The sequence below is a fragment of the Camellia sinensis genome, chromosome 12 (genome assembly GCF_055761805.1).
Source record: "Camellia sinensis isolate YWXY chromosome 12, ASM5576180v1, whole genome shotgun sequence".
Classification (NCBI taxonomy): Eukaryota; Viridiplantae; Streptophyta; class Magnoliopsida; order Ericales; family Theaceae; genus Camellia; species Camellia sinensis.
Window position 1 is genome coordinate 2,291,151 of NC_138972.1, and position 72,089 is coordinate 2,363,239.

Genomic DNA, 72,089 nt, shown 5'->3' on the forward strand with positions numbered 1-72,089 from the left:
TTGATTCTAGATCTTTACAACCAGATCCGTTCCAGCAGTTTGTTTAACCTCCAGATTTCACCCATTAATTCCTGACTTCTAGCTTGTTCATTGCCTAGAAGAGCTCTTTCTTCTGCAATTAATTCAATGGCATGGGCTTTCTCCTCAACTACCTTAAGCTGAGAATCAACCTTACCAAACACAGCAGTGTTCCACACTTTCAATTTTTGTTTCAAGGCTTTGAACTTCATGAGACATCTGTAACCAGCCCACCCTTCCACTTAAGATTCTGACCATGTTTGCTTCACTAAAGCTACAAAATTGGGATGGCTGGCCTAGGCATTCAGAAATCTAAACGGTCTAGGACTCCAATCCCTATCACCCTCCATCAATATTTTAGGACAATGATCAGATACCAACCTAGGTAGACCCCACAACTTAAAATTGAAATTCTGGAGCCACTCATAATTAAGGAGAAATCTGTCAATTCTACTCCATTTCTCACGTGTTTGTGAATTGCACCAGGTAAATTTCCTCCCAAGCATTGGTAGGTCAATCAATTCTAGCTGTTCTACCATAGAGTTAAAGTCCCTCATTCCTCGGTCTCTTCTAGAGCACCCAATTCGTTTGTTAGTATTCCTTATTTCGTTGAAATCACCCCCTATACACCATGGCCCCAAGAAAGAAGCCTTCAAGCAAGCAAAATTTGCCCAAACTTTGTAACGCCCTCAAAATAATAACATTAAACCAACATTTTAGACATGCATTGATACAAAAGAAATCGACCATTTCTATTCATCAGAGTAATTCTTACAACTGTATTACATGTTAATAACAAAAGCAAATGCCCTAAGGGCTTACAGTTTTCCAAGTTAACGCTTGATTACAAAAAAGAAGAGTACTAACTCAATACATATTAAGCCCTTGGCTTGAATTTACATGTAATACATCGAAATAAACAAAAGAAAGAGTCTTCAACTCTCATCATCATCCAAGCTATGTTCTTGGGGGTGGCATACTACCTGCACCTGAAAATAATGTCCCATACAAGGTGAGCCAACGCCCAGTAAAGATATGCTAAACACAGTATGAGCAATGACTAAGACATTAGCAATTGATAAATGTTCATCTTTCATAAACCAATTCATAATCCATTTCCACTTTATGATCGCTATGTTCAAGTTTCATTTCAGTTTTCATTTCTTGTCAATTTCACAATTTACATCAATGGCTCAGAACCTGGCCAACCACTTATATGAGACAATGACTCATATTAAACATTTCCCATTTTACAACAGATAAACATATTATTTGTATCAACATCTCAACAGATAAGCATACAAGCTGTATCCATATTTCAACAGATATGCATGCTAGCTATATCAACACATCCAGTGACAAGCATATGAGCTGTATCAATACTTCCAAAGATAAGCATACGAGCTGTATCAACACATTATCTGACAAGCATATGAGCTGTATCAGTGGACTCCATACCCTATCTCCTCCCAAACAACATCCGGTTTAGAGGTTCATCCCCTATCTTCCCCTAAACCGTGAAGTACATCCCCTATCTCCTCCCACACACACAAAATATATACACAAAGGTCATATACGCAATCAATCAATACATAACGTTAATGTATTCTATCAACCGTCATACTCTATGACATATCCAATTGATTAGTTTTAGTTTTCCTAATCATCATGCATTGTCTACAACAATCAAAACTACCTTCCACCGGTAGCCCAAGCAATTATTTCTAAATAGATAATAAAAGTTCAAACAGATAAAATATCAATGTTGTCAAAAGCGAGCGATTTATAAATCCAACTCCATCATTTCACAACATAATGAGCCAATTTCATTATTTCCAACTCAATTCCGTATGTTCACAATTTTCCCAAATTAATTATACCAATTAATTTTAAACAACAAATTAGGGCTTGTACCCCCAACTCTAGATATTAACCCGAAGGTTCCAATATCACCAACCAACAACTACATCATCACTTTGAAACCCAAAATACAAGTTATGAGCCCAAAATCACAAAACCCTTTTTACACATTTTGAAACCCTAAGTCCCAAAATTTCCCAAGTTCAACAGTCTATCAAAACAACTAAAAATCTAGGTCAAAGACCATAAGAGTGAGTAGGAACCCCTACCTCAAAAGATGACACCCAACGAAGAAGATGATGAAAACGAACTTGCTCCAAACCACGAGTTTCTCGGATCAAAAGATAGCCCTCGACGATCAACAACTCTTTTGTAAAGGCCAAAGGTGAGGAAAACACCCTAGCTAGATCAATACTTAGAGAGAAGTTAAGGTTTTAGAGAGAGGAGCTCTCAAATGGCTTTTTCGGAAAAGTAAGAGAGAAAAAGAATGAGAAAAAGTGATTTAAAACTGTCCCACAGCCAACTGATATACGACATTCCCGCTCGAGCGGCTCGAGCGGAAAACACAACGCTCGAGCGCAAAAAGCCCCGCTCGAGCGCCAAGACACAAGAATAAAGCACATCCGCTCGAGCGCGAAAACCAGTCCGCTCAAGCGTAGATTTCCCCCTCCCAGAACTTACACTGAAAAGGTACTACCCGCTCGAGCGCCATAGTACCCACTCGAGCGCCGCCGCTCGAGCGTAAAGAAACCTGCTTGAGCATAAAAATCACATCTGCAGAAGTTTTGCAGGGACACGAAAAACTGGGAGTGTGCAATCCCCGCTCGAGCGCAAGAAGACCCGCTCGAGCGGACCGCCTAAAAACTGGGCAACAAGGAATTGAAACCAAGGCCTAACCAACCTGTAACAACCCTACCCAAAACATCCTAAAACTCAATCAAGCAAAATCAAAGGACGACAACATGATAGATACAACTACCAACTTCACGGAACCAAGTCCGGAACACGACAGAATAGTAGAGGGACAACTGGGATCACTATAACCTCCCCCCCTTAAAGAATTTCGTCCCCGAAATTAAACACTAGTTTTTCAAAAACAGGTTTTCTCCATTCTCAACAATATTACAACATAATATTAAACAACCCGACCCATTACCGGTCAATCCCATCTCTTTTCAAGAGGCAATACACATTATTCACAACAACCTGCATTATCAACATGCATTCTTTTGAAATTTAGCAATTTCAACTCATTTTCCATAATTCCATAACACATGCAACATTATCATCATGCTTGCATTTCCACAATATACTTAACATACACAATGTTAAAACAAACTTCCATTAACCAAAACACTCACAATGTTTTACAACGTAAGACACATACAATGCTCTTAACGTTCAACAATAATACAAAAATTCCATTACATGGTCACACATCAACAAACAAGTCCGGATATTTCTCGCGGACTTCCAACTCACGTTCCCAAGTGGCTTCCTCCACTCCGTGATGCTTCCACAAAACTTTCACCAAAGGAATGGTCTTGCCACACAGGACTTGATCCCGCCTATCCAAGACCCGAACCGGTCTCTCCTCATACGAGGCATCCTCTTCTACCTCCAAGTCGGTCCAATCCAATACGTGGGATGGATCCGGTTCATACTTCCGAAGCATACTCACATGAAACACGTCATGCACTCCGGACAACTGCGGCGGCAACGCCAAACGATAAGCCACTTCCCCAATCCTCTCGAGGATCTCAAAGGGACCAATAAACCGAGGGGATAACTTCCCACTCTTCCTGAACCTCATCAAACCTCGCCTAGGTGATATTTTCAAGAAGACATGATCACCTACCTCAAACGCCAAAGGCCTCCTCCTACGGTCGGCATAACTCTTTTGGCGACTCTGGGCTGTAACAAGCCTCCTACGGATAAGTTCAACTTTCTCCGTCGTCTCCCTAACCAACTCCGGACCCAACAAAGGTGCATCACCCACCTCGGCCCAACACACTGGAGACCTACACGGTCGGCCGTACAAGGCCTCAAATGGTGCCATACCAATGCTAGACTGAAAACTGTTGTTGTAGGCAAACTCCACCAAGGGTAAGTGCCTTTCCCACATCCCACTAAAGTCAAGGACACAACCTCGAAGCATATCCTCAAGGATCTGAATAGTACGCTCGGACTGCCTGTCAGTCTGAGGATGATAAGCCGTACTAAAGGTCAACTTAGTGCCCAAGGCACTCTGCAAGCTCTGCCACAACCTAGCAGTAAAACGAGGATCTCTATCGGAGACGATCGTCACCGGGACCCCGTGCAATCTCACTATGTCCCGAATATACAAGTCGGCGAGATGATCTACCGAATCTCACACGCATAGGAATGAAGTGCGCCGACTTAGTCAACCGGTCTACAACCACCCAAATAGCATCACTACCCCGCTGAGTCCTCGGAAGACCTACAACGAAGTCCATAGTGACATGCTCCACTTCCACTCGGCAATAGGCAAGGGTTGCAACAAACCCGCTGGCCTCTGATGCTCGGCCTTCACTTGCTGGCAAATAAGGCACTTCGATACGAAAACAGCCACATCTCTCTTCATACCTCGCCACCAAAACTGGCTACCCAAATCTCGATACATCTTAGTGCCTCCCGGATGCACCGCAAGGCGAGAATGATGGAACTCTCGGAGTACTTCCTCTCGACAAGACTCCGGCACAAACAAACGGTCTCGGTATCTCACACTCAGGTCGGGATACACCGTCAAACCCTTCTCAACTTTCCCATTTGAGATCTTCTCTCGGAGGGATTCTACCTCAAGGTCACCTCTATGTGCCTCTAACACTCGAGTAACAAGTGTAGGCTGCGCGACAACAGAAAACAAGGCCGCAGCCTCAACAGATTCGTCCAGAAGCAAATCAAACTTGCCAAGCGCACCCAACATCTCCCATTCCCGGATGGCTTTACAAGCTACATCACTAATGGATTTCCTACTAAGGGCATCAGCCACAACATTGGCCTTTCCCGGGTGATAGTGCAACTCAAAATCATAGTCCTCAATGAACTCCATCCATCTCCTCTGCCTCAAATTCAAGTCTCTCTGTGTAAACAGGTACTTCAAACTCTTGTGGTCCGAGAACACCTCGAACCTCTCACCATAAAGGTAGTGCCTCCAAATCTTCAAGGCAAAAATCACTGCTGCTAACTCTAGGTCGTGTGTAGGGTAATTCTTCTCGTGTATTTTCAACTGACGTGAGCCATAAGCTACCACTTTCCCCTCTTGCATCAACACACAACCCAAACCCTCTCGTGAGGCATCACAATAAACCGCATAACCCAACCCTCTCTCCGGAATAATCAAAACCGGAGCGGTGGTCAATCTAACCTTCAACTCTTGGAACGACTTTTCGCGAGTCTCACTCCACACAAACTTAACCCCTTTCCGCGTCAATCTAGTCAATGGCGAAGCTAGCCTGGAGAAATCCTTCACAAACCGACGGTAATACCCAGCTAATCCCAGAAAACTGCGGATCTCAAACACACTCTTAGGCTATGCCCAATCTTGCACTGCCTCTACCTTGGATGTATCAACAGACACCCCTTGCCCGGATACCACATGGCCTAAGAATTTCACCTCCTAGCCAGAACTCACACTTCCCAAGTTTGGCATATAGCCTATGGGCTCTAAGCAACTCAAGCACCACTCTCAAGTGTTCCTCGTGCTCATCCTCAGAAGGCGAATAGATAAGAATGTCGTCCACGAAAACGACTACAAATCAATCCAAAAATTCCCGAAAGATCCGGTTCATCAAGTCCATAAAGACTGCCGGTGCATTGGTAAGCCCGAATGGCATCACCAGAAACTCATAATGGCCATACCGCGTACGGAATGCCGTCTTAGGAATATCCTCCTCCCTGACCCTCAACTGGTGGTAACCCGATCTCAAGTCTATCTTAGAGAAACAATGAGAACCCTTCAATTGGTCAAACAGATCATCAATACGGGGCATAGGGTACTTATTCTTGACCGTAGCCCGATTCAACTTCCGGTAGTCTATACACAATCTCAAGGCACCATCTTTCTTTTTAGCAAAGAGGGCCGGTGCTCCCCACGGCAAAACACTGGGGCGAACAAAACCCTTATCTAGCAATTCCTGGAGCTGAATCTTCAACTCACTCAACTCGACTGGGGCAAAACGATAAGGTGCCATAGAAATCGGCGCTGTGCCGGGCACTAAATCAATAGAGAACTCTATCTCTCGGTGAGGTGGCAAACTAACGAGATCCTCGGGAAAAACGTCCGAATACTCACAAACCACCCTCGGCAATACAATTTGGGTCTCATCACACTCACCACTCAAAAAGCTAGCAAGCAGACCACTAAGCTCACTCCGCCCTCGCGGATCATACATCAGTGGCAACACACTACCAACCCGATTCCCCAAGAAATGGAAACACTCCCCGCTTAAGGTACAAACCGTGACCCTCTGGCAGTAACAATCAATAACAGCCCGGTATGATGATAGCCAGTCCATACCCAAAATAACATCAAAACCCTTCATAGGCATGACAACAAAAGGAAAAGGAAGACTATGGTCGGCGACCTCTATATCACAACCTCTAACACCTTGTTTCAAGATCAACTCACCACCAATAGGCGATACTACACATATAGGAGATGCTAACTGCGCCAACTCCAATTACAAAACAGATGCAAATGCAGCAGACACAAAAGAATGAGATGCACCCGTATCAATCAACACACTAGCAACCGAGTTGCAAAACAGAAAAGTACCTCTCACTACTGATGGAGCTGGTACTAGATCCTGCGCGGTAATAGCATACACGGGCCCTGTAGGCCCCTGATCCACCTGCTCACCCCTCGGAGCATACGATTGCTGCACTGACTGGGATGACGAAGCTCCCGGATTGGCCCTCGAGGCCTGCACAGACTGAGCTGGCTGAAATCCCTGTGTCTGTCTAGAACCAGACGCTCCTGAAGTAGCACTCAACTGCGGGCAATACCTCTTCAGGTGCCCAGGCTGACCACACTGATAGCAAGACAAAGGTTGGCCCCTGCCCTGACTCTGGCCCTGAGGTCTAGCTGAAGAAGAAGCAGCTCGCTGACCCCCTCCCTTCTGCGGGCAAACCGAAGACTTGTAACCCAGCTGGCCACACGCAAAACAAGTCAAGCCTCCCTGACTACCTCTCCCAGAGCCCGTACTCGGTACTGGAAAGGTCGATCTAGCCACACCGCCCTGAGACTGTTGAGGGTGAGAACCCCTCTGTCTCCTGCCATCACCCTGACCATCTTGGCCCTTCTTGGAGCCTTTCTACCCCTCATCCTCCTCCTGCATCATGAGCTCCATATGAGCTATCGCATCCACCAAACGCCTATACTCCCGGATGAAAGATCCACCAACCCTCAACTTGAGGCCTCGACTCAACTTCCGCTCAAACTCAAAGCAACGGCGTTCCTCGGACGCCACCAGTTCAGGTGCAAACCTGGACAGACTAGTAAAAGTAGCCTCAAACTCGGCCACTGACAAGCCTTGCTGTCTAAGCTGGAAAAACTGCTCCCTCATCTTCTCCCTCGCAGCTGAAGATAAAAACTTCTCCTGGAAAGCAGTCACAAACGCCTCCCATGCACCACCAACACTGCCCTTCTCGTACTTCCACCATTGACCCGCATCTCCCTTCAGCTAGAAGGATGCCAGGGTCACCTTCAAAGCCCCGTCCTCGATGCCCAGCATCTCGAACGTCTTCTCCATTTGTTCCAACCACTCGTCAGCCTTAAGTGGCTCCTTCGGATCCCCAACAAACTCGTCCGGGTTAGACCGGAAGAATTCCCTCTTCAAGAAAGAAGATCCTGCCTCAGCAACCTGATTCTCAGCTCTGAGAATACCCAAAGCTCTCGCTATCTCTCGGGCCAAGGCGCCCATAGCCTGCTGACCCGCTAGCTCGGCCACGTTGGCCTGACCAACACCCTCCTGCATTGCCGGAACGTCATCCGGTACAGGTACCTCCTGCCTACCACGCCTGCCACGCCTACCACGCCCTCATCCTGACATCCTAATAAAGGTAACCAAGACTATTAGCACATTCACAAATGTGCCGAAGCTATAACACTCGCGTCCTAATGCATGGAACAACTGTAATTCACTCCACGTAAGCATATAAACACATAAGCACTTACGAATTTCATTTCCGGATAATGATAGTCCCGAGGCGTTACTAGAGTTTCGGTTAGAAACAGCATTGATCAAGTGCCTTTCCAACAAGACTCACAGAAACTCAAGGATCCAATCAACATCCTAGAAACTAAATCCCATACCCATATAGTCACATAAGCATGTTATCAATTAAGCACATAGAATATGACACTACATCTAAGTCTCTATCAAGCGAGACAAACCCATTGTGATCCTAATCACTTCCCACGTACCCAAAGCATTCGAACCCGGTACGCTCTGATACCAAGTTGTAACGCCCTCAAAATAATAACATTAAACCAACATTTTAGACATGCATTGATACAAAAGAAATCAACCATTTCTATTCATCAGAGTAATTCTTACAATTGTATTACATGTTAACAACAAAAGCAAATGCCCTAAGGGCTTACAGCTTTCCAAGTTAACGCTTGGTTACAAAAAAGAAGAGTACTAACTCAATACATATTAAGCCCTTGGCTTGAATTTACATGTAATACATCAAAATAAACAAAAGAAAGAGTCTTCAACTCTCATCATCATCCAAGCTATGTTCTTGGAGGTGGCATACTACCTGCATCTGAAAATAATGTCCCATAAAGGGTGAGCCAATGCCCAGTAGAGATATGCTAAACACAGTATGAGCAATGACTAAGACATTAGCAATTGATAAATGTTCATCTTTCATAAACCAATTCATAATCCATTTCCACTTCATGATCGCTATGTTCAAGTTTCATTTCAGATTTCATTTCTTATCAATTTCACAATTTACATCAATGGCTCAGAACATGGCCACCCACTTATATGAGACAATGACTCATATTAAACATTTCCCATTTTACAACCGATAAACATATTATTTGTATCAACATCTCAACAGATAAGCATACAAGCTGTATCCACATTTCAACAGATATGCATATTAGCTATATCAACACATCCAGTGACAAGGATATGAGCTGTATCAACACTTCCAAAGATAAGCATACGAGCTGACAAGCATATGAGCTGTATCAGTGGACTCCATCCCCTATCTCCTCCCAAACAACATCCGGTTTAGAGGTTCATCCCCTATCTTCCCCTAAATCGTGGAGTACATCCCCTATCTCCTTCCACACACACAACATATACACACAAAGGTCATATACGTAATCAATCAATACATAACGTTAATGTATTCTATCAACCGTCATACTCTATGACATATCCAATTGATTAGTTTTAGTTTTCCTAATCATCATGCATTGTCTACAACAATCAAAACTACCTTCCACTGGTAGCCCAAGCAATTATTTCTAAATAGATAATAAAAGTTCAAACAGATAAAATATCAATGTTGTCAAAAGCGAGCGATTTATAAATCCAACTCCATCATTTCACAACATAATGAGCCAATTTCATTATTTCCAACTCAATTCCGTAAGTTCACAATTTTCCCAAATTAATTATACCAATTAATTTTAAACAACAAATTAGGGCTTGTACCCCCAACTCTAGATATTAACCCGAAGGTTCCAATATCACCAACCAACAACTACATCATCACTTTGAAACCCAAAATACAAGTTATGAACCCAAAATCACAAAACCCTTTTTACACATTTTGAAACCCTAAGTCCCAAAATTTCCCAAGTTCAACACTCTATCAAAACAACTAAAAATCTAGGTCAAAGACCATAAGAGTGAGTAGGAACCCCTACCTCAAAAGATGACACCCAACGAAGAAGATGATGAAAACGAACTTGCTCCAAACCACGAGTTTCTCGGATCAAAAGATAGCCCTCGACGATCAACAACTCTTTTGTAAAGGCCAAAGGTGAGGAGAGCACCCTAGCTAGATCAATACTTAGAGAGAAGTTAAGGTTTTAGAGAGAGGAGCTCTCAAATGGCTTTTTCGGAAAAGTAAGAGAGAGAAAGAATGAGAAAAAGTGATTTAAAACTGTCCCACAGCCAACTGATATACGACATTCCCGCTCGAGCAGAAAACACAACGCTCGAGCGTCAAGAACAAAAACTAGGTCCGCTCGAGCGCCAAGACACAAGAATAAAGCACATTCGCTCTAGCGCGAAAACCAATCCGCTCGAGCGTAGATTTCCCCCTCCCAGAACTTACATCGAAAAGGTACTACCCGCTCGAGCGCCATAGTACCCGCTCGAGCGCCGCCGCTCGAGCGTAAAGAAACCCGCTCGAGCGTAAAAATCACATCTGCAGAAGTTTTGCAGGGACACGAAAAACTGGGAGTGTGCAATCCCCGCTCGAGCGGACCGCCTAAAAACTGGGCAACAAGAAATTGAAACCAAGGCCTAACCAACCTGTAATAACCCTGCCCAAAACATCCTAAAACTCAATCAAGCGGAATCAAAGGACGACAACAAGATAGATAGAACTACCAAATTCACGGAACCAAGTTCGGAACACAACAGAATAGTAGAGGGACAACCGAGATCGCTATAAACTTCTTGCCTTTTGGCCACATCTGTTGGACCATAGACATTAACAATCACACAATTAAACAAGGAAAACAAAGTACCTGACATTAGGATGAAATTCCAGTTGCCACAGCACTCATGTACTTGAAACACCATTGGATTCCATACACAGAGCAACCCACCTACTCTGCCTTCCGCATCTACTGCCATATACTCAAAATGGTTTTCATGCCAGATGGATTTTACTACTTCGGTTGTGATGCTTGATCTCTTTGTTTCTTGTATCATCACTAAGCTAATTTGCCTCTTTGCCAAACTACTTCTGATCTTTCTCCTTTTCTCCGGTCTTCCAAGGCCTCTAACATTCCATGATTGTATCTTCATAACAAAAATTGTTTACCCCTCAAAACTCCTAGAGCCTCACTGCTCAATTTTCTTCACCTCCCCTTCTCACCTCTTTTCTTTTATTCGTGGCCTCCAATTCCTCTAGCTTACTCATCACCTCCCCCTCATTTCCATCACAGTCTACCCCCAAGACTTTTCCAATTTGAATTGATGCTTCTGCCTCTGATATCCATAGACATCCTCTACTAGACTTGCTAGCCAAGGATAGTGAAAGAGCAGCTACTACAGATCTGAAAACTGCCCCTTTTCGTAAATTCATTGTAGACTTTAGAAATCTCTTTCCCTCTTTGTGCTTCCACTGCTTCAGAGTTTTCTATCTTCCGCTTGCCTCTCCTATCTCCTTTAGCTTATTCCTATGGATAGGGGCTGAGTTCACCTTATTTTGCAATGCTTTGGGCTGCTCCACCCTGTTAACCTGCTTAGTTATAGAGTGAAGTCTATGATTAGCCCAATTACTTGAGTTTTCAGCCCATTGGGCCGACCCCTTCTTGCTTGACTCCAAGTGGGCCCTATTTAAATCCACCTCTAAATTAATCCCCTGCTGTAGCCCAACAGGCCCACTTAAAATTTTTATAAAACCAGATTTGAAAACCTCATCATCACCTCTACAGCTATCCTCCTTGCGTGCGCCACCTCCCTCTGGCTCCCCTAGACAGAGTCTCCTGACAGAACCATCCTTACATTCAGCGCCTTCCTCTAACCCACCCATCATCAATTCTGACGACTCCACCACCGAGAGCTCCCTCAATCTAGTTTCCTCGTCCATGTCATTACTGCAAACATAGGGTATCTGCCTATCCCCTTTTGCCAATACACAACCCTTAGCCACCTCAACACCCACATGTACTGCCACATCATCATCTTCTTCCTCCTGTCTGCTACCTCTATCTACAACAGTGTTTTTTACTTCCTCAAAGCTGGAACTAACTTCATTATTCCTCATAAAGGATTGACAGATGCACTGTTCTTTCACTATTTTTGAAACTATTGTTTGTTCCTCACAAATCCTTACTGGATAAAATACACCATTACACTCCAGGTTGATTGTGTGATTAATGGTGTCCATACATCGTGTCTCTATCTTTACTTTCCCGTAGTGGAAAGTTGACAGATTAATTGTGTCCTCATCCATTTCAAGAACTTCACCCCATTCTCGACCAATGTTGCAAAAAGTGTTATTATTCCACAGGATCAATGGCAGCCCATAGCAACTGATCCACACCTGCCTCACCTGTTCAAAGACCATGCCTTCTTCCCACTCCTCTACCGAATCACACCAATCATTAAGCCATTCCTGCATTAGCAATAAATTCTCCCTCATAGTTTCCACTGATTGAAAGGATAGGATTATTTGCTTACCACCTCCTATTTGAACTTTGATATCACCATACCCACGTCTGCGTATTTCATCCTTCAGATCAGCAGCCGAGAGATGAATTTTTACCCTTGCTACTGCACTTTCAGACAGCCATCTATTCCCTCCTCTCTGAACCTTCATAGTGCGAACTGAACTGGATTGAAGAACCCTGCCTCTGACCACATTAGTGTAGGACTTATTCCTTTGATAGGCGACATTTGCAGATTGATTACCTTCGCTTCTCCTCCACTGTTGCACTGGAAGTGCCTTTCTTGCCCTTTTATCATATTCCTTCTGATACTCAGCCATTTTAACTTTTAATGCTTTATCGTCACACCAAAGTCCATTTGCTTTTTGCAGAGCCATATTCGCTGCTACCGGACAATCATACCTGATAAACCCGAATCGAGATCCTGTAGATCTTCTTTTCTTGTTTGGAATATACGAATCCAACACAACTCCATAGTTTGAGAAGATCTTAAATAGCCCTTGTGCCCCCATAGATACTGGTATGTTGTCTAGAAATACAGAATATATATTTTTCTCCCTCTTAGCCCCACCTCCTCGACCTCCATGTCTGCGGACCACTGGTTGCCATCCTCCAAGTCAAAGCTTACTGGACTGCCCCTCGTACTCTTTGCCCAATCCCCATGGATGCCCACTGGTTGCCATCTTCTTTCTTCTCTCTATTCAAACATGCCACTTAGCAAACGTTTGGAGTTGCTTAAAATTCTTCACACACCATAAACATGTAATATTAATTGAATTTGCATACTGATCTACATAGCTACTAGCCAACTAAGGGCATGCAGAAATTGCAGCATCTACGAACACTAATGTAATGATGAACCAATGAGATAGTAAACAAGGAAATATAGAGAATAGTCCACTGGTGTTCTGAAGAGACCAACCCATCCAGGCAAAAAAATGACAAATCCAAAAAAAAAAATGGAATTGTGAATAAAAATACAAAAAGAATGTTGGACTTTAACAATGCCTAGAAAATTATTCATGGAATTTGGTACTTAAATAGGTTGCAAAAAACAATTGCCACAGTACGTTTGTAAGAGGCATGTGCACAGAGAGAGAAAGACTGGCCAGATGTAAATGATAGGTTTGACAAGTTTGTAAAATAAAAACAAATATGACAGCAATACCACATGCACAAAGAGACATGCATGTGTGCATGATTAACAACTTGCCTTGCACAGGTCATTCAAAGAAGGTCTTCTGAAATTAGCCTCATCCCCGTGTTTGAAGATCAAAGAGGTGTCAATCACTCTTCCATAATCCAACTTTAGAGCTGTAAGTAAAAAATCGAGAAAATAATATTCAAAGCTATCGGTAGTAAATAGCACAAACTTGGTGTAAGAATAGTTGTCAAATAGTAAATCGAAATTGTCTTTTTCAGAATTGTGAGTCAAATCAAGAAGTGAATCATAAATATTTGGTCATAATTTCTAATTTACATAGAAAAATATATCTGTTGCATTAGATATTAAAAATATATTATATATATGAAAAATTTAGACATAAATCAATGAAAAAGGCTCTAATAGGTAAGATGCTTCTATGACGGTAAGTGGGATCATTGGTACAATGGTCCCATGTAAGATCACAACCTTTTCTTTTCCCTTTTATATATTTTTCATCAATTATTTTAAATAAAGAAAGCAAACAAACCCAAACTCTAAATTTCGCAGCAACAATAACTCAATTTTCCAAATCTTCAAACTTTGTAAAAATACTCAATTAACGCCTTCAAAATATTCCTTTCGTAAGTGCAAAAAATTGAATAAAGTTAACTAAGCGTAGATTATAGTAGAGAAAGGAAAAAGAGTTTTTCTTCCCCAGGATTTGAGTCTTTGAGAGAGGGAGGGAGAGAGAGACAAAGGATGGAATATAATAACCCTAAAGACCTTAAAAAGATTGTTTCGAACCCTTTTCCAGCAAAAAAAACAAAACAAAAAGGGGCCAAAAATCGAATTCAATGAATTGATCTATTCAGTGATTTAGTTACGATTCATCGAGATTTACAATTCATGCAACCTGTTTTTATCGATCACCTCCTAAATTGTATTGAATCATACGATTCAAATCACAAATGTGCAATTCCAAAAACAGATGTAAGAAATTAAAATCAGCTGACAGCTAGTAGCCAATGGCAAACAAATACATGGGATAACTATATTAACGAAGAATAATACTTATTTCAACTGTCATGCAAATAGAAATATTTATAAGGAAAATTAATATTTAATCATACAACTTAGCTTACCTTTTAGATCATTGTTCAAACTGTGGCCAATTAATATTGTTTTTCCATCCCGTAAAAGCTTCTTCATTGATTCCTATAAATTCACCAGAGAGAAAGACATTCAAATGCCAACTAACTTTTATTCATTTAGTTATTTTATATTTCAGATGATTTTTAGTTATTTATATATTAAACTTTTACCTAATTATATTTTTGGCTGTGCTGTTTGCAATTTACTTCAAAACTAACCACATATTGCCTGTACATTAGCCAATGAACAAGTAACTCCATCCAAATCTTCTGCACTGAGCCCAGTACTTTCACTCCTATAGTCTGCAACTGCTTTATTCGGATTTACAAGTTCGTTAAGTTTGACCTGAAAAACTCCAAATTCCAAAACACAACATCAACTTGGGAAGTGAAAAGAAAATTGTTCAATTGAGACCTCTGAGATGTCTAAAATTGTCAAACTAGTTGCAACATAGGTAATTCTTTTGCACCTGTGTTTCTATGCGTGAGGTGAGAGGGAGGTATTACGAAGTCATGCTGCACAAAAATTTGAAAACAAACTCAAACAGTACCTGTAGATTGCGCCCAACAGCACAAACCCTCACCAGAGCTTCAGTGCCATTTTCAAAGAGAACCATCTCACAATCAACGGCAAGCATTTTTGGAAATTTCTTTATCTGGTTTGTACTGAGCTTCATTCTCAACCATCCCTGAAGTTAAGAAGAAGACAACACAAATCAATTAGCATAAAAAAATCAACCATAAACGAAATCAAAAAACTAAAAGAAACCTTCATTGTTTACTGGCCTCATTTGGTAACTCACTGTTTTACTTAGAAGTCAAAAAGTCACTAAAAAAATTAAAAAGTCAATGAATTATACTAAAAAGTCAAAAATTCTACTGTCTCTCTACTTTTTGCACATCTTTTCGTAAAAAATTAAAAAGTCATTCCAAACATACTAATTTTTTTTACCTCATATTTTAACAAAAAAAAAACCAAAAAGTTACTAAAATAGTATGTTCTCAAATGAGGCCTGAGAGTAGAAACCATCAATTAACAATATTGGAAAGAACTTAAATTCCATCAAATACAAGCAAATAGGGCACCTCTGATTTGTTGGTTTGCAACAAATGAACTTACTTGGACATATGCTTTCACTTTGCACAGAATTTATGTTGGACATGAAAAAAACTCAGGTTGGAATTTTTGACACTACATGAACCAGATACAAATTTGGCCAGTTAGGGTTGACTAGCTAACAGCATGAACCTCAAAAGTGACACAATACGATAGAGCACACACCCAAAAAATAAAAGCAAATTGGGTTAGTGTCAAACCTACATAACTCGAATTTGACATGTCTAACCCGTTTGAAGGTGCTATTGTAGCAGTTCTTGAAGTCAGTTATGCGTTAATTTTTTGTGTTAGTTTTTTTTTATGATTTTACTTTTTATTATTGAAAGTCATACTGGTTTGGAATACTGATTTGGCTAATTGTGATCTATGAAGCACGGACACGGACACGCACACAGACACGGGCACGGACATGGGACACATCAATTTTTAAAAAATGGGGACACGGACACAGCAGGGGACACGGCAGATTTTTTAATTTTTTTATAAATATTTTTATTTTAATACATATTAATTATTTTATTCATTTATTATATTTTTTAAGTAATATGTTCTAATTAATTTTTTTATTTTATTTTATATACATGTTTATTTATTTTTATTAATATGTATAAGTATATATAATATAATAGTTATATAATAATAACTGGTGGCATCCTTTATAACTATTATAATAATAATACTTTCAGTTATTATTATATTATAATAATAATAGTTATATTATATATATATATATATATGAATCCAGCAGATTATAATAATAGCTATATAATATATACATATATGAATCCAGCAGATTAAAGAAGATAAAGACGCAACTGAGAGAGAGAGAGGAAGAAGCGATCGATCGCGATCGCAATCGCGAGGGAGAGAAGGTGAGAGAGAGAGCTCGTCGAAGTCGAAGGGCGACTGGATCGTCAAAGTCGAAGGGGATGGAGGTCGCTGGCGAGTCGACTGGACTGGATCGAAGTCCAGGTTTGTTTCAAGACCTTTACTCTTCTCCTTTACTCTTCTTTTTTGCTCTCTGTGTCCAGATTTGGACACGCGTGTCCAGATTTGGTGGACACGCGTGTCTCCGCCGTGTCTCCATCGTGTCCCCTGCAAAAAAATAATTAAATTAAAGGGACACGCCACCCGACGTGTCCCCGTGTCAGACACTGCCACGACATGAAATATGCCGTGTCCATGCTTTATAGATTGTGATGATTGAGACTTTTTATCTATTTGACTATTTGTGAGATTATTTCAACTTCTACTTTTGTGGGTTACTCATGAAACATGAACCTCAAAAGTGACACAATACAATAGCGTGCACACCCAAAAAAAAAAAAAAAAAAAAAAAAAAAAAAAAAACAAATTGGGTTAGTGTCAAACCTACATAACTTGAATTTGATGTCTAACCCGTTTGAAGGTGCTAGTGTACAAGTTCTTGGAGTCAATTATGAGTTAATTTTTTGTGTTAGTTTTTTTTGGGTTTTTACTTTTTATTATTGGAAGTCATACTGGTTTTGGATACTAATTTAGCTAATTGTGTTGATTGAGACTTTTATCTATTTGACTATTTGTGAGATTTTACTTCTACTTTTGTGGATTACTCATGAATTTTTGAGTTGTTTTTATGGATATCATATAGTCATTGTAGATGTTGATGAATATATGTGTTTATTCTTGTTAATGGATTAAACATGTATACATAACCTAAGAAGCATGGATACAGACACGTGACACGACACGGACACGCCGACACGTTATTTTTCAAAAAATGTAGAACACGACACGCAGGGGACACGCATGAAATATATAATTTTATATATTTATTATATGTTATATATATGAATATATCATTTAAAGATAATAAAAAAATGTAATGCAACACTAATTCCTATAAATTTATATGATTTTTGTTTTATTATTGTGTCTTAAGTTATTTTGTTCAAACTTATTATTAGTTTCACATGTGTCTAATTGATAGACACGTGTGTTTAAGCAACAGACACGTGTGTTCTCCAAGTGTCCAAAGAGTGTCCGGGTCTTTAAAAATAGAACACATTTTGAAGAGTGTTGGACATGTGTCCTAAGAGTGTCCAAAGAGTGTCAGTATCCGACACGGACACGACACGGATACGTCACATTTTTAGAAGTGTCCATGCTTCTTAGTACGTAACAAATAGGATGTGCACATTAATCATGGCATGCAAGTCATAATCAGGTTAACACTTTTATAAATAGGTCGAGTTAGTGTTAAGGGAATTCTCACTAAGGCTGCAAACAAGCCGAGCCGAGCCGAGCTTTATTGAGCTCTAGCTTGGCTCGTTTGCTTATCGAGCTCGTTTATTGAGCTCGAGCTCGCCTTGATAGGTAACTAGACTTGAGCTCAAATCGACTCGACTCGATAATATTAATGAAATTCGAGCTCAGCTCAATGAGATTTTTTTAATATTACTTATATTATTTAAATAAAAAATATTATTTATATTATTTAATATATAAATAATATATTTATTATTTAATTTAAATAAAGACAAACGTACCGAGCTTATTCGACCTTGAGCTCGGCTTGTCTCGTTTACTAAACGAGCCGAGCCGAGCCTGTTCATGAACCGCTCAGTTCATTTGCAACCGTAATTCTCACAAACTGAAGATGACATGAAACAAACAAGATCAATAAGACAGATTCCCACCCCCCAAAAAAACATTGAATATTTATAATTACCCCGCAGAATTTAGTCTCATTTCTTCAAATTGCAATAGACGAGCATGCAGCAAATTAAGACTCACTATTTTCAACTATATTTAAAGGGACAACAGGGGCTACTTCTAGGCCATGCTCCATATGGTATCAGCTGGAGTTGTTTCCTTCAGTACATGCACGATCATAGATATCAATTGCATTTTCACCAAAGAGTAACCGTATATCTCGCAAAATTTGAATTGATCTTTCCACTCATTATTGTGTCATCTTCGGCAAAAAAAAAAATAGTATACTAATTCTCTTGGTACCAGAAAGTACAAAACAACCAATATTTGTAACATATACTTCTTAATAAATTCAATATTCAAATAATGTCTGTCCCTGCTATTGCACAAAAAGCAAGGAATTTTCTTAGTAAAGAAGAGAACAAGCTGCAAATGCAATAGCCCAATCTGATAAACCAAACCAAACCAAACCAAGCCCTAAGTCCCATCAAATGGGGTCGGCCAATAGCCCAATCTAATGCACAATTATAAATTATAACACCTAGAAATGACATATACAATAGGAGAAGGGATACTTATCAAATGCAAAAAAAGAATCAGCAGATTATATACCAATTATTCCAAAAGGTGGTAATAGAACGAGTCTCATTGAAATCACCCAATTGATTAAAAAGTAATTTCAAATCCATGATGATTTTTCTTTCAGTTCTATAGAAGGGGAAACCAAGCGTAAAAGTTGCATGCAAGAGTTCGTCATTAAAGGCAGTGATTTCTGTTGTTCAAAATTGTGAAATTAAATAAATAGATTTATGAAGAAAACAAATTATATACCAAGAACATATGCTGATAATTACAACTAAATTTCAACAAAAATACACAAAAAACAATAAAGGGTAAAGAGACAAAACCGAAGCCTGTACGGAAGCAGTTTTCTTAAAACAGATTTCGCCGCCTCACGGGTCGAGTGCTTGGGGAAACTCGGCGTCTATCTCCCAGGATACGATGGTCAAAACCAGCTACGACAGAAGCACTATCTGTCTAGCTTAGCGAACAAAACAATGGCAGCACTCTCTCACAATAGGAACTATCAAGCAAACTGACTTGTAAAATGGAAGCAAAAATTTCTATATTGAAACTTGACAGGAGGGTCTCAATTTATACATGTATAGGGGAGAGAGGAAAAGCCTCCAGCCTTTAAGGCTAGTCATTAAAACACCAAGCATCCATAGCCCCTTTCCACAAAATGAAAAGTATGGATGCCCAAAGGATTCACACCCTTTAGCCAAGAAAAAAGATTTAAATACTCTTTAAAATCCTATTCATGAATCTAACATCATGAAGCAATTTCTTAGCAATTTCTTATTCAAAACCCAATGGTTTTTGGCTCACTTGGACCCAACACAAAAAATGGTTTGGACCCACTTTAATATTTAATTAAAGTCACCACACTTTAATATTAAATTAAAGTCCCCAAAAATCATTTTTTCCAACAATCCCCCACATGAATAAAAATTGACCGAATGACTTAACAAACGGACATCGTTCAACAATAAAGACTCTGAGAGAGAGTACAACGGACTAACCCCGACATCAGAGAAGGTAGCTTTTGGCTTTGAACCTCTCCCAGTGAAAACCTATCGAGTTTACTGGCAGATCAGTGAATAAGACATCTTGAACTGCTCTACCGTTTATGTAAACTGAGACAATAGATCTCACACGGGAATTACTCCTACCACCATTATGTTCTCACTGGTGTGCCTTGTGTGGCCCTAGACACTAGCCTGGTTCAGCGAGTGGTTTCAAAGAATCTTGGCCTGCCCAATTCTTCTAGAAGCAGCCCCACTTCAAACTCACATAGGTGACTCTACTAAAGTATCCTGCAATACTTAGCTCAACAACTTAACACATAAGAGTCATTAAAAGCTCAACTTATCCTCCACACTTGCAGGTATCACTAATAGAAGGAATGGCTGGAGGTTTAACCTCCTTAGTGACATACCACCGTTACACGCAATTAGGTTGTCCCATTGAACCTAGATCTTGGGATCTCTAGTCAACTAGGTTGGGTTTCCATTCCGGTAACTTCCAAAGGCCTTAACCCCATTCCTTTTGACGACGTTTCGACTAACACTCGACTTAACCCTTTGGTTAGCAGATCCGCAATGTTGTCCTTAGACTTTACATAGTCTAAAGAGACAACTCCATTCGAGAGTAGTTGTCGTATGGAATTATGTCTACGACGGATATGTCTAGACTTTCCATTATACATATTACTCTGTGCCCTACCAATTGCAGATTGACAATCACAATGAATGCAAATAGCTGGCACAAGTTTAGACCAACGTAGAATATCTTCAATGAAATGGCGAAGCCATTCTGCTTCTTCTGTTAACTCTGATTCCATCATTGATCTAGATATACACGTTTGCTTGGAAGATTTCCAAGACACCGCTGCCCCACCAAGAGTGAACACATATCCACTAGTGGACTTTGAGTCCTTTATATCTGATATCCAATTCGCGTCACTATATCCTTCAAGCACCACTGGATATCGAGTATAATGCAGCCCATAATCCCGAGTGTAGCGTAAATACCTTAACACCCACACAATGCCCTTCCAATGAGAAGCATCAGGATTACTTGTGTATCTACTAAGCCTGCTAACCGAGTAAGCTATATCTGGCCTAGTACAACTCATCAGATACATTAAACTTCCAATTACCCGAGAATATTCTAACTGAGAGACACTCTCTTTATTATTCTTAGTAAAGTGTAGACTTAAGTCTACAGGTGTCGATGACGCACTCGTATCTGATCCACTAAACTTCTCAAGTATCTTATCAACATAATGAGACTGAGAAAGTACAATTCCGCCAGAGATTCTGGTAATCTTAATTCCCAGAATAACATCTGCAATGCCCATATCCTTCGTGTCAAATTTAGAGTTTAACAACTTCTTGGTAGTTTTGATCATTTCATCGTTACTACCTATAATGAGCATATCATCAACATATAGACACAAAATGGCATAACCTCTGTCAGTGTCTTTGACATAAATACACTTGTCACATTCGTTGATTCGAAACCCATTTGATAACATTACATTGTCAAACTTCTCATGCCATTGTTTAGGCGCTTGCTTCAAACCATACAAAGATTTGACAAGTTTACAGACTTTCTTGCTTTGTCCTGGAGCTGAAAACCCTTCAGGTTGCTCCATGTAGATTTCTTCATTCAAATCCCCATTTAAGAAAGCTGTCTTTACATCCATCTGGTGTATCTCAAGATTGCGCAAAGCTGCTATCGCAATCACTATGCGAATGGATGTTATCCTAGTTACAGGTGAGTACGTATCAAAGTAATCCAGGCCTTCTCGTTGCCTGTACCCTTTGATAACGAGCCTTGCCTTATACTTGTCAATAGACTCATCGGCCTTCATCTATCGTTTAAAAATCCATTTGCAGCCTAAAGGCTTACAACTTGGAGGTAAATCTACCAACTCCCAGGTGTAGTTCTGTAAGATGGAGTCAATCTCACTTTTGATCGCTTCTTTCCATAAAGGACTCTCAAGAGAAGTCACAGCTTCGTGGAAAGTTTGAGGTTCGTTCTCAACCATATAAGTCAAGAAGTCTGGACCAAAAGATTTGGATGTCCTAGCCCTTTTACTCCGTCTGGCCTCATCTAAAACCTCAATTTGATCATCACCTGGATCATCAACATGATCATCCTCACTAGCAAGCTCATCAAATTGCTCCAAAGACCTTGGAACCCCTGCATGCGTTCGGCAAGGAAAAATGTCTTCAAAGAAACATGCATTCCTTGACCCCATGATGGTATTCCTGTGTATGTCTGGAATTTCAGACTTATGAACAAGAAATCGATATGCACTACTATTATGTGCATAACCAATGAATATACAATCCACAGATTTCGAGCCTATCCTAACCCGTTAGGGTGTGGGAATCGCCACTATTACAAGACACCCCCACATTCATAAGAATTTATAAGAAGGCTTAACGCCTTTCCATAACTCATACGGGACCTTGTCCACTTCGCTTCAACACAAGTTTCACACTTGTGTTTCGTCAGAACAACCTTGTCGGACTCAAAAAACCATGCGAAAAACATGTTTACTGAGAAGAGACCTTGAGACAAGATTCTAACGAATGTCCGGAACATACAGGACTTCGTTCAAGGTTAGCTCTTTTCCTGAGGTTAACATCAGGACCACCTTTCCCTCAACAAATGAGGTAGTAGAGTTTCCCATAAACAACTTCTCACCATTTGTAACCGGTTTGAAAGTTGTAAACAGCTCCTTCTCGGAGCAGATGTGGCGTGTAGCCTAGTAAAACTAAAAGCCTCGCTACCACAGTTGTAGCACTTCCCAAATAACCGAAAACCAGGTTCCCGCGGCTTGTATGCCAGCTTCTTTGCAACACCACCCCTTGGCCCCAACTAAGAGCCCTTGTTCAAGGAGGGGCTTCCTCCTCATCCCAGAAAATTTGCCATGCTCAACAACATTGGCCTTTACTGAGGAGGTACTCCCTCCTTTCTTTCTATTATCCTCTTCAATCCGGAGTCGGACAACCAGCTCTTCAACAGACATTTCCTTGCGCTTGTGCTTCAAGTAATTCTTGAAATTCTTCCAACCATTGGGAAGTTTCTCAATGATCACAGCAACTTGGAATGACTCGTTCAATGGCATCCCCTCAGCATGAATTTCATGCAAGATCACTTGGAACTCCTGGACTTGGCTTATCGCAGTTTTAGAATCTACCATTTTAAAATCAAGGAAACGGCCAACCACAAATTTCTTTGCCCCGGCATCCTCAGTCCAGTACTTTTTGTCCAGAGATTCCCATAATTCTTTTGCTGAGCTCTTGGAACAAAACACACTATAAAGTGAGTCTGCCAAGTTGTTGAACACATAGTTCCGGCAAAGATATTCTGTCTGCTTCCATGTGTCAAGCGCCATGACTTTCTGCCTGTCAGGCTCATTCTCTGCCACGGGTGGAGGATCCTCACTCAGAACCTTGGCAAGGTTTAGCGTGGTCAAGTAAAACAGCATCTTTTGCTGCCATCTCTTAAAGTTTTCCCCAGCAAATTTTTCTGGGCGCTCATGGTGACTAAGCGGTCCTCCCAGAACAGCCGGAGTAACACCAGGGTTGACCACAGAGATCACAGCAGTAGGGGTTGGCAATCCAGTTGTCCCGGGGTTCAAATCCCCACTAACATTAGCAGTAGCAGCAGCATCAGTGATAGTTTCTATTTCGGAAAATTACACCAGAATATCACTTCTGTGTGTCCAGAAATTAAACTTAACCCTTAGAAAATCCCTTAGAAGAAAAATTAATTCAAAAATTAGTCTCACCACAAAACCTAGAATCGAACATGGTCAAGAAAGTTCCCAGGAAGACTGGAGGGGTCACATCGGTCCCACTTAAAACCCAGTTAACCTTTTGACAAAACTTTTAAGAGCATGTTGACTCCTAGTCCGTGATAAACAAATTAAGAATTAAATTTTCTTAGGGATGAACTAGGTTAAAGCAAACCAGGGTCCAAAACTTTTACAAGCAATGTAAAACCATTGCTACAACAATATAAGCAAATAAAACTTGCTACTACAAATTGGTAAACAAATCAATTACATCTCATGCAAACATGCTTCAAACATTTTGATAAAATAGCCAATCCATAAGGATTCTATGTAGTCCAAAAGCTTTTCCACGCTTAGGTATTCCTATTCAACACAAACGTTAGTAGTCCAAACATTTTTGTTTTTACATCCCAAATTCTATTCATTTGGTTTTATATTTGTTTTTCGCATTGGTATCCCTACAAAGAAAGTTAGTAGCAAACCACAACAAAATACAAACAAATAATCTAAAAATTTTAATTATAATAAATAATTGAAACCATCTAACCAACTATTAATTATATAAGTAACCAACTAATATAAGGTACCAAAACAAAATACAATTTGTAACTTTAAAATTAAATTACAACTTTAAAATAAAGTTCAATACTCATATGAGTCATGAATGAAATTAATTCATAATAAACATTTAAACTAATAACTTCAAATAGATAAGTCAAATTCAAAGTTAATGCACCCAATTAAATAATTCAAATTAATGCACCTAATTAAATAATTCAGATTAATGCACCTAATTAAATAATTCAAATTAATGCACCTAATTAAATAATTCAGATTAATGCACCCAAATAAATAATTTAGATTAATGCACCCAATTAGATAATTTAGATTAATGCACCCAATTAAATAATTCAGATTAATGCACCTAATTAAATAATTCAGATTAATGCACCTAATTAAATAATTTATATTAATGCACCCAAATAAATAATTTAGATTAATGCACCTAATTAAATAACTCAGATTAATGCACCCAATTAGATAATTTAGATTAATGCACCCAATTAAATAATTCATATTAATGCACACAATTAGATAATTTAGATTAATCACGTGCACAATTCATAAAACTCTATAACTCCAAATACATTAAATTATGTAATCTAGCCTAGAAAATAATAAGCATGCAGCAAATTGAGACTAGAATAGAATTAGCATGTCAAAATTGCAACATCCATAAATTATATTTTATAACCTTAAAATTCATGCAAATCATGGTAGGGAAATGATGAACCATACGCATAAAACAAGATCATACTAATACAATTAAGTATGCAAATTATAATAGAGCATTCTAATTAAACTAAGCAATTAGAGAGTACCATTGCATAATTTACAATTATTGAAATAGTGAGCAATTCCGCAACAATTCCTAGTAACATTATACAAAGCTAACCTAATAGTCTATATAAATCTATTCGATCAATTTCATAGAAAAGATATATAAAATCTGTTTTAAGCTTGTTGTTCAAAATTGTGAAATTAAATAAATAGATTTATGAAGACAACAAATTATATACCAAGAACATATGCTGATAATTACAACTAAATTTCAACAGAAATACACAAAAAACAATAAAGGGTAAAGAGACAAAACCGAAGCCTGCACGAAAGCAGTTTCCTTAAAACAGATTTCGCCGCCTCACGGGTCGAGTGCTTGAGGAAACCCGGCGTCTGTCTCCCAGGATACGACGGTCAAAACCAGCTACGGCAGAAGCACTATCTGTCTAGCTTAACAAACAAAACAATGGCAGCACTCTCTCACAATAGGAACTATCAAGCAAACTGACTTGTAAAATGGAAGCAAAATTTTCTATATTGAAACTTGACAGGAGGGTCTCAATTTATACATGTATAGGGGAGAGAGGAAAAGCCTCCAGCCTTTAAGGCTAGTCATTAAAACACCAAGCATCCATAGCCCCTTTCCACAAAATGAAAAGTATGGATGCCCAAAGGATTCACACCTTTTAGCCAAGAAACAAGATTTAAATACTCTTTAAAATCCTATTCATGAATCTAACATCATGAAGCAATTTCTTGGCAATTTCTTATTCAAAACCCAATGGTTTTTGGCTCACTTGGACCCAACAGAAAAAATGGTTAGGACCCACTTTAATATTTAATTAAAGTCACCACACTTTAATATTAAATTAAAGTCCTCAAAAATCATTTTTTCCAACAATTTCATGATGATAGATAGCTATAAAATTACTCCGAGGTCATGCATAGTAAATTCTAAAACAGAATTTGAGTGACGCAGCCTGCATAATTTGTACAAGGCATAGTTGAGTAATTTTGAATTTACCTTTAGCTAGACATAGAAGAGAGTATTTATAACAATAAATTGCTAATATTGGACCATGCCTAGAACTAGAAGATACAAAAGTACAATCATCACTAACATGCAAGGGGTGACTCACAGAAATTTTTGCAATATATGAAAATAAATAGCAAAAAAAAGAAAAGAAAAAGGAAAAAAATTGACAGCAAACCTCCTCATGTGACAGAAATGAATAATCTGATGGGTATTTTGCAATATATGAAAATAAATAGCAAAAAACAGAAAAGAAAAAGGAACAAAATTGACAGCAAACCTCCTCATGTGACGAAAATGAATAATCTAATGGGTATTTTGATATATGAAAATAAAAAAAAAAAAAAAAGAAAAGAAAAAGGAACAAAATTGACAGCAAACCTCCTCATGTGACGGAAATGAATAATCTAATGGGTATTTTGCAATATATGAAAATATATAATAAAAAAAAAAGAAAAGAAAAAGGAACAAAATTGACAGCAAACCTCCTCATGTGACGGAAATGAATAATCTAATGGGTATTGTGGGTGTTCAAGAGTTAAGCGAACCAGCATCTGCACTGCCACAACCGCAACTTAATAAGGATCATACTCAATTGAATTACAAGTAAGATACGTAAAGCTTAACAAATTTGTAATACAAACAGCCCGCCTTACAATACAAACAAGACGAAGAATTCTAAGAGAAACAGTAGAAAACACCAGTAAGTGATTTCAGATTAATGATGCATTCTGAAACTAGTGCGGAAAAATCTGTTCAAACATTTTACGAAAACACGCAAGAGCATAATACTGAATCAGACAAATTAATATTAATGTGGTAAAACTGAGAACAAGACAGAAATGTGCATTTAAATTTACAACATAAATGAAACTCAAAGCCAGAGAAATCACAATCTCATGACTAGAATATTGATTAAGGAGGAAAATCAAGCAACGGCATGCTGTTAAAAAAAATTAAATAAATAAGAAGCTATTTTAGAATAAAAATAACTTATTCCTAATCAATCCATACATGTAATTCTATTACATTCATCAAAAATATATAATTCTTATCCCAGTATGAAACTACAGCTTACAGACAAACTGAATAAAAACATGTTAATCAAATCAAAGCAAAGCAAATCAAACCTGCCCAGGGGATTCAACTTCTCTGGATTCCTCTATGAATTTCCTAAGTTTATCCTGCTTAGAATACCAGTGCATTTTGTTATCGAAAAACTGCAAACAAACACAAGCGTTGTCGTAATGATTATTCACATAAATTAGTTTCAAGGCAACAACGTTGGTGCAATTAATTACCTTTAAATCATCCTCTCGGCTAAATGTCTTTAGAAAACAAGCCAATGTAACAGCGGACTTCATTCTCGGATCACGTATTCTAGACCCGAATAGTTTGTCATGCTTACTTAAAAACGCCTCCCAGTCTCCTTCACCGCCCTCCACCCCCTGTTGCTGGGCCGCCTTGACGAGCATAGCAAGAACCTAACAACATTCAAGTGTTATTTCAGATAACACCAGCTTCAGTGAGAGAGCAGAGCAGAGCAGCAATTTGCACAAGTAGTGCAGAGTTTTAGATCTACATCTAGTATTTCCCTTTCCAGCACCAACAATTGGCAATATATATTCAATAATTAAGTTGAATTTCTAAAAAAAAATCATTAATTTTACTACTAGAAACTATTAAATCCTTTAGCAATAGGTTGGTTAACTACAAAAAAGAAAAAAGAAAATTGTTCATATATTATATAGCAAGTGAAAGCTTTATCCTTCCCCACGTTGGCGATCATCTTATCCATCTGTGTGTGTGTGTCTCTGTGAGAGAGAGAGAGAGATGAAAAAAGCCGGGAAATTGAATTAGGGCTTCTGCCCGGATCCTCTCCGGCTTCTCTCCGTCCGTTCCTCCAGGTGACGGACCACGTCACCTATAAATAAATAAATAAACTGCTTAGATTTGTTTCTTTAAAAAATAAATAAATAAATACACAACCACAAACACATAGTTGTCTCGTTTAGTAGAGACGTGGAAAAGTGATTATACCTTATAATTTAATAATTTATACTTATAACTGTGAACATAAACTGATTTTTTACTTATAAATTAAGTTTTTTTCTCCCCCATTCAAAAAATAAATTAATTTTTGACTTACAAAAAATTATAAATTATATTATTTAACTAAACCAAATACATCAAAATAACTTAAATTAAATTAAAAATTAAAATAAACTGAAAATAAATCCTACCAAATAAGCCACACTCACAGCACGCACACACTCCCTCCGTCCCTTTCTGACGAACAAACACTCACAACAGACTCTCTCTCCCTCTATCACATTTGTAACCATAAAAAATTAAAAATTAAAATCACACCGATTCTCTCTATCACATTTCTAATTAATTCTTTTTATTTTATTTTATTTTCATAATATATATATATATATATATAATTTTTATAAAATTAATATCATTAAAAATATACTTTTAAAATAAGACTAAGATTAAATATATTTAATAAAAATTTAAAATAAATAAAAAATAATTACTGTAGGACAATCTTCACTGTATTTAAATAAATTAAATTCTGTTGTGTATTAAACAACAACCAGAATATAAAGAAATAAAAGAAATGAGAGAATTTGTTTGATTACAAAAATCAAACTCGAAATAAAAATAAATAAATAAAAACAGATTTTATTTTGTTACAAAAATAAAATTAAAATCTGATTTAAATAAATAATAATAACACTAAAAATAAATTAAATAACTTACTTGATTTAATTTGTTTGAATTATAATCTGATCAAGTCCAGTGTTTGACACTGTGTCCTTAAGACAGATTCGTTCTCTCCACGGTGCTTTCAGAATTTGGACGTCTATCTCCCAGGATAAAATGATCTACTACAAACAATAGCAATACTACAAATTGTTTGCCTAACGAACATACTAAATGTTTATACTCTCTCTGACAAGAAAATAATGTAGCAAAATGAAGAGGATGTTTGCAGAATTATGAAGGACGAAAACTAGAGTTACAAAATCCAAATGAGGGTTGTCCTATTTATAGATGTAATGGTGGCTGTAGGTTTTGAATTGAATAGGTATGAAACCTGTTGGTTTTGAATTCAAATAGATTTGAATCTGTTGGATTACAATTCAAACAGATAACAAAAATGAGAAGGGCCCTGTTTGGGTGTACAGTAAATCCGGACTAGTTTAATTCCAGGAAGGGCCATGTTTGGATGTACAGTAAAACCAAACCAGTTTAATTTTAAATTCTGAATTTTATTTTACCAAAAATAAAATTAAATTCAAATGTTTTTGGCCCAAAAAGATTAATATTGGACCGAACAAGCCCAACCCAACCACACACCCACGCCCAGGCCCAGCCCGCCCATGTGTGGTTTTTGGGTCTAGCCCATTTTGCCCATAACCTCTCCCTCTAAAACACTTGGGTACCCCTTGGGGCACACCCCAAGTACCAAACCCAAGCCTTATAAACCCATTCAAAACTTCCCACCAAATCAATGTGGGATAAGCCATTTTACAACTTTAAGGAATTTCCACCAAAACTCTATTTCCATGGAGCACACTTTGGCTTCAATTTCTCATTCACTCGGTAATGGTTTTGAGCAACCAAATATACCACGTGAATCACAACGCGGCATAGAACACGTTACCACTTTGACCCGTGAAAATCGACGCACGGGGCCCACCTAAAAAATAGACCGAACTTAGGATAAAATTCTGGTTTTACTCAGAATTTACAACCATTTCCAACAATCCCCTACATGAATGGAATTTGTTGACAACAGAAATGCAACAATATGCAGGTTTATCGAAAGAGTATAAGTCGAAAATATCTTGCATCAGGATAGGTAGTTTTCGGCCTTGAACCTTCTCTAGTGATAACCTATTGGACTTACTAGCTAACCAATGGACGCGATGCCTTGAATTGTTCAGCCGTTTGTGTAAGCCAAGACAATAGATTTCACACAAAATATCTTCTAACACATCGTGGTTCTCACTGTTGTGTTCATTTTGGCCTTGAACGCTCCTGGTTTTCATGAATGTTTCTAGAGAATTTAGCCTTTTCATTCTCATAGAACCGGCCCCAGTTCGACACTCATATAGGTGATTCTTATTGTGAGTATCTCCTTATACTCGTCTTGATTTTATGCCTTAATCAAGATATAAGTAATCATTAAAAGCAAAGCTTATCCTTATACCCTTGCATACAACATATGTTACAGATATCACTCTCACCATAGGAATGGGTAGGAACTTAATCCTTTGGTGATTTCTGGCGAGCCATACATAACTTAGTTGTCCCTTTGAACTTAGTTATTGGGATCTACAGTCATATAAGTAGGGTTACCATTATGACGACTCTTATGTAATAGGCTTTAATCCCATCCCCTTTGATGAACTATACACTAGCTCTTTTGTCAAACCTTTTGTTAACGGATCCGTAATATTCTCTTTAGATTTTATATAATCTATGGAGATTATTCCGTTTGACAACAATTACCTTATGGTATTATGTCGACGACGAATATGTCATGACTTACCATTATACATATGATTCTGTGCCATGCCTATTGCAGATTGACTATCACAATAAATGCAAATAGCTGGCACAGGTTTTGGCCACGTTGGAATGTCTTCTAAGAAGTGACGAAGCCATTCTGCTTCTTCTCCTACTTTGTCTAAAGCAATAAACTCGGATTCCATTGTGGATAGTGTGATGCATGTTTGTTTCATGGATTTCCAAGAAACAACAGCGCCTCCCAGAGTAAAGACATATCCACTTGTGGATTTTGAATCTTTAGTATCCGATATCCAATTGGCATCACAATAACCTTCAAGTACTGTTGGATATCGAGTAAAGTTCAAACTATGATCATGGATGAATCTTAGATATCTAAGAACCCGAATGATCGCTTTCCAATGGTCTTCTTCGGAGTTACTAGTGTACCTACTCAATTTACTGATAGCATAAGCTATATTAGGATGAGTACAATTCATTAGGTACATTAGGCTTCCAATAATTTGGGAGTATTTTAACTGAGACACTGCATCACCTTTATTTTTTGATAAATAAAAATTGACGTCTACAGGTGTTCTAGCTAAATTCATATCATCCTTGATAAATTTATCATGAATTTTCTCAATATAATGTGATTAAGATAATGCATATCCGTCAGATGTTTTAGTAATTTTCATTCCTAATATAACATCTGCGACCCCCATATCTTTCATATCAAATCTTTTGTTAAGCATTTGCTTGGTTGATTTGATCATGTTTTGACTGCTTCTAATAATAAGCATGTCATCCACATAAAGACAAACTATGACATATCCTTGGTCAGTGTTTTTAACATAGACGCATTTGTCACATTCGTTTATCTTAAACCCATTAGTAAGCATTGCATGGTCAAAATTTTTCATGCTATTGCTTAGGTGCTTGTTTTAATCCATAAAGAGACTTCACAAGTTGACAAACTTTCTTTTCTTGCCCCGACACTACAAACCCTTCGGGTTGCTCCATATAGATCTCTTCATTTAGATCACCGTTTAAGAAAGTTGTCTTAACATCCATTTGATGTATTTCTAAATTAAACAACGCTGCTATAGAAATAAGCATGCGAATGGAAGTTATTCTTGTCACAGGGGAATATGTGTCAAAATAGTCCAGACCTTCCTTTTGTCTGTAAACCTTTAACTACAAGGCTTGCTTTATACTTGTCAATTGAACCATCTGCTTTCATTTTTCTCTTGAATATCCATTTATATCCAAGAGGTTTAGAACCTGGTGGAAGGTCCACCAATTCCCAAGTATGATTTTGCATAATGGATTCTTAACAGCCTCTTTCCTCAAAGGTGCTTCGGGACCTGTCATTGCTGCCTTAAAGCTTTGAGGTTCAGTTTCTAACCGGTATGTCAGAAAATCTGGACCAAAGGATTTTGATGTTCTCACTCTCTTACTTCGTCTTGGTTTATCATTAGTTAAATCCTGTTGGTCGAGACCATTACTAGTCTCTTGTGTTTTGATTGTCATTAGTCTCTTGACTTTGTGTACAATCATAAGTTCTTTTCTGTGAACTTAATTCCTGTCATTTCTTGTAAGGAAAGACATGTTCAAAAAACACAACATTTCTTGACTCTATAATAGTGTTCACATCTATATCAAGTATTTCAGATTTATAAGTCAGAAACCGATATGCACTACTATTCTGAGCATAACCAATAAACACACAATCTACTGTTTTTGGTCCAATTTTAGTCTTTTTAGAAACAGGAACTTCAACTTTTGCCAAACACCCCCACACTTTTACATATTGGTAGGAAGGCGGTCGACCTTTCCACAATTCATAAGGAGTACTGTCTGTTTTCTTATGGGGTATTCTGTTAAGAACATAATTAACAAACAATAATGTTTCTCCCCACAAGTTCTGTGGTAAGCCTGAACCTAGTAATGTGGCATTCATCATTTCTTTTAGGGTTCTATTCTTCCTTTCAGCAATTCCATTTTGCTGTGGAGAATAAGGGGCTGTAGTTTGGTAAATAATGCCATGTTGTGCACAAAATTCATCTAATGGTGCATCATATTCACCACCTCTATTACTTCTGATATAAATCAATGAATTTCAAAACAAATTCAAGAAAAAACCAAAATAATTATGACTACTCAAGTCAGAATTAATGTTTTGACAAAATCATATCCTCATAAAAAATTTGCCTAAGAATCAAACAATTCAAAAACCTATTTCATTGTATACATTCTTGCAACTCAATAACAAATAAATGTCACAGTCATAAAAATATTTGTGACAGAAGAAAATTAAATTATCTCAACTAATGTAAGAGATACACCCCCATATTAATAAAATGGTTCATGGTTTAACAAATTCTACTACGCAAGTAAAATAATTATTAATGACATCTCATGTCACATAATTCAAAATAAACTAAAAATCAACATAAAAGATTTCTTAAATTTACTTTCCAATTAAATGGAACAATATAACTACATACATCTTCATGTTTAAATTTCTCTGGTGTTTAAACACCCATTCAAAATTGATTGGAAAAACTCAAATTAATCAACATATCAATTTAACATTTCAAATCACATGAAATTTTTGTTAAGAAATAACTTGAGTTGACATCATACATGCATATCAAATGCATCAACTAAAAATAATGAATTAACAAAATAAATTAATCATGCATGATCCCAAAATTTGCATCATGAAATAAAAAGATTCTCAACTCATAAATAAAATTCAATGCGTTTTGAATTTTAAACTCCAAAATGACAAAACATACCTTCATTTAATAAATTTGATTTGTACATAAATAAACTAATTAAATATGCATGCAAAAGTCCTTGTGAATATATATATATATATATATTATTCCGACTCATATGCAGAAACTATTCACGACTACAGATCCACACACAGAAATGTAAAAATGATTCAAAAAAACAATAAAGAAACTAAACTTGCCACAAAGGTTTCTTTGTAATAAAAATGAAATTTTTTTGTAAATTAATATTTTACTCCAGAAACAAATTCTCCCATGTACTACGACAAAGTCAAAAGAACGATAATAAATTAACAAAATTAATTTTCTAGTTACTAAAATCAGAAAATAAATTATAACATAAAATAATTTTATTTTCCTTGTTATTTAAACTAGTAAAATAAAATACCGAAATAATATCTGATTACAAAAAATCAGAAAAACAAACTAGAAATTAATTTTCTAGTTACTAAAACCAGAAAATAAATTATAACACAAAATCATTTTATTTTTCTTGCAATTAAAACTAGAAAATATTGTAATTTTATTTTCCTTGTTACTGAAACTAGAAAATAAAATACCACAAAACTATCTAATTACAAAAATCAGAAAAAACACAAAATAATTTTCTAGTTACCAAAACCAGAAAATAAATTAAAATACAAAATAATTTTATTTTCCTTGTTACTAAAACTAGAAAATAATATAATTTTATTTTCTTTGTTACTAAAACTAGAAAAATAAAATACCAAAATAATTTTCTGTAACACCAAATAATATTCTGCAATTGTTAATGACACCAGTATATTACTACTAGTTGTCAAAGAAAAGAGACAGTATATTACTACTATCTGTCAAATAGCATAAATCACTATTTATTTTTCTAACCAGAATATTACTTTGAAAATACAGAAAATTGAATACAATGAAGATATCAAAAATAAAAATAGTTCTGTATTAAGATTGTAGGACAATCTTCACTGTATTTAAATAAATTAAATTCTGTTGTGTACTAAACAACAACCAGAATATAAAGAAATAAAAGAAATGAGAGAATTTGTTTGATTACAAAAATCAACTCGAAATAAAAATAAATAAATAAAAACAGATTTTATTTTGTTACAAAAATAAAATTAAAATTTGATTTAAATAAATAATAATAACACTAAAAATAAATTAAATAACTTACTTGATTTAATTTGTTTGAATTATAATCTGATCAAGTCCAGTGTTTGACACTGTGTCCTTAAGACAGATTCGTCATCTCCATGGTGCTTTCAGAATTTGGACGTCTATCTCACAAGATAAAATGATCTACTACAAACAATAGCAGCACTACAAATTGTTTGCCTAACGAACACACTAAGTGTTTATACTCTCTTTGACAAGAAAATAATGCAGTAAAATGAAGAGGATGTTTGCAGAATTATGAAGGACGAAAACTAGAGTTATAAAATCCAAATGAGGATTTTCCTATTTATAGATGTAATGGTGGCTGTAGGTTTTGAATTGAATAGGTATGAAACCTGTTGGTTTTGAATTTAAACAGATTTGAATCTGTTGGATTACAATTCAAACAGATAACAAAAATGGGAAGGGCCCTATTTGGGTGTACAGTAAATCCAGACCAGTTTAATTCCGGGAAGAGCCATGTTTGGATGTGCAGTAAAACCAAACCAGTTTAATTTTGAATTCTGGATTTCATTTTACCAAAAATAAAATTAAATTCAAATGTTTTTGGCCCAAAAAGATTAATATTGGGCCGAACAAGCCCAACCCAACCAGACACCTATGCCTAGGCCCAGCCCAGCCCGCCGGGACGGATGGCGGCGGCGCACGCGTGTGTGGTTTTTGGGTCCAATGGGTCTAGCCCATTTTCCCCATAACCTCTCCCTCTAAAACAGTTGGGTACCCCTTGGGGCACACCCCAAGTACCAAACCCAAGCCTTATAAACCCATTCAAAACTTCCCACCAAATCAATGTGGGACAAGCCATTTTACAACCTTAAGGAATTTCTACCAAAACTCCATTTCCATGGAGCACACTTTGGCTTCAATTTCCTATTCACTCGGTAATGGTTTTGAGCAACCAAATATACCACGTGAATCACAACGCGGCATAGAACGCGTTACCACTTTGACTCGTGAAAATCGACGCACGGGGCCCACCTAAAAAATAGACCGAACTTAGAATAAAATTCTAATTTTACCCAGAATTTATAACCATTTCCAACAATTACTATATTTAGTTATGCTTTCAAAGTATTACTTTTAAAATATAGAAATTATTTTGATGAAAATAAACACACAAATCCTATATTTTTGAAATTCTTAAAAATAATCTTCATTCCAAAAAAAATATATAAAAATAATGACTTTTGTGCATAAATGTAAATTTTTTATTTTCTTTAAAACACAAATTCAATTTATGCATAGGTGTAAATCAAAGATGGAAATTTTTTTATTTCCTTTAAAAAAATTATAAACCCGTTTGGTCAATAAAATTAAATTAAAAGTCATTATTTTTAATTTTTTTTTTTGAAATGAAGATTGTTTTTGAGAATTTCAAAAGTATATGATTTTTGTGTGTTTATTTCATCAAATTAATTTTTATATTTAAAAAATAATAATTTTAAAATATAACTAAACATCGTAATTAGTTTTTATTTATTTTAAATTTTTATTAAATATATTTAATATTAATCTCATTTTAAAGGTATATTTTCAATGATATTAATTTTATAAAATTAAAATTTTATATTAAAAATTATATATATATATATATATTATGAAAATAAAATGAAAAAGATTAAAATAATTTTTAATTTTTTATTAGAAGAGAGAGATAGAGAGAGAGAGAGAGTGTGATGGGATGTGTGACCCATGACGTGTGCGTGCAGTAAGGGAGAGAGAGAAGGGTCAGAGAAAAAGGGAATGATTCAGTGTGGGTATGTTTTGAAATTTTTTTGTTTAAAGAAACAAATCAGAACCATGCATTTCTTGTAAGGTTACGTGGTTCTATCTGAGCTGTCACCCGGAGGAACAGCCGGAGAGAGTGGCTGGAGAGGATCCGGACTCGTGCTATGTAATAACCCGACCCTCGCACATGATTTCTGTTATATTCTTAGTCCTCGATTAGTACTTTTAAATGCTTACTGTGTAGTTCCGTAAAAAAAATTATGATTAAGGAAGGAAGTGAAATCCATGTCTACGAATGTCTATCTGTCTCACAAGAAAACCATCTGTCACCATTAACACGTTTAAATTAGAAATTGGAAGCCTTAACAGCTTAATTAGCTGAAATTGATTATATATCTGTGATCAGCATAATTTTTAGGTAATATTAAGCATGTTTACGAAATTTTAATTTTGGAATGGTTAAACGATTCATTTTTTGTCTTATATGCCTTGTTTATATATACTTCCAAGACTTCATGAGCCTTAGTCAAAAAACACAAAAAATGTGAATACCATTTTGGGGGAGAAAAGAAGAGAAAGTGAAGAAGAGAAATCGGGAGAGGAGGGATTCAACAAGAAAGTTTGGCAAAATTGTAGGATTGAATTCAAGGTAAGCTCAAATCCTTCTTATTATGGCCACTTAGAGTTTGTAATTGCTGTGTATGTTTGATTCATGTCTAATTCATGCTTGATTAATGAGGGTTTCTCTCAATTGGTTTCTTAGGCATCTAGATTGGGTGTGGTAGGAAATTATACTTCAATCTGTGGTTTTCTATCATCACTTCATGGAATTATGCATATATCATGTGTTATGTTTCAAGGATATGAAGAACTTGAATCCAAGAATGGAATTAGAGAGAGAGATGGCTTGTTGAAGCTTTTAATCTTGGTTAATTTATTATACTCAAGGTAGAATCCATGTTATAGTGATGTTAGGTGGGAATATTGCATTAACCTAACCTTGGGTTGCATGTAAAAATGTAGTGAATACCAGGTTGGGACTCGAATGGAGGTTCAGAATTTCAGAATCTGCTCGGTCCGCTCGAGCGGTGGAAAGTCCGCTCGAGCGGGAAAAACCACATCTCAGCAATTTTGTGCATTTTACAGTCCGCTCGAGCGGCCAAAGTGGCGCTCGAGCGGGGGACTCTTTTTCAAGAAAAATTAAATGTCGGTTCAGTTTTAAGTGCTTGTCTCTCTGGTATTTTTAGAATATTTTATAGATGATTTTAAAGCGGTTGTAAATGCATGCAAGGTGTACGACTCAAGAAAAGAAAACTAATGTATTAATTGGGTGCAGGGCACATTCCAGAAGGAAGCAACACGCCACCTCAACACTGTGAGTAGTAGTACCTATGTAATGTTATGCAATTATGTCAATGTTTCAAGGCATGTAAGGCAATTATGTTAATGTCCCAAGCATGTAATGTACTTATGCATGTTTAAGATATGCTAATGGTAAAACATGTAAAGAAAAGCATTTACAAGGGCCTCGTGCCACAAGTTTCAAGTGTATTTCAAGGGCCTCGTGCCACAAGTTTCAGGTGAATTGCAAGGGCCTTGTGCCATATGTTCAAGGGCTTCGTGCCATCACGTTTCAAGGGCTTATAGCCACATGTTTATGTCACAAGATTAGGCCTAGGACCATTAAGAACTAAACGCAGAATCAGACACACCAAGTGCATGCTGCATCTTTTATGTATTGATGTATTACTACTCATTAAGCCCGGCTCACTCTCTATTTTTGTCTGTTTCTGTAGGTCATCAGTCAGGGGGTCAATCCTAACTTTGACGCCGTCCCTTCTGTCAACCTTTACATGTCCAGGCACCATACCAGGCCATTTATCTTTGTGAAGCTGCTAAGATATGGGGTTTACTTTTGAGAACCATCTACGGATGTTGTACATAACTTCCATATTCCTTTTGTTATGCCCAATTATCGGGCTAGGACTGTAAATGTATATGTTGTACGCGATATCTAGGGCTATAGTTCTAAACTTTGTCCGCTTTTGACGATATATGTAATGCATGAGATCCTGGCATGTTAGAAATAGCTCAATGGAGTATGCTTGTATTTATGTTATATGAATATTTTATGCTTCCGATAAGGCCCCGCACGGCATGTACATCAATTTTTTGTCCGTTTTTGCATAGGTCATGCCCGAACCTTTAGGGGCGGGTTGCTGGGCTGTGACAGTGGTATCAGAGCACGAGTTGCTATCTCACACACGGATCCATTGAGCTGTAGGGTGTCTAGAAAAGCTTTAGGCCTAATGCATGACATCCTAATAAGACAAGTTCGATGGCAACATTAAGTGCACTCTGATGATGTTAACCATGTTGCATTATGTCTATAGTATTTGATTAATTGTTGTGTAGATCATGGTGAGAACAAGGACAGAAGACGCGGAAGATGCCACCTCAGCACGACTGGATAGGATGGAAAGGATGCTTATGGAACTGGCAGAGACTTTACGGCAACAACAGCAACAGCCTCACCAATAACCGCCACCACCACCAGTACCTCCACCTGTAGTACAAGATTTTCACGTTGAAGACCGAACTATTACTCTCACTAAGGAGTTTAAAAAGATGAAGCCGCCAACTTTCAAAGGGGGAATAGAACCGATGAAAGCTGAGGCCTGGGTATTAGGCATAGGGAAGTTATTTGAAGTCTTTCCCTGCACCGAAGCTCAAAAGGTACAACTAGCTGCCTTTACTCTTGAGGACAAGGCACGGAGGTGGTGGATGCTTACGAGGACAATCCATCCAGGGTTAACATGGGACAGATTTCTGGGGCTGTTTTATGATAAATATTTCCCCCAAAGCATGCGGGACAAAAAGGTGACTGAATTCGAAACTCTCAGACAAGGGAACAAGACTGTTGCTGAATATGAGGCCCAATTTGCAGAATTAGCCCGGTTTGCACCGCATATGGTGGACACGGACTATAAGAAGGCACGGAAATTTGAAGGGGGCTTACGGAGTGCCATCCTGGATCGAGTCAATATGTTAAAGTTGCCTACCTACGTAGATGTGCTGGAGAGGGCTGTTATAGCTGAGGGAAACCTTGCTGCTCAGAACCGGATTGCCGAATGGAAGGGAAAGAGGCTAAATAATCAATGGTCAAAGGGAGCGGCTACTCCACCAAACAAGAAACAAAACTCAGGGACTTCGTATACCTCTGCCCCTAATCAGGGTACGATTCCTGTTTGTTCGGAATGTGGGAAGAGGCATCATGGGATATGCTAATAGAAGTCTGGAGCCTGTTATCAGTGCGGCAAAACAGGTCATTTGATAAAGGATTGCCCTCAGAAGAATCAACGAAATGGTAACAGGGCTGCTACTAGCTCAGCAGGGTCTACACCAACTACTAACACCAAGGCACCGGTCAAACCTAACAACAATAAAGACATAGCGAGACAAGGCAGAGTGTTTGCATTGGTTCCAGGAGATGTGCAGAATGCAGCAACAGTGGTGTCAGATAAAATCGAAGAAACACTGTCTTATATGTTATGCGTATCTTCACCTATGGGAGATTCTGTGCTTTGTACTTCTGTTTATCGTGGTTGCGAACTCGAGCTTGGGGATGTCCGGGTATATGCCAATCTGTTACCTCTCGACATGACTTATTTCGATATTATTCTGGGAATGGATTGGTTGGGTGAATATGGTGCAACGATAGATTGTCTAACTAAATGAGTCAGTTTCCACCCTCCAGGACAATTAGAGTCTACCTTACAAGGGCATGGCGTAATTTCTCCACCTTATTTGATCTCGGCAACAAAGGCATGTAAATTAATTCAAAAAGGGTGTCAGGGGTATTTATGCAGTGTTTTGGAGGGGCAAGTAGTGAATGGAACTGTTGATACGATTCCAATTGTGTGTGAATTTCCAGACGTCTTTCCTGAAGAATTACCAGGGCAGTTGATAGACCGTGAAATTGAGTTTATCATTGAAGTAGCACCGGGAACTCAACCTATTTTGAAGACGTCGTATAGAATGTCGCCAGTTGAGATGAAGGAATTGAAAATGCAGTTGCAAGATTTATTGGACAAGGGGTTCATCCGTCCGAGTGTGTCTCCGTGGGGTGCACCAGTTCTGTTCGTAAAGAAGAAGGATGGAACACTCCGGCTTTGTATTGACTATAGGGAACTTAATAAAGTCACAATTAAGAATAAGTATCCATTACCAAGGATTGATGATCTATTCGACCAGCTACAGGGGGGACAAGTCTTTTCCAAGATTGATCTACGGTTTGGGTACCATCAATTAAAAGTCAAGGCTGATGATGTTGAGAAGACAGCTTTCCGAACCCGGTACGGTCATTACGAATTTTTGGTTATGCCATTCGGAGTTACTAACGCGCCAACAGCTTTCATGGATTTGATGAACCGCATTTTCAAGCCCTATTTGGATGAATTTGTGGTGGTCTTCATTGATGATATTCTCATCTATTCGAAGAATGCAGATGCTCACGAGAATCATCTTCGTTTGATCCTTCAAACCCTCCGAGAAAAGAAATTGTATGCAAAGCTGAAGAAATGTGAATTCTGGCTACTAAAGGTGGCATTTCTGGGGCATATCATCATGAAGGAAGGAGTTTCTGTTGATCCACACAAGATCGAAGCAATCGTAAATTGGCCAACTCCTACTGATATGACTGAAGTACGTAGTTTTATGGGGTTAGCTGGTTATTACAGAAGATTTGTTCAAGATTTTTCTAAAATTGTTGTGCCATTTACACAACTAATACGAAAGGGAGTTGCATTCGAATGGTCAGAGGAATGAGAATCTGCTTTCCAGGAATTGAAAACAAGGTTGACAACAGCACCAGTTCTGGCCCTACCATCCGGTACAGAGGGATTTGTAATCTACAGTGACGCTTCGCATAAAGGGCTTGGTTGCGTACTTATGCAAAACGGAAGAGTCATCGCTTATGCATCTTGGCAGTTGAAACCCCATGAGAAGAATTATCCCACACATGATCTGGAGTTAGCAGCAGTAGTCTTTGCTTTAAAGATATGGAGACATTATTTGTACGGTAGCGCCTGTGAGGTATATACTGATCATAAAAGTCTCAAGTACTTTTTTTCTCAGAAAGAATTAAATATGCGGCAACGGCGGTGGTTGGAACTTCTGAAAGATTATGATCTGCAGATTCACTACCATCCTGGTAAAGCCAACACAGTTGCAGATGCGCTCAGTCGGAAAAATATGGGGATTATGGCATATATGGCAAGTATGGTTACAGAACAAAAGGACTTGGCAATTGAATTGGATAAGGTGGAATTGAACCTTGTGTTACATGGTCAAAAGGCTCTCATAGTAGCGATAGTAGCACAACCAACCTTACTAGAAGAGATTAAAGTGCACCAAATGAAAGATGAAACTTTGAGGAAGATACATGATGAGTTCAAAACAAAACCAAAACCGGGATTCGATGTAGTAGGTTCAGTGCTTAAATTTCAAAACCGACTGTGTGTTCCCAATGTGATGAGTCTTAAACAAAAACTGATGGAAGATGCACATACCTCAAGGTTCTCAATGCATCCAGGGAGTACTAAAATGTACCGAGATTTAAAGCAGAATTTCTGGTGGCCCAGTATGAAGAAGGAGATCGCGGAGTTTGTTTCTAAGTGTTTGCAATGCCAACAAGTAAAAGCGGAGCATCAAAGACCTGCTGGATTATTGCAACCTCTCCCCATCCCAGAATGGAAATGGGAACATTTGACCATGGATTTTGTTATGGGGTTGCCACGGACTCCTCGAGGTATGAATTCAATTTGGGTCATTGTGGACCGATTAACTAAGTCCGCCCACTTTTTGCCGGTAAAAACTCAGTATAATGCAGACAAATTAGCAGGAATTTATGTAAATGAAATTATGAGGCTTCATGGCATTCCAGTCTCAATTGTGTCAGACAGAGATCCTAAGTTTGTTTCTAGATTCTGGCAAAGTTTACAGGAAGCGATGGGTACAGAATTAAAGTTCAGCACGGCTTTCCACCCTCAGACCGACGGTCAATCCGAGAGGACGATACAGACTCTTGAGGATATGCTCCGAATGTGTGTACTAGATTTTCAAGAAAGTTGGGAAACCCATCTACCGTTGATAAAATTTGCGTATAATAATAGTTACCATTCGAGCATAGACATGGCACCTTATGAAGCTTTGTATGGAAGACCATGCCATTCTCCCGTGTGCTGGGCTGAAGTTGGAGATAAATCCTTATTAGGGCCTGAAATTGTTCAGTTGACCACTGAAAAAGTTCGCGTTATTCAGGAAAGGTTGAAAACTGCTCAAAGTAGGCAGAAAAGTTATGCTGATAACCGACGGAGAGATTTGGAGTTTGACGTGGATAGCTATGTTTTCGTGAAAGTCACTCCGATGAAAGGACACCCAAGATTCGAAAAGAAAGGTAAGTTGACACCCCGGTATGTCGGTCCTTTTTAAATTCTGGAAAAAGTGGGTCTGGTAGCTTACCGAGTTGTCCTTCCACCACATATGAGTCAAGTGCATAACGTGTTTCATGTCTCTATGCTTCGTGGGTACCTTCTGGATCCGTCACATGTTATTGACTACCACCAAATTGAGTTGAATGACAAGTTGATTTATGAGGAGAGACCAATTCGCATTTTGGACCGACAAGTAAAACAACTACGAACCCGTGAGATTCCAATGGTAAAAGTTGAGTGGCAAGAACATTACGGGATCGATGCAACATGGGAAAGAGAGGAAGAAATGCAACACCAATACCCACACCTGTTCCAACCCTAAGGTAACCCAAGTTTGGAGGACCAAACTTATTTAAGGAGGGGGGAGTGTAATAACCCGACCCTCGCACATGATTTCTGTTATATTCTTAGTCCTCGATTAGTACTTTTAAATGCTTACTGTGTAGTTCCGTGAAAAAAATTATGATTAAGGAAGGAATTGAAATCCATGTCTACGAATGTCTATCTGTCTCACAAGAAAACCATCTGTCACCATTAACACGTTTAAATTAGAAATTGGAAGCCTTAACAGCTTAATTAGCTGAAATTGATTATATATCTGTGATCAGCATAATTTTTAGGTAATATTAAGCATGTTTACGAAATTTTAATTTTGGAATGGTTAAACGATTCATTTTTTGTCTTATATGCCTTGTTTATATATACTTCCAAGACTTCATGAGCCTTAGTCAAAAAACACAAAAAACGTGAATACCATTTTGGGGGAGAAAAGAAGAGAAAGTGCAGAAGAGAAATCGGGAGAGGAGGGATTCAACAAGAAAGTTTGGCAAAATTGTAGGATTGAATTCAAGGTAAGCTCAAATCCTTCTTATTATGGCCACTTAGAGTTTGTAATTGCTGTGTATGTTTGATTCATGTCTAATTCATGCTTGATTAATGAGGGTTTCTCTCAATTGGTTTCTTAGGCATCTAGATTGGGTGTGGTAGGAAATTATACTTCAATCTGTGGTTTTCTATCATCACTTCATGGAATTATGCATATATCATGTGTTATGTTTCAAGGATATGAAGAACTTGAATCCAAGAATGGAATTAGAGAGAGAGATGGCTTGTTGAAGCTTTTAATCTTGGTTAATTTATTATACTCAAGGTAGAATCCATGTTATAGTGATGTTAGGTGGGAATATTGCATTAACCTAACCTTGGGTTGCATGTAAAAATGGAGTGAATACCAGGTTGGGACTCGAATGGAGGTTCAGAATTTCAGAATCTGCTCGGTCCGCTCGAGCGGGAAAAACCACCTCTCAGCAGTTTTGTGCATTTTACAGTCCGCTCGAGCGGCCAAAGTGGCGCTCGAGCGGGGGACTCCTTTTCAAGAAAAATTAAATGTCGGTTCAGTTTTAAGTGCTTGTCTCTCTGGTATTTTTAGAATATTTTATAGATGATTTTAAAGCGGTTGTAAATGCATGCAAGGTGTACGACTCAGGAAAAGAAAACTAATGTATCAATTGGGTGCAGGGCACATTCCAGAAGGAAGCAACACGCCACCTCAACACTGTGAGTAGTAGTACCTATGTAATGTTATGCAATTATGTCAATGTTTCAAGGCATGTAAGGCAATTATGTTAATGTCCCAAGCATGTAATGTACTTATGCATGTTTAAGATATGCTAATGGTAAAACATGTAAAGAAAAGCATTTACAAAGGCCTCGTGCCACAAGTTTCAAGTGTATTTCAAGGGCCTCGTGCCACAAGTTTCAAGTGTATTTCAAGGGCCTCGTGCCACAAGTTTCAGGTGAATTGCAAGGGCCTTGTGCCATATGTTCAAGGGCTTCGTGCCATCACGTTTCAAGGGCTTATAGCCACATGTTTATGTCACAAGATTAGGCCTAGGACCATTAAGAACTAAACGCAGAATCAGACACACCAAGTGCATGCTGCATCTTTTATGTATTGATGTATTACTACTCATTGAGCCCGGCTCACTCTCTATTTTTGTCTGTTTCTGTAGGTCATCAGTCAGGGGGTCAATCCTAACTTTGACGCCGTCCCTTCTGTCAACCTTTACATGTCCAGGCACCATACCAGGCCATTTATCTTTGTGAAGCTGCTAAGATATGGGGTTTACTTTTGAGAACCATCTACGGATGTTGTACATAACTTCCATATTCCTTTTGTTATGCCCAATTATCGGGCTAGGACTGTAAATGTATATGTTGTACGCGATATCTAGGGCTATAGTTCTAAACTTTGTCCGCTTTTGACGATATATGTAATGCATGAGATCCTGGCATGTTAGAAATAGCTCAATGGAGTATGCTTGTATTTATGTTATATGAATATTTTATGCTTCCGATAAGGCCCCGCACGGCATGTACATCAGTTTTTTGTCCGTTTTTGCATAGGTCATGCCCGAACCTTTAGGGGCGGGTTGCTGGGCTGTGACAGTGGTATCAGAGCACGAGTTGCTATCTCACACACGGATCCATTGAGCTGTAGGGTGTCTAGAAAAGCTTTAGGCCTCATGCATGACATCCTAATAAGACAAGTTCGATGGCAACATTAAGTGCACTCTGATGATGTTAACCATGTTGCATTATGTCTATAGTATTTGATTAATTGTTGTGTAGATCATGGTGAGAACAAGGACAGAAGACGCGGAAGATGCCACCTCAGCACGACTGGATAGGATGGAAAGGATGCTTATGGAACTGGCAGAGACTTTACGGCAACAACAGCAACAGCCTCACCAATAACCGCCACCACCACCAGTACCTCCACCTGTAGTACAAGATTTTCACGTTGAAGACCGAACTATTACTCTCACTAAGGAGTTTAAAAAGATGAAGCCGCCAACTTTCAAAGGGGGAATAGAACCGATGAAAGCTGAGGCCTGGGTATTAGGCATAGAGAAGTTATTTGAAGTCTTTCCCTGCACCGAAGCTCAAAAGGTACAACTAGCTGCCTTTACTCTTGAGGACAAGGCACGGAGGTGGTGGATGCTTACGAGGACAATCCATCCAGGGTTAACATGGGACAGATTTCTGGGGCTGTTTTATGATAAATATTTCCCCCAAAGCATGCGGGACAAAAAGGTGACTGAATTCGAAACTCTCAGACAAGGGAACAAGACTGTTGCTGAATATGAGGCCCAATTTGCAGAATTAGCCCGGTTTGCACCGCATATGGTGGACACGGACTATAAGAAGGCACGAAAATTTGAAGGGGGCTTACGGAGTGCCATCCTGGATCGAGTCAATATGTTAAAGTTGCCTACCTACGTAGATGTGCTGGAGAGGGCTGTTATAGCTGAGGGAAACCTTGCTGCTTAGAACCGGATTGCCGAATGGAAGGGAAAGAGGCTAAATAATCAATGGTCAAAGGGAGCGGCTACTCCACCAAACAAGAAACAAAACTCAGGGACTTCGTATACCTCTGCCCCTAATCAGGGTACGATTCCTGTTTGTTCGGAATGTGGGAAGAGGCATCATGGGATATGCCAATAGAAGTCTGGAGCCTGTTATCAGTGCGGCAAAACGGGTCATTTGATAAAGGATTGCCCTCAGAAGAATCAACGAAATGGTAACAGGGCTGCTACTAGCTCAGCAGGGTCTACACCAACTACTAACACCAAGGCACCGGTCAAACCTAACAACAATAAAGACATAGCGAGACAAGGCAGAGTGTTTGCATTGGTTCCAGGAGATGTGCAGAATGCAGCAACAGTGGTGTCAGATAAAATCGAAGAAACACTGTCTTATTTGTTATGCGTATCTTCACCTATGGGAGATTCTGTGCTTTGTACTTCTGTTTATTGTGGTTGCGAACTCGAGCTTGGGGATGTCCGGGTATATGCCAATCTGTTACCTCTCGACATGCCAATCTTTATTAAATTTAATGTACATACTCTCTTTAATTTTTGAAAGCCTTGGATACAACAAACAATTTATATAATTCTCATTGTTGTTTTAACCCTCATGAAATGAAAAGGCTTATACAAATTTGATTTTAAGTTATCTTCAATTGATTCTTTGTAATTTTTTTTGAAGTACTTACAAATTAGAAGACAAATTCACATGAGGAATAATTTGAATTTTAGTTTTACTACCATGTCATGGCCTACTTATTTATATACATATGTTTATCCGATGACCAAACTAATAATTGTATGCTGACAATATTTTGATATAAAACTATTTTTTGGGATACTTGTATAGAATTCTTAAATGTTGTAATTGACAAAATTTTGGGACTTTTCTTTATTTTTTTTAAAAAAAAATTATATTGTTTTATGACACAAATAATAAATGTATAATGACACAATATCTAAATTTATCCAATTGTTGGAAATGTAATGTCATAAAATCTTATTTTATTTTTGAAAAATGTTTGAGACCCCTTTTGAGGATGACCCCCACACTCCTAAAATGATCCACTCTTTCTATGTATGTGTGGAGCCCATATGTGTAGGGTCCACATTATGAGTAGTACAGATTTGTGGGGATCTTGTGGGGGTGGGAATCTCAATCATTACTCTTTATTTTTTATAAATTGACATACCAGGTGAGTTTAGGACTACAAACGAATTAAGTCGAGTCAAACCGAGCTTTGCTGAGCTCAAACTTAGTTCGTTTACTAAACGAATCATGTCGAGCTGAGCCAAGCCAAGACGAGCCGAACCCTTAACAAGCCGAGTCGACTCACAAATAGTTTAATTCATTTGCAACCTTAGTTGAGTTCGTACATAATTTTTTTTAGCATAGTGTGGAATGAGTAGACCATTGAAGAGACAATGTTTAATTGCTTTCCCTTACGATTAAAATTTACGGACTTCTAATTAGACGCATTTACACTTACACATACAGATGTAAAAAGAATATGTAATTTACAACTACCTAGTAGGAATGGCAACGAGGCGAGGCGGGGCGGGGCCGGAGATCACACCCCCCGTCCCCGATCCCCGATGGTGCAAATTCTCCCGTCCCCGTCCCTGATCCCCGACAGGGAACCTATCACCGTCCCCACCCCCGTCCCCTAACAGGGATCGAGGTTCCCCGACCCCGAAAATTCCCCGGCCAAAAAAAAAAATAATCAGAGAATAAAGATTTGAATCGAAGAATGAAGATCAGAATCCCAAAAAAAAAAAAAAAACAGAAAATTTAGACATGTTTAAAAAAAAAGCAAAACAAAATTAGATTTGATTTGAATCCATATATATATATATATATATATAAATATATATCTAAAGATCCAGATTATCAGAGAATGAAGATCTGAATCCAAAAAAAAAATCAAAAAATTTACATATGTTTAAAAAAAAAAAAAAACCAAATCTGAATCCACACATACACAGATCTGTTCAAAAAAGTCTTGGAACCATGGAAGAGTAGAAGTAGATCTTGGTCCCCATGGCAGAGTAAATCTTAATCAGGACAATGTTGGGATGTTTCACCATCTTCATCACCGAGATCTCACGAAGTAGTCCTTCAACAATAAAATGAAAAAAAAAATATCATATATAAAAGAGAGAGAACATCAGAAAGCATATATATAAAATGAAAGAAATATGAAATGAAAGAGAAAGAACATCAGAAAGCATATATATATATATATATATATCTCACTTCGGAATGGAGTTGTGGTGGCTCAATCGACGGTCGGAGATAGTGATGGAGGTCGGAAAAAGTGAACTCAGATCTCGGCAGTGATGGGAGGAGGAGAGGAGGGAGATCGACGGTGATGAGAGAATGGAGATCGGCGGAGGGTTTTACAGAGAGAGAGAGAGAGAGAGAGAGAGAGAGAGAGAGAGAAGAGAGGCAATAATGAAATGAATGAATGAGTGAGTGAGTTTGAGGTGCATAGTGCTGTGGGAGTGAAAGGGTTGGTTTATATATATATAGAGGGATAAAATGGTAATTTTACTTCGGGAAAATTCGGGGTTGGAGACGGGGACGGGCCGAGGCTTGAACACTGATCACCGTCCCCGGCCCGAAACTGATCGGGGATTTAATTTCAAATACCATCCCCGTCTCCACGGGGGTATTTTTTGAGGAAAAACCATTCTAATCGGGGTCGGGGGATCGGGTCCCCGTCGGGCCGGGTTTAAATTGCCATCCCTACTACCTAGTGGAGGAGTTTCCCAAGATAGCCTTGGATTCTACTTAAGGTGGAGCAACACTTTCAAAATAATAATAATAATTGTAAATTCCACTTTTCTCAATGATACCAAATAAAATATAGGGCAAAGTCAATATATTTGTTATCCAAATTTGGACAATTAATAGTACAAATTATATTCCTAATTTCATATGACATCTAAAAAAAGTGCAACAGTTGTAAGTTTTGAACATTTCACATCTGCTAGACTTCACAATTTAAAATCAATCTGTTTGTAACTTAAAGCTCATCATTGCCATGCTTATCTAACATATGTGATCATTTTTAGAAGAAATGCAAACTTCTTGAAGTTATTTTTGTATACTAGGGAGAGTTTTATATGCAATTTCCAAGATTCTTCTTTTAACAAGCCAATTTTAATCACATCATAAAGTTAAATTTATAACCTATATATATTTATATTGTTAAATATTAGAACCTATATGAATAATGAGTGTGTACATATATAATACATATATATTTGCTAAATTATATACAAAAAAAAATATAAAATAAAAAATAAAAAAAAAGGGGAGGGAAATTGATACAGCTTGGGTAACATATCCAAACACACAAAATGGTCTAACATTTGAGAGGTCAATGACAATTTACATACACATGTAGTCACGTACTAGTGTTGATGGGAACATTTTTTGGGGCCACTAGAAAGAACCTCATTGAGAGAAAGAAAGAGAACAAAAAAAAAGAAGTATAATAGAAAGATAAACAAAACACAACACGATACAAACTAACTAGAGTTAATCATAACAGTGCATGGGATGAAGTTTCGAAGAAAGTGCTGAGCTTGGAGAAAATGCAAAGATACAATCTAAAAAATACAATCAAAACAACACTTCCAAATAAGCCTAATAAACCCATATTAGGTATCTAAAGCTACATATGGAGCCGAGGTAACCGAGAACTAAACTAAACATAACCTACTTAGATTAAGAAACATGGGAATCGAATTAATTTTGTTTGGTTCAAGGTTGAATAGATGGGTAAACTAACCTAACCAAAAAAAAAAAAAAAAACCTTCTAATCTTATATTTAACAGGTTGGTGTATATAGTTTGATCTTAACAGGGAATAGGGCAGTTTGTTTGCTATACAAGTTGAAGAACAAAAGATTCTCAGAAAGTTGCCTAATATTAGGAATAGCATTCAAATTATCAAGCAATAGTGCAACAAGGTGAACCAATTTTACCCACAAAAAACACACTTGCACTCTTTCATAAAAACACAAATTTACCACCTTAAACAGCAGCTTCAATTCAAGAGTTTCTATCCGATTTAGAGTACCTACTGCACGTTGAAAACGATGATTTGAGCAAAGATATCAGAGGCTAAAAAACATGATTACTCAAAGGGCTATAGTTTCATCCCTATTGCTAGCAGTTCTTAAAGCCTCCAAAGTTTAGGATAGAGCATAAAACACACTGTTTTAGACATAGCACAAACGTATGTGTAGCTTGACTTTTTGCACTCCTTTCGGAAGACGAGAAGCCCTACAGTTCGGACTCTACCTGTGGTTCTAAATCTAATTTCACTGGTGCAATGTGAAAACAGTGAAAACACAAAAAGAGTCCAAATCTAACAATTCTTTTTGGAAAATCGATGTTTTGAATAAAATGCCAAAAATGGACTGCTTTGCCAGATTTCAGAGTCACTACCTAAATATTTTTGAAAAATTTAGGAAACCTATGACTCGTGCCAAAGGTTAAAAATTTATGAGTCACCACCTTTGTCGGTTAAAAATTTAGGAAACCTATGCTTCAGTAAGAGAGCAGCAATTTGCACAAGTAGTGCAAAGTTTTAGATCTACATCTAGTATTTCCTTTTCCAGCACCAACAATTGGTAATAAATATTCAATAATTAAGTTTAATTTCTAAAAAAAATCATTAATTTTACTAGAAACTATTAAATCCTTTAGCAAGAGGTTGATTAACTACAAAAAAAAATTATTCAAATATAGCAAGTTAAAGCTTTAGAATCATCTTACATCTTTTCCCGCGTTGGCGATCATTTTATCCATCTGTGTGTGTGTGTGTGTGTGTGTGTGTGTGTGTGTGTGTGTGTGTCTGAGAGAGAGGGAGCGAGACAGAGACAAAAAAAGCCGGGAAGCTGAATTAGGGCTTGTGCTATCAAACTTCTGCAGTTATATATAGAACCAGTTAGTATTTAACCAACAAATAAATGAGTCTTTTCTGCCCCGACTCGATTTAATCTTTAATGGCCCTTAACCAAATCTTCTCATCTTTGAGCTGAGGTACTTTTGAGGCTTGTTTGAGCTCTAGAGGATGTTGTTTGCTTGGTTTTATTGCTTGAATTGCTTCTTCTCTTCAAGAGGTATAAGGCTTTACCTATTTGCTTACTTTCTCTATTATTTTTCTTGCTGTTTTTCCATTGTTTTGGATTGTCAAAACTCTGTGTTTTTTGGGCTGAAGCTTGGGTTTAAGGGCTATTAAAGGTTGAGGGGTTGATAGCCCTTCTTTGAACCTTGTTTTGGAGGCCTTTGCCCTTGTGTTTCCCATCCTTTCATCACCTTTTTTTTTTTAAGCTTTTAAACACTAATTTTCTGAGTTATTTCAGTGGCCAAAATCGTGTTTTGAAGTCCAAAATTGGCGGGGTTAGCCTCCCTTCCTTGTGTCTAGCTTACTAGCCTAGTTTGTGCTATGTTTTAACTTGTTAATCTAGTTTTTTTTTAACTTAAGTCCAGCATGTTTTAGGACTTATTTTAGGCTGTTTTAGCACTATTTTTGGTTGATAGTTGCATTTGAGCTTTGTTTTGCATGCTTATAGTGTAATAGTTCTCATGAGTTTGGTATTCTGGGCCTTAGACACCATCTTGTTTGAGTTGATAGCATTTATTTATACTTTTCTCACTCATTTTCAGCACTTAATCATTTCTGCAACCTCCCTCATTTATTGACTTTTTATTTTGCTTTGAAAGTGGTTCAAACTATTTGTTTGTTTAAAGCATGAGATTGAGATGCCATGCTTAATGGTTTAATCCCTTAGGGGGTTTATTACCAACGGTATAATGTCTCTTTCATGCCCACAACTTTTGGTTTGAGCCCTCTTTCCATTAGAGGACTTAATCTCACCCTTTGGACTCACTTGATTAAAGGATGGTTGGTAACTAAAATGGTGTAATTAAAACTTGGAATTAAAAGTGAGTAAGGTAATAATTTGGTTGTGTTCAATTGGACATTAATTGAACACATGGAACTCGACCCATTTCATACCCATTAGTGATGAAATGATTCAAGGTTCCAAGGTCACCATTTCCCTTGATCATTCATGAAAGGAAGAGGTTTGTGTCTTGTTTTGCATTTATAGAATTTGCACACTTGGTTTCACAAGCCATCATGCAATGAAATTGCATCCATTGATGGTTTGTGAACCGAACTTGCTACTCTTTTGATTTGTTCATGAAAAGGAGGGGTGAGTTGTGCAAATATACCCTTAAAATACACTGTATGTGCTCTGTTTGTCCTTTGTTGCAGTAAGATGAACCTGTGCAGCAGTGGCCGGCAGGTGGCCGATCGACCATCACTGGTGGCCGGCAACCTTCATCACTGGCCGGCCGGCCACTGATGCAAAATTGAGCAGTGTGTTAGTAAGGTGGAGCAAAGTTGTTCTAGAAGTGGGCAACAATGTTGGTGTTCAACTGTGCAAACAGAGGCATTCAGAAGCAAAACAGTGATTTTTCGGATGGAAACCGAGCATGACCGTGAGCATGAGCATTCTTCGCATATCGAGCCTGTTTAGCTTAAATATTTAGCTTACATATCATTGTACTTAATTAGTTGTAGCTAGTTAATTTTGTCAATTGTTGTAATTAATTAGTTACTTAATTAGTTATCTAATTTCATTCTGTACTAAATTAGTTAACTAAAGTAGTTAGTTAATTCAAGTGTTGTAATAATTAGGTAAGTAGTTTTAGCTAGTTATTCATTTCGGTTTGTAATGGTTAGCTTAATTAGCTTAGCTTTAATTAGTTAATTAGCCTAGTTTATTTATTCGGACTCTCCTTCGTAAAAGCGCAATGTAATAATGTGTATGTCTTCTAACCCCACGTCTTTCTCCCTTTTATTTACTAGCTTACGATGGTTAGATTAGGAACATCATGTTTTGTTTAGCATTCTTCATGTTTGCATCCATTTGTATTGCATGCACCGAGGCTCGACTCATCATTCTAACTGCATTGTTAGTTCAATACATTCTTTGAATACGTGCATAGACCGCATGCTATTTAAATTGTTTCACATACCATATTAGTAGCCAAACCTAATGATTGCATATTACATGCGTTGCATTAGTCGTATTGCACAAGTTAGGAATCATGCATTTTTCTAACTCATTTCTTTTTTTTTGGCTTGGAGTACTAGGTGAACCTTTACTCGCTTTAGCATAATTGCATGAATGTCGATGTTACCATATCTAACATGCTTGCCATGAGGCTAACTGCTTAAGTGTTATAATTGCTTGTATGCCTGTGGATAAAGGCTTATTGCTTGAATTGGAATAATTTGAGTAATTTTTATATGCGTTCGCTTTTTCAAGTGGTACATATTTCGAAACAATTTTCAAAACAAACATGAATCGAAGTGTTCCAATTCTTGCAATTTAGTCTATACTTGTGTGTGTGCACATCACGTAGTAAATGCTAGCCTAATAAACTGGAATAAAAACATATAATGTACATAAGATTAATATCATGATTAGTAGAGGCCGATCTTTGATCGAGCGAGCAGGGATGCTCAAAAGTATTAATGACCTTCCCCTCTCATACCTAAGTTCCCGAGCCGAGACAATCTTGTTGATGACGGACACGTGACCTTTGGCACGAGTCATGGGTTTCCTAAATTTCCCAAAAAATATTTAGGTTGCGACTCTGTATCTAGCAAAGCAGTTCATTTTTGGCAATTTCATTCAAAATCGATTTCCCAAACGATTTGCCGGATTTGGACTCTTTAGTGTTTATCAATCTCATATTGCACTTGTGAGATTAGATTCAGAACCGCGGGAGTCCGAACTGTAGGACTTATTTCGAGCTTTTGAAAGGAGGTGCGGAAAAGCCGAGCTACACTCAAGTTTCCTAAATTTCCCAAAAATATTTAGGTGGCGACTTTGTGATCTGGCAAAGCAGTCAATTTTTAGCATTTGATTCAAATATCAATTTTTCAAAAAGAATTGCCAGATTTGGACTCTTTTTGTGTTTTTACTATTTCACATTACACTTGTGAAATCAGATTCAGAACCACGAGTGGAGTTCGAATTGTAGGGCTATTTGCCTTCCAAAAGGAGCACGGAAAGTCGGGCTACAACGCTTAATAGATTTTTGCTTTGAAACTGTAATATTTTACAGTTTCAAAGCTTGTATTTTAGTTTGATCAATATTGAAAATTATTTGTTTAAATCCTACAAAAATTAAAAAATAACATATGTTTTTTTTCATTGTTACTGTTTTTTATTATTATATATTTTTTTCTTTTAGTTTATCAATATTTAGCACATTTTGCTATATTTTTTCGCTCTAATTTCTCCATTTATTCTTCTTCTTCTTTTCCGACAATATTCTGGACATTCTGGTGAGTTTCCAATGATGTTCTTAACGTCCAGCGAACGTTCTAAACAATCTAGTGACTTCCATTGATGTTCATAACACTCCGTTGAACTTCCGGCAATATTCTGGCTACTTCCGGGTGATGTTGAACATTCTGGCAAGTCTCCGATGACCATCTGACGGAAGTCTGACAGTAATAAGATGCAACAGTGTCTGTAAATTTTAAATAAATAAAAAATGATTTTTTGGTAACAATTGAAAATATATAGGACTAATTGGTGCAAGTATTTTGTTTTAGGATTAAATAGATTTTAAACTTTGTATATGAAACTTATTGGTAAGTTTTCTTTTATTTTGTCCAAACTATTCAAAAATATCATTATGGATTAACCCAACGTAACCTCAATTGATAGCGACGTTTGGTTTTAGTTTTTTGAATTTAATTTTCTAGAAATTGAATTTTTTATTTTTTATATTTTTGGTTTTAAGTAAATATTTTTAAAATTTTAAACAAATTTTTTTTTTTAAACTTTTTTAGGTGCACCTTATTTTGACAAATCTAAAAAGTAAAATATTTGTAAAAAAAATATTTTAAAAATCAATAAATACACAAAAAATATTAAAAAATATATTGAATTCTCGTATTTTTTTTTTATATTTTTTGTATTTAGTGAATTTTTATATAAAAAAAATCACAAATATTGTACTTTTTAAGTATATTTATATTATATATATCTAAAAATTAAAAAACTTGCTTAGAATATTAAAAAATTCAATAAAAACAAAAAATATATATATAGAAAACAAAAAATTTCAATTTTTTAAAAACTGAATTATGAAGATAGGAACCAAATAAAATTTCAAAAATCATCATTGTGGATTAACCCAAGCCACATTACCAATCAATTAATTATTCTTCTTTACACCAGATGCAAATACTGCTTTCCAAATCTAGAATTCATCCTTCAGCCATTCAATTTTGACCCTAAAAATTTCTTTCTTTTTCATGTTAACAAATTTTGTCCCTGTAATAAATATTGTCTTCGTTTGGGAGGAGCTAATGTAGCCTAATTTTTTTATTTTTTAACTAATTTAACCTATTTAATTAATTCTGCTTAGGAAAAACTTTAGATTTGGATGTGAGAGAAAAAATAAAATCTATATATCTATACTATATATTAAGTAAAAGGGGTTTTTAACCCCAAGGCTTATGGGAGCTCCAATCTCATAATCCTAATTTTCTAATTTTTTGATTTAAAAAAAAAACCCTCAGCATTTATTGACTTCTCCCAACCCAACCTCAGCATCCCAACCCACAATCTTTTTTGACTTCTCTCATAATTATTGCAACACCCTTTTCAATTTCTCTCATACACTATGGTTACACACAAAAATAAAAAATAAAAATAAAAATTTAGCTATAGATCTCAAAAAGATATAACATCTAAATTTGAATTATGATTTAATAATATAATTATGTATTTTTTTTATGTATATCTATCAAAATTTTAAATCACTTAATGAGACAAATTAATCAATTTTTCAAAATTATTGATTTTTAATTTACAAAATAGATTAAAAAAAACTATTGACTGATTTATTTATTTAATAACAAAAATATTTCATAATCTCTCCCTCCTAATCTCTCTCACAAATTTTCAAAAAAAATATATTAAAACTTGCATTCATTTTCTCTTCCCCAAAAAATTCAGATAATATTTTTTATTAAAGTTGTAGATATCTACCTTTATTTTATATATTATATTATAACATAACAAAAAAAAAAAACTATAAAACTAAAAAAAAAAATATTTAAAGTTTATCTAAATAAACTTTAAATCAATAAAACTCACATGTCTATCACATATCTAACTCACATCATAACTTACCTAAATAATAATAATTAAAAACAAATGGAAATCACAGATAAATTAAATTTTAAAAAAAAAGATACCCACAACTCCATCTTAAATAAATTGAAAAAAAAACCCGAATATAAACCACACAAAAATAAAAATAAAAATAAAAAATATATCTATCTATCTATCTATACTATATATTAAGCAAAAGGGGGTTTTTAACCCCAAAGCTTGTGGGAGCTCCAATCTCCTAATCCTAACTTTCTAATTTTTTGATTTAAAAAAAAAAAACCCTCAGCATTTATTGACTTCTCACAACCCAACCTCAGCATTTATTGGCTTCTCCCAACCCACAATCTCTTTTGACTTCTCTCATAATTATTGCAACACCCTTTTCAATTTCTCTCATACACTATGGTTACACACAAAAATAAAAAATAAAAATAAAAATTTAGCTATAGATCTCAAAAGGATATAACATCTAAATTTGAATTATGATTTAATAATATAATTATGTTTTTTTTTTCTCTCATACACTATGGTTACACACAAAAATAAAAAATAAAAATAAAAATTTAGCTATAGATCTCAAAAGGATATAACATCTAAATTTGAATTATGATTTAATAATATAATTATTTTTTTTATTTATATCTATCAAAATTTTAAATCACTTAATGAGACAAATTAATCAATTTTTCAAAATTATTGATTTTTAATTTACAAAATAGATTAAAACAAAATTATTGACTGATTTATTTATTTAATAACAAAAATATTTCATAATCCCTCCCTCCTAATCCCTCTCACAAATTTTCAAAAAAAAAAAAATATTAAAACTTGCATTCATTTTCTCTTCCCCAAAAAAATCAGATAATATTTTTTATTAAAGTTGTAGATATCTACCTTTATTTTATATATTATATTATAACATAACAAAAAAAAAACTATAAAACTAAAAAAAAAAAATCTTTAAAGTTTATCTAAATAAACTTTAAATCAATAAAACTCACATGTCTATCACATATCTAACTCACATCATAACTTACCTAAATAATAATAATTAAAAACAAATGGAAACCACAGATAAATTAAATTTAAAAAAAAAAAGATACCCACAACTCCATCTTAAATAAATTGTAAAAAAAAAAATACCCGAATAGAAACTACACAAAAACAAAATAATAAAAAAAAATCTATCTATCTATCTATCTATCTATAAATATATTAAAAAAAAATGGGATTTCTAACCCCCCAAGTCTTGTGGGAGCTCCAATATCCCAATCTAAATTTCTTGATTTTTTATTTAAAAAAAAATCTTAACATTTATTAACTTCTCCCAACCCCCAAGTATAAAAAAAAATTCTTTGAAAAGTCCAACACATATGAATTCCTTGAAAAGTCCCAACACATACGATTATTATCACTCATAATAACACTTTAATACATTAAGAACAATCATAAAAAAAAATTCCTTGAAAAGTCCAACACATATGAATTTCTTGAAAGTCCAACACATGATTATTATCAAAATATTACACTTTAATATAATATAAAAAAAAAAGACATTTAAAAATCACACTCCTGGGTTGTTAAATACACTAAAATAGCCTTAAAAAAAATACAAGTTTTGCTCCCACAAATAATATTTACAAAATCGTCTCCAAATGGTACAATATCTTCCAAATATTCTAATTACCTCCAAAATAAACAATATTACAACTATCTCCAAATTTAATAATTACAGTGGTAGATCCCAAATCTCTGTATTAATAAATCTTTCTAATCTCAATTTCGAGCTCTGCTAAAATCTGCTTCGCACCTGAAAAATAAATTAATTCGGGAAGTATACAATACGACGGGAATACAAGGCTCGGATACAAAATAAATTAACAAAAACCCAACAGTTTATGACACTAAATCAACGATACGATAATCAAGCAATTTACCAAATTGCACAACAAATCAACCATAATTTATCTAGACCAAACACTCAATCCTACTCAGTACATGACTAGTGAATAAATTCATTTATTCACCCACCTCACCCAAGCTCCACGCTTATCCGAGCATATTGGTGTAAACAATTAATAAGATTCACTCGATCCATGTACGGAGTATTTCCATGTCATTCAACCAGACAAATCACCATTTAACACAGAAATATTTGTAGAGAATTTTACCAAACGATCAGAATATCAACGATTCAACAACGAACGATTTTACGAAATCTATTAATAACCACATTAATCAAGTGGATTACAAATTGAGGCTGATTAAAAATATAGAACTCTTTGCAAAGAGATTTAAATAGAGCATATTGTATACAACCCGAATTTACCTCAAAATGATTAATTCCATCACCATAAATCTGAAATTGCTCCATGGATCTCCAAAAATAGTTTTGATCAAACTTCTAAAACATAAAGTATGTATGATTTAATAAAATCTACAACTCTCAATTTACTTATTTATTTTATAAAATACTCATTTTCACTCTAAGCACTCCCATATTTAAACTTAATATTTCTACTCTATATAATTTATGAGAAGGGGAGAACTGAATGAAGAAATGGTTGTGAGGAGCTCCCACACTCAGCTGATTTATAGAGGAAATGAAGGAATGAAAGAAGTGTTGGATTTATTTTTCTAGTGTGGCCCAATAGCCTACATATTTTCTACATGTTTTAATTTATTTGGACTCCACAAATAGATAAAGCCAATATTTGAGATCAAGTTCAGTAAATAGAATTTTAATATAATCACTCTTCTAAGATAAGAAGGAAACCTTGATGGATTAGGAATTCTTCTGATAGAGTTTATCTAGCCCTCTTCTCTCCTCTATATAAGGATGGGTGACTCCCCTTTCATATCATGAGTATTTTTCCATCACTTTAAGTTTTATAGTCATCCTAATTAAGAGAGACAGAGAGAAGAAGGTGAGCCAAGAATTAAAGGTTCAACTCTAAGGGGTATTTTCTCAACTTCTCTAATTTAATGGCTGACAAAGGTATATTCGTTTTATTCTTGAGTTGTATTGAATTCAAGATCCTGTAAAGTTTAATTCCGCATTATTATTATGGTTACATGTATTATTAAATCTTACATGTGGTATCAGAACTTTAGTTTGTGAATCAATACACCTTGGAATAATAATATATTTATGAATATTGTTATATTATAATTATAATTATTCATAACAACATATTTTTTGTTCATAAGGTTTGAACTCTCGGCATGTGTTGGTTATCTTGAATATACGCTGTATGTTCAACCTTATAAGCTGCATGCCATATTTATTAGGCAGTATCTGAATGGTACATCTAATCTCTTTCATATTCATTATGCATCAAAGAAACTCTTTTTGTGTTATTAAAAGTCAAAGGTTGTGTGAAAGAAGATTTCATTCCTGATTTCTAAATCGTAACTAAATATGCACATCATGGACTCCCTCACTCACTTGTTTTGTGATATGTTAGGTGCAAACTTTTATGTAATTTTATATGCTGTTCATATGCATGTTTTGATTTATTATCAATTTTAGTGATAATAATTTTTATAATCATCATAATATGCTATTGAATTGAGTGTATTGCTTGTCGTTATGATAAAGTGCATAGATTAAAAGCAATTTTAGAATTTTGCTGAATCGTTCGGACTATTAAATAAATATATTTATTTGATTGTATCACATTAGAGGATTATGTTTTTGCTTTGTTTAATTATGCACACTTATTGTCTACTATTGTTAAATATTTATATATTTTCATGATTTAAAATTGATATCATGATATAATTTTATGACATTGAATATTAAATATTAAAGTGGTTAATTCATATTAGGTGTAATTCTTATTAACCATTATTTTAGATATTCATGATTGTTATAATACATATATAAATATTCCTGTTCATCCAGAGTTATTATTATTATATTGGTAATAACAATCACATAAAAGAAATTTTAGAAATCATAAAAAATAGTGATCTCATTAAAATTGTGATTGAATTAATGATAATTAAATAACTCAAAATTAATGAATAGAGAATATTGTTGGTTAGTTCCGTATTCATAGGGTTTACTAATTTAGTAGCTGCCAAAGTGGCCTAGATTTGTAAAACTTATGAATATAGAACTACATAAAAGAATTGTTAAAAAGGGTAACATTAAGGTCGATAATATTCTCAATTGCAGTTATAAATAGGAGATTGAGACTAGCTCAAAGGAGAGTCACTTTCAAATAATTATAAACTGGGTAGGATAATGTAGCTTATGTAATTTGACATATTAGAATTGAATACCCAAAGGTAGCATAACTAGCTGGAAAATTGCATAAATTACTTTAGATCTACATAAGTGATTCTTGACGAGTGAACAATAGATATACCTAAGTTTTGCCCAAAGGAAAGACTTATGTGATATCAATAGTTCATCATAATTCTCAAAGCTTTAATATGTATATTGTTTATGCCTTTTTTCATGTTACTTATGAGATCTTGTGTTAATACCTTTTAAGATCTGTCAAAAAGATAGCTTGCTATCTAAGGTGGTTGGACTTAGAAGGGAGGCTATATTGACTCCCCCGACCTTCCTGGGATCTTACTTGGTTATTGACCAAAGGACTCTTTAGTGACATTACCCTAACGCTTAAAATAAAATTTGGTTAAAGGCTGATGAAGATCGACAAGCCACTTGCTGGCACTATTATGGTTGAATTAACAACAATGAAATATAATGGCCACCAAGGAGTTTAGGATCACATCCTCAATATGGCGACAAAGTTGCAAAACTTAAAACTTTAGGGATGTAGGTTGATGAAACTTTCCTCGTGCAGTTTATTCTCAACTCACTTCCATCATAGTTCGGTGCATTCAAAATTCACTATAACACCAATAAAGATAAGTGGAGTTTGAATGAGCTGACTAATATGTGTGTTCAGGAGGAAGTGAGGTTGAGGGAGGAAGGGCGTCAAACTGCATTGGCTGTAACTCATGGAGCTATAAAGAAAAAGATGGGTAAGTTTGTAAAATCAAAGAAAAATCCACCAAAGAGAAGGAATGAACTTGGGGAAAGAAAATCAGGCTCAGAATGGTTTCACTGTCAAGTGCTACTTTTGTGGTAAGAAGGGACATGTGAAGAAAGACTGCAGTAAGCGAAAGGCTTGGTTCGAAAAGAAATATAAGAAATTTTCTTTTGTTTGTTATGAATCAAACCTTACTGAAGTACCTTCTAATATGTGGTGGATTGACTCTGGGGCCACGACCCACATTACAAATGACATGCAGGGATACCTCTCAACCAGGAAACCGAAGGAAAGTGAAAGATTTGTCTATATGGGGAACCGTCTCAAAACTGAAGTCGTAGCTGTAGGAACCTATCGACTGATCTTAGAGACGGGTCATCAGATGAATCTAGAAGACACTTTTTATGTTCCTTCAATTTCTAGGAATTTAGTTTCGTTATCCAAATTGGATCATGTTGGATATTCAGTTTTATTTAATTGTGAAAAACTCAATTTAATGTTTAAATCAAAAGTGATTGGTTCTGGTAATTTATGTGATGGTTTATATAAAATTACCTTAAATCATGAGTTTGCACAATCATTAGTAACTCTGCATTCGAATATTGGTTTAAAACGTGGTCTAATTAATGAAAAATCATCGATCTTGTGGCATAGACGGTTGGGGCATATCTCTAGAAATAGAATTGAAAAATTGGTGAAGAATGGGATTTTGGAAAACCTAGACTTCACTGATTTTCAGATATGTGTGGATTGCATTAAAGGAAAGCAAACCAAACACACCAAGAAAGGTGCCACAAGAAGTAATGAGCTTCTTGAGATAATTCATACAAATATTTGCGGGCCACTCAACATCCCATGTCTTAGTGGTGAAAAATATTTTATCACATTTATAGATGACTTCTCACGTTATGGATATGTGTATCTAATTCATGAAAAGTCTCAGGCTGTTGACATCCTTGAGGTGTACATAACTGAAGTCGAGAGATAATTAGATAGAAAGGTTAAAATAGTGAGATCAGACAGGGGTGGTGAATATTATGGTAAATATGATGAGTCAGGCCAAAATCCTGGCCCATTTGCCAAATTCTTAGAAAAGAAAGGCATTTGTATACAATGCCTGGTACGCCACAGCAGAATGGAGTTGCTGAAAGGCGTAATCGTACACTTAAAGATATGGTTAAGAGTATGTTAAGTTACTCAATTGTACCTATTTCAATGTGGGGTGAAGCTTTAAAAACTGCAATGTATATCTTAAATAGGGTTCCTAGTAAGGCGGTCCCAACAACTCCTTTTGAGTTGTGGACTGGTAGGAAACCTAGTTTGAGACACTTACATATTTAGGGTTGTCCAGCAGAGGCAAGAATCTTCAACCCACAAGAGAAAAAAGTTGGACTCAAGAACAATATCTGGATATTTCATTGGTTATCCAGACAAGTCTAAAGGGTACAAATTTTATTGTCCTAATCACAGTACGAGGATAGTGGAGACTGGTAATGCTAGATTCCTAGAGAATGGTGAAATCAGTGGGAGTGAGAAAACACGAGTGGTGAATTTCGAGGAAATTAGGGTAGATGTGCCAACATTTGACCCTTATCGAAAAGTTGTTGTTCCTCAGACTATTCCACAGGCTGAGGAAAACGAACAACATGATGAAAATCCTTCACCACCTCATGTTTCACCACTTCATGAACATACCACCATTGAAAATATTGTAGAACCACCACAACCGGCAGTTCTGAGAAGATCTCAGAGGGAAAGAAAGCCTGCCATTCCAGATGATTACATGGTGTATCTACAGGAATCTGATTTTGATATTGGGATTAACAAAGATCCAGTCTCATTTTCACAAGCCATGAATAGTGATGATTCTTCTAAATGGGTCAATGCTATAAATGAAGAGTTAAAATCCATGGAACAGAATAGTGTTTGGGATCTCGTCGAATTGCCTATTAACTGCAAAAAGGTTGGGTGTAAATGGATCTTCAAGACCAAGCGTGACGCAAAAGGCAATATCGAACGATTTAAAGCCAGACTTGTTGCCAAAGGTTTTACTCAAAAAGAAGGCATAGACTATACAGAGACCTTCTCTCCAGTATCTAAGAAGGACTCGCTTAGAATCATCCTAGCATTGGTAGCTCATTATGACCTAGAGTTGCATCAAATGGATGTGAAAACTGCTTTTTTAAATGAGAATTTGGATGAATAAATTTATATGTAACAGCCAGAAGAATTTGCAAAGAAAGGTAAAGAACATTTAGCTTGCAAATTAAAGAAATCCATATATGGCCTTAAACAAGCTTCTAGGCAATGGTGTTTAAGGTTTAATGATACCATTACCTCTTTCGGATTTAAGGAAAATGCAGTTGATCAGTGCATATATCTGAAGGTTAGTGGGAGCAAGTTCATTATGTTGGTACTATATGTGGATGACATTTTGTTAGCTAGTAATGACCTTGGCTTATTGCATGAAACCAAGGAATATCTCTCCAAGAACTTTAAAATAGTCGATATGGGTGAGGTAAACTATGTTATTGGCATATCGATCTTTAGGGATCGATCTCGAGGATTGCTAGGACTATCTCAAAAAGGATATATTGATTGTGTTTTGGAGAGATTCAATATGCAGTTTTGTTCAGTCGGTGATGCACCCATCACGAAGGGTGATAAATTAAGTGAAAAACAGTATCCAAGGAATGACTTGAAAAGAAAACAAATAAAGGACATTCCATATGCTTTGAGGCTACAAATCATGCTTTATGGTTGCGGAATTTCATCTCAAGACTTGGTGTTGTTGACTCAATTGCCAGGTCGCTGAAGATATATTGTGACAATACCGCAGTAGTTTTCTTCTCTATGAATGGAAAGTACTCCAGTGATTCCAAACACATGAAAGTAAAGTACTTAGTTGTTAGAGAAAGAGTCCAGAAACAACAAGTGTTAATTGAAAACTTAAGCACTTCTCTTATGATTGTTGATCCATTCACAAAGGGATTGCCACCAAAGACATATAAAGAGCCTGTTATCAGGATGGGTCTTTTAAGCAACCCTTGATATGTATGGTTAATCGTGAGTGCTTATTTTTATTTGACACTATTTGCGCAATAATAATTTTGTTTCTGTTTTTCCTGTTTCTAAAAGTGTGTGTACACATTAATTTGAATATTGATAAACAGGGAATGTCTTAACAAGACAAATTACAGGAGCCTTTCAGGAAAATAATTATATATCCCGATAAAGGCTGGGTTGGTGAAGGTTATCAATGGTGTGGTGCATAGAAGGAAATATGACATAAATGTTATATAACCGCTATGACTTACATTGGTGATCTGAAGTAATCACAGTATTATAGTTTCTAATATATCTGAACTTATTGGCTATTTTTTAAAATTCATGATCATGTGTCAAAATTTTTAGTGTGGAATCCAATGAGTCAAAATTTTTATAAGTTGCATATTTTTGAAAAAAAAAACTCATAATTGCATCATAATCGGCTTAATGGGCCAAGTGGGAGAATGTTGGATTTATTTTTCTAGTGTGGCCCAATAGCCTACATATTTTCTACATGTTTTAATTTATTTGGACTCCACAAATAGATAAAGCCAATATTGGAGATCAAGTTCAGTAAATAGAATTTTAATATAATCACTCTTCTAAGATAAGAAGGAAACCTTGATGGATTAGGAATTCTTCTGATAGAGTTTATCTGGCCCTCTTCTCTCCTCTATATAAGGATGGGTGACTCCCCTTTCATATCATGAGTATTTTTCCATCACTTTAAGTTTTATAGTCATCCTAATTAAGAGAGACAGAGAGAAGAAGGTGAGCCAAGAATTAAAGGTTCAACTCTAAGGGGTATTTTCTCAACTTCTCTAATTCAATGGCTAACAAAGGTATATTCGTTTTATTCTTGAGTTGTATTGAATTCAAGATCCTGTAAAGTTTAATTCCGCATTATTATTATGGTTACATGTATTATTAAATCTTACATGATGTAGATCTAAAGTAATTTATGCAATTTTCCAGCTAGTTATGCTACCTTTGGGTATTCAATTCTAATCTATCAAATTACATAAGCTACAAGAAGATTAAAAAAATTTAAAAGAAATGAAAAGGTTAAATGATGGAATTGGTGGGTTTTGGTGGCAAGTCAGGGAAGTGAGGAAACTATGGGTAAAGCCCACGATTTTGTCTTCTTTCTATTTGTATTTTTTTTTTCCACATTCTTCTCACATGATGGGGGATGGTAAATTGATTTATTAAATAACAATATGATAGATACAAAGGAGATGAGATAAATACAAATAAATAATTTAAAATTAAATTTTTATCTAAAAATCTCACCACTAAATTAAAATAATAAATCACCAATACCACTCACTAAATATTAATAACTCAAAATACATGGTGTTACAATCTATCCCCCTTAAAAATAATTTCGTCCTCGAAATTCCAATCCGTAATACTCCAAAATTTAATCTCAACTAAAACTCCAAATAACATGGTTCCGCTACACACTCTGATATAAAAATGATTTTTTTTCCCCCTTAAATATCAACCCCTTTTTTTTTCTTCATAATACTCACCACCCAACAAATCCCATGTAAGACCTAATCCCTACGCTCTGATACCATTTCATTGAGGTTCCATCATATCACTCACATGTACACACACAGCGGATTTCTCAAGCCTTTGCCTAATTAGTTTCACCTTCTCGGTAGTTTCTTAAACTAACTCTGGCCCTAAAAGAGGTGCTTCTCCGACTTCTGTCCAACATATTGGTGATCGGCAAGGCCGTCCGTACAAAGCTTCATACGGTGCCATACCAATACTTGCTTGAAAATTGTTATTGTAAGAGAATTCGACTAGTGGTAAATATTTCTCCCAACTACCTTTAAAGTCCATCACACAAGCTCGAAGCATGTCTTCTAAAGTCTGAATTGTTCTTTCTGATTGACCGTCAGTTTGAGGGTGAAAAGCTGTACTAAAACACAACTCTGTACCCAAGGCCTTTGTTAGTGATAGGTAAGATAATCAAGTCCATTGAAAGATTATGGGTCCAAAATTTTGTATAACCTGAAAATTTCTAGACAGGTTTAAGATCATGACTTCAATTATTTATTCGGATAAAAATTAGTTATTGTGTTAGTCCAATTCATCAAATATAGTAAATTAGTAATCCATGTATGGGTGTATTGTGGTTTATTTAATATTGTGGCAGTCTAATCTTGTAAATTAAAAATCCATGCACGTGTGTTACTTTGGTTTATTTTCTCTGTATCTAAATTATTATTTCATACCATGGTTTAAATAAATTGTTTATTTAAATGCTGTACATTTATTTATTATTGTGTGACATGTGTAATATTTTATGTTGGGAATTTTAATGAGTTGGTGTAACATCAATTATGATTAAAAATTGGAATTATTTGTGAGTAATATCAAAATTAACTGAAATGATTAACGGCATATACGAAGTTAACAATTGACGGTCAATACCGGTTGTTCAGGGTGAGTCCTGATTTTAAAGAGTGTATGAAATCAAGGGATTGACGGTTAACACCGATATTAACTGAAATGATTAACGGCATATACGAAGTTAACAATTGACGGTCAATACCGGTTGTTCAGGGTGAGTCCAGATTTTAAAGAGTGTATGAAATCAAGGGATTGACGGTTAATACCGGTTGTTTAGGGTGAGCCCTGGTTTTGAGAATTCTCACGTAAATTGTGTTGCGAAACTCTAAGATGGCACGGGTCTTATTTGAACCCTTTTCGGTATTTGGTTTTGGAATAAGAGTGGATGTGCCGGTGGCACACAGGGAGGTTACGTACCCCTGGCAGACCGTTTCCTTGGGGCAGACCACGGATGCTACTACTTGGATATATAACTCCGGACGTGGGCATCCCTGGTAGTTACGGTTGGTAACACTAAAATATTTGACCAAGGGAGGGTTTCAAATTAACCGTTGCCATGCTTAGTGGTTGGTAAGTTCAATCTCTTTGGTGAGATTTCGAGTGTCACCTAATTTATTAAGATTATTGAAATTATTTTAATGGTTGTAATTCATGTTTACAATTATATTATTATCTCGTGTTTATAATCTCATTATTTTTCTCTTAAAAAGAATGGTAGGTTGGTTATGTTTTCTTACTGTGTTGCAAAACTCATGGCATATATTTTTGTTGCCCTGGCGTTTTATGCCAGGTTTTGGCGAGGAAATAATTGAAGTTGAAATGGAGTTGACGCTAACGTAGAGCCTTGGCTGACTTGAAATCATGACTAAAGTCGAATAACTTTATTATCTTATAAATTAGCTATTAAGGACCTTATAATTTCATTTGATGTTGTATTTGGATAACCTTAAGTTTTTATTTAATATTATTTGAATCTTTGGTTATGTACGAGAGCTAGAATGTCCTATTAAGATGTCAACTTTTAGTTTATTAAGTCATTTTGTTTATTTAATTTCCCACCCTTAATTCCGTACAGTCTTTAAACCAAGACTCACCCCGAACAACTGGTATTAACCGTCAATTGTTAACTTTGTATATGTCGTTAATCTTTTCAGTTAATTTTGATATTAATCACAAATAATTCCAAATTTTTAATCACAAGCAATGTTATACCAACTCATTAAAATTCCCAATCATAAAATATTGCATGTGTCACACAATACTAAATAAGTGTACAGAATTTAAATAAACAATTTATTTAAACCATGGTATGAAATAATAACTTAGATACAAGAATTAAACCATAAATACACGCATGCACAAATTTTTGATTTACAAAATTAGACTAGCATAATATTAAAGTGGTGATTTTATCCTGTCCAGAAAAATTTTCAGAGTATATATCTTACAAATAAAATTATAAATACATTACTTATACAACTCTAAAATTCATATCAATCTACAGGATACTCAATAAACATTTTATGGTTATTTTTTAGAAGTATTTTCCAAAAATAACTTATAAATAATTCTAAACAAATTTCAAGGGTGTTTATGACACAGATTTGTCACATTTCCTTACATTAATTCCATGCTTAAATTTATAGATCAAACCCATAATCTAAAAATTTATCATGAAACTAGACTTCTCAAATTTCATCTTTTAGTTAGAAATTACCAGATTTGGCTTAGTATAGAATTTTAAATAAATTTTCAAATACATGGTAAAATCTGTCTCACAGTTTCAGATTTAGTTAAAAATTTGTATAAATTCGTAGAAAGCTCAAAAATTGTTTAACATCCTAAGGACTGCCATGCATGCAATGAATTTATTTCCGTACTCGTATATTTACAAAATCGTCTCCAAATGGTACAATATCTTCCAAATATTCTAATTACCTCCAAAATAAACAATATTACAACTATCTCCAAATTTAATAATTACAGTGGTAGATCCCAAATCTCTGTATTAATAAATCTTTCTAATCTCAATTTCGAGCTCTGCTAAAATCTGCTTCGCACCTGAAAAATAAATTAATTCGGGAAGTATACAATACGACGGGAATACAAGGCTCGGATACAAAATAAATTAACAAAAACCCAACAATTTATGACACTAAATCAACGATATGATAATCAAGTAATTTACCAAATTGCACAACAAATCAACCATAATTTATCTAGACCAAACACTCAGTCCTACTCAGCACATGACTAGTGAATAAATTCATTTATTCACCCACCTCACCCAAGCTCCACGCTTATCCGGGCATATTGGTGAAAACAATTAATAACATTCACTCGATCCATGTACGGAGTATTTGTAACGCCCTCAAAATAATAACATTAAACCCATCAGATAAGACAAGCATTTACATATAAACTAACCACATTCCTTTATTTCATTGAGTTTCATTACATAAGTATTACATGTTAACATCAAAACAAAATGCCCTACGGGCTTACAGCTTTCCAAGTTAACACTTGGTTTCAACAAAAGAGTACTAACTCGTTTACACATGAAGCCCTTGGCTTGAAGTTACATGTAATACATCAAAGTAAAACAACTACACTATGTCCGCCTCTAGCCTCCCAAGCTATGTCCTTGGAGGTGGCATGCTTCCTGCACCTGAAAATGATATTCCCATATAGGCTGAGCCACAGCCCAGTAGAAATACACTAAACCAACCATGGACAATGACTAAAACATTAGCAATTGATAGTTGGTCAACACTGATACAATCACATAAATTACATATTTATGTCAACGACTTACAAGTCCCAATTACTTTTCATTTTCCCTTTTTCAACAGATAAGCATGCTAGCTCTATCATCATTTCCACAGATATGTATAAAAACTATATCTCACATTCAGATAAGCATAAAAGCTATATCCACATTCTCAACAGATATGTATATCAACAATATCCACAGATAAGCATACAAGCTGTATCCACACTCTACAACAGATATGTATATCAACAATATCCACAGATAAGCATACAAGCTGTATCCACACTTCACAAAGATAAGCATATGAGCTCTATCTTCACTTCTCTAGACAAGCATATGAGCTCTGTCTACGGAGTTCATCCCCTATCTCCTCCCAATACCTATCCGGTTTAGAGGTACATCCCCTATCTTCCCCTAAACCGCGGAGTACATCCCCTATCTCCTCCTCTACACATAACGTATATAAACACATTGGTTCTATATACAATCACACAATACACACAATTAATGTATTCAATCAACCGTCAAGTTCCATGACACATTCCATTGATTAGTTTCCGTTTACCTAATCATCATGCATTGTCTACAACAATCTCGACTATCCTCCACCGATAGCCCAAAGCAGTTATTTCTAAAATAGAAAATAAATGCACAAATGGATATTCAATCAACATTTCATTTCCTCATTTCTCACCAATTAATTATCCCAATTAATTAAACAATGTAATTAGGCCATTTTCCATAATTACCATTTCAACCCTTAGGTCCCATTTTCATCAATGATTCAACAATCATTCCATTTTTCTATGCCAAACATGCATCTAGGTTTATTATGAATAAAACCCCAACTTTTGTAAAATTACACAAAAGCCCCAAACTTTCACAAAATTACCAAACCAAGCCCAACATCTCAAAATACCAAAATTTAAAGACAAAACCCATAGAGAGGAGTAGGATATCCCTACCTCAAATTCGGAGTCCCAAAGGAGAAGACGATAAAACCCAACGTGCTCCAAAACCCGAGATTTTCAGATTAAAATGAAGCCCTCGACGATCAACAACTTTTTTGTAAAGGCCAAAGGTGAGTAAATCACTCCTACTAGATCAAAACCTAGAGAGAAGGTAGAGTCTAGAGTGAGAGGCTCAACAATGGTGATTTTGGAAAAGTAAGAGAGAGAAGAGAGAGTGAAAAAGTGATTTGAAAAGTCACAATTTCGGGACTTTAACCCAGGTCTCCGCTCGAGCGTAAAACACCCCGCTCGAGCGTACACTCACAGACTTCCGCTCGAGCGGCCAACCTCCCGCTCGAGCGCAGAATGCACTCGCCCAGCACTTTTGCAGAACCAGACCTCCGCTCGAGCTCCCAACCCTACGCTCGAGCGGCACTCAGACAACCCCGCTCGAGCGGCCAATACCACGCTCGAGCGTACAACGCTGCACAGGAAAATACTGAATGGGTGTAATCTACGCTCGAGCGCCAACACCTCCGCTCGAGCGTGCAGGCCAAAAATCTGGGCAACTAGTTTTGGTTTCTAAACTCAACCAACCTGAAACAAATCCGCCCAACACATCCTATAACTCAAATACGAAGTAAAAGGATGTAAACAAAATAATAAACAACTACCAACATCCACGGACACATGTCCGGATCACGGTATAACAAGGGTAAACCCGGGATCGCTATAACCTCCCCCCCCTTAAAGAATTTCGCCCCCGAAATTAAGCACAAGTTTTCAAAACAAGTTTTCCTTCATTTTAGACAATGTTACAATTTAACATTCAACAATTCGACCCATTACCGGTCATCCCATCCCTTTAACAAGAGACATATCACAATATGTAAACAACATATGTATTTTCAACATGCATTAACATAATGCACTATCTTTCTAATTTCAACAATATATTCAACACATATAGTGTCACATTCAACTTCCATATGAGGCAAGTTCCAAACATACTTCCAATAATCAAAACATTTTCAATGTTTCACAACTTAAGACATATATAAAAGCTCTTAAGTTCAAAAAAAAAATGTAAAATTTAAATACAAGATTACATATCAACAAACAAGTCCGGATATTTCTCACGGACTCCCAACTCACGTTCCCAAGTGGCTTCCTCCACTCCGTGATGTTTCCACAAGACTTTCACCAAAGGAATGGTCTTGCCACGCAGGACCTGATCCCGCCTATCCAAGACCCGAACCGGTCTCTCCTCATACGAGGCATCCTCATCTACCTCTAAATCTGTCCAATCCAGCACATGTGATGGATCTGGCTCATATTTCCGAAGCATACTCACATGAAACACGTCATGCACTCCGGACAACTGCGGCGGTAAGGCTAACCGATAAGCAACCTCACCAATCCTCTCAAGGATCTCAAAAGGACCAATAAACCGAGGGGATAACTTCCCACTCTTCCCAAACC

At 36.4% G+C, this 72,089-nt stretch overlaps 2 protein-coding genes across 2 annotated transcripts; one reads left to right on the forward strand and one right to left on the reverse strand.

The window, feature by feature from the left end:
• Positions 1-14,507: 14,507 nt before the first annotated feature.
• Positions 14,508-27,910, reverse strand: LOC145804382 (small RNA degrading nuclease 3-like). Its single transcript, XM_082898072.1, has 5 exons — positions 27,439-27,910; positions 27,268-27,357; positions 26,623-26,691; positions 15,127-15,264; positions 14,508-14,921 (listed from the first exon to the last, which is right to left on the reverse strand). The coding sequence occupies exons 1-5, from the start codon at positions 27,610-27,612 to the stop codon at positions 14,790-14,792; spliced, it is 603 nt and encodes a 200-aa protein (XP_082754198.1). The 5' UTR covers positions 27,613-27,910; the 3' UTR covers positions 14,508-14,789.
• A 17,791-nt stretch (positions 27,911-45,701) lies between these two features.
• Positions 45,702-46,190, forward strand: LOC145804362 (uncharacterized). The gene has a single exon (XM_082898044.1). It carries the CDS (start codon positions 45,702-45,704, stop codon positions 46,188-46,190), a length of 489 nt encoding a protein of 162 aa, XP_082754170.1.
• The last annotated feature ends 25,899 nt before the right edge of the window (positions 46,191-72,089 follow it).

What these genes read in the sequence shown, in the direction of transcription:
- LOC145804362 (XM_082898044.1), top strand. Translation starts at nt 45,702, where the DNA reads ATGAAGCCGCCAACTTTCAAAGGGGGAATAGAACCGATGAAAGCTGAG.
- LOC145804382 (XM_082898072.1), bottom strand. Translation starts at nt 27,612, where the DNA reads ATGCTCGTCAAGGCGGCCCAGCAACAGGGGGTGGAGGGCGGTGAAGGA. An exon ending in AAGTTGAATCCCCTGGGCAG is followed by an intron (nt 26,692 to 27,267) that starts GTTTGATTTGCT and finishes GTGGCAGTGCAG; the next exon opens with ATGCTGGTTCGCTTAACTCT. An exon ending in CATTTCCGTCACATGAGGAG is followed by an intron (nt 15,265 to 26,622) that starts GTTTGCTGTCAA and finishes TCTTAACTTCAG; the next exon opens with GGATGGTTGAGAATGAAGCT.